The 72,089-nt window shown below is 31.4% G+C and overlaps 6 protein-coding genes, 1 long non-coding RNA gene and 1 pseudogene across 8 annotated transcripts; 6 read left to right on the top strand and 2 right to left on the bottom strand.

The window, feature by feature from the left end:
• Positions 1 to 6,745: 6,745 nt before the first annotated feature.
• LOC117928272 lies at positions 6,746 to 13,071 on the top strand. The gene is made up of 7 exons (XM_034848183.1): positions 6,746 to 6,778; positions 6,858 to 6,947; positions 7,020 to 7,142; positions 7,239 to 7,342; positions 7,433 to 7,514; positions 7,595 to 7,657; positions 13,009 to 13,071. The coding sequence occupies exons 1-7, from the start codon at positions 6,746 to 6,748 to the stop codon at positions 13,069 to 13,071; spliced, it is 558 nt and encodes a 185-aa protein (XP_034704074.1).
• Positions 13,072 to 13,242: 171 nt separating this feature from the next.
• Positions 13,243 to 14,019, bottom strand: LOC117928273 (protein MIZU-KUSSEI 1). The gene has a single exon (XM_034848184.1). The coding sequence runs from the start codon at positions 14,017 to 14,019 to the stop codon at positions 13,270 to 13,272; it is 750 nt and encodes a 249-aa protein (XP_034704075.1). The 3' UTR covers positions 13,243 to 13,269.
• Positions 14,020 to 24,296: 10,277 nt separating this feature from the next.
• LOC117928631 (protein LNK3-like) lies at positions 24,297 to 30,478 on the top strand. Of its 2 annotated transcripts, none has more exons than XM_034848571.1 (6): positions 24,297 to 24,477; positions 26,371 to 26,750; positions 27,392 to 27,668; positions 29,151 to 29,267; positions 29,347 to 29,492; positions 29,761 to 30,429. In XM_034848571.1, the coding sequence occupies exons 2-6, from the start codon at positions 26,371 to 26,373 to the stop codon at positions 30,080 to 30,082; spliced, it is 1,242 nt and encodes a 413-aa protein (XP_034704462.1). In that variant the 5' UTR covers positions 24,297 to 24,477; the 3' UTR covers positions 30,083 to 30,429. The 2 variants fall into 2 exon arrangements, with proteins under 2 accessions (XP_034704462.1, XP_034704463.1); XM_034848572.1 differs by lacking the exon at positions 24,297 to 24,477 and adding an exon at positions 24,484 to 24,645 and having other exon boundaries at positions 29,761 to 30,478.
• An 806-nt stretch (positions 30,479 to 31,284) lies between these two features.
• LOC117929309 (probable mediator of RNA polymerase II transcription subunit 26b) lies at positions 31,285 to 32,475 on the top strand. Its single transcript, XM_034849590.1, has 4 exons — positions 31,285 to 31,519; positions 31,639 to 31,666; positions 31,760 to 32,059; positions 32,154 to 32,475. The coding sequence occupies exons 1-4, from the start codon at positions 31,406 to 31,408 to the stop codon at positions 32,312 to 32,314; spliced, it is 603 nt and encodes a 200-aa protein (XP_034705481.1). The 5' UTR covers positions 31,285 to 31,405; the 3' UTR covers positions 32,315 to 32,475.
• A 2,314-nt stretch (positions 32,476 to 34,789) lies between these two features.
• LOC117928046 lies at positions 34,790 to 35,245 on the top strand. The gene is made up of 3 exons (XR_004653474.1): positions 34,790 to 34,985; positions 35,105 to 35,132; positions 35,232 to 35,245. It is a non-coding gene; the product is annotated as an uncharacterized LOC117928046 (long non-coding RNA).
• Positions 35,246 to 35,256: 11 nt separating this feature from the next.
• LOC117928048 lies at positions 35,257 to 35,936 on the top strand. The gene is made up of 2 exons (XM_034847814.1): positions 35,257 to 35,597; positions 35,687 to 35,936. Exons 1-2 carry the CDS (start codon positions 35,303 to 35,305, stop codon positions 35,845 to 35,847), a joined length of 456 nt encoding a protein of 151 aa, XP_034703705.1. The 5' UTR covers positions 35,257 to 35,302; the 3' UTR covers positions 35,848 to 35,936.
• Positions 35,937 to 38,438: 2,502 nt separating this feature from the next.
• On the top strand, positions 38,439 to 39,551 carry LOC117928047 (probable mediator of RNA polymerase II transcription subunit 26b). The gene is made up of 4 exons (XM_034847813.1): positions 38,439 to 38,649; positions 38,769 to 38,796; positions 38,891 to 39,190; positions 39,284 to 39,551. The coding sequence occupies exons 1-4, from the start codon at positions 38,536 to 38,538 to the stop codon at positions 39,442 to 39,444; spliced, it is 603 nt and encodes a 200-aa protein (XP_034703704.1). The 5' UTR covers positions 38,439 to 38,535; the 3' UTR covers positions 39,445 to 39,551.
• Positions 39,552 to 55,174: 15,623 nt separating this feature from the next.
• Positions 55,175 to 56,713, bottom strand: LOC117928274 (annotated as a pseudogene).
• Positions 56,714 to 72,089: the final 15,376 nt, after the last annotated feature.

Genomic DNA, 72,089 nt, shown 5'->3' on the forward strand with positions numbered 1-72,089 from the left:
AACTTCACTCTAATATTTACAAAAAAAAAAAGAAGGGACTTTATTAAAAATGGATTTTCTAGGCCTTTAAAGGATGACTTTTCTAGAACTTTTTTGAAATAATATTCCCATACTTTTTATTGAACTAATTTTTTGAAAATCTTAAAAATACATTTTCTGGTATAAAAAAAACTCTTCCTCCCCAAATGAAAGAGAAAAATAAAAAATAAAATAAAAATCAGAGAGAGAGTCCCCTCAGCTGCTTTAGGGTCTTATGCCCTTAAATACAGCTTCAACATTCCATTCTTCCATGAAATTTGGCCTTCCATGTGGTGTACCTCACAACTCCCTCCAATAACGACCTCAACCAATCAACTACACCCATGCAAAATAAACCCAGGTATAGCCCAAAGGTCAAAGTCCAAAACAAATAATAAAAACCCCATAATAGGCTTAAACTAAATAAAAAATATGCACAAGCCCAAGTCAAATGAAAATAGTAGCCCAATAAATCAAAGCCCACATCCAAAATCTTAACATCAACAAACCTAAAATCATAATTAACGCAATCTCATTTTATACACCATATCATGCTTTTAAAGTCTATATCCCAACATCTGTGTGGGGAATGGACAAGCGAATCATTAACATGGAAGCATGGAATTTCAACTACTATCAAAATTTTTGACAATGAGAATTGTAGTTTCAAAACCAAATCAACATGAAATATAACATGATTTCTAGATTGCATAAACTTTTTTTGACATTAATGCTTCTCAATATCGATTTGCATAGAATATATTTTGATAATAAGTATATGGTGTTGACTTGAGGAAAATCTAGTAGTCATTTCAATAATGGCTCTATATTGTCAATTTAGTACCAATTTTCATGTTAAAATTGGTATTAGCTTCAATAATTACTAGTTTCTCTAATCCTTGATGTTCGTCTATTGCAATTCCTCCCTTAGTACCTAGGGATCTCCAAACTTATCTTTATGTACCAAAATGAGGAGAAACTCTTGGAAAACATATGCTTATTGCTCCAAAAAATAAAGAAATGAGGAGAAAATGAATGCATTATGTGAGTATACATGTATTATGCTATTAAGGATAAAATTAGGGGTTCACACATAGACTATGTAGCATTTTCCAAATTTCATAGCTAAAAATTTTGAAAAACCAAATTTATCGCATTGAGTAGTAAAAGAGAATTTACATCCTTGAGTGTACCTAAAACCTCTAAGGACATTATTTAAATATCTTAATGAGCTAATACAAATTTGAAGATTAAAACTTGAGGTGACATTAATCTTCATCAATATTAGAGATCCTCAAGTAATATCTAAATATTAAATTAAATATTTTTCTTTTCTTCTTTTCAATTGTATTTCCTAGATAAGGGTCTTAGATGATTCAACAAATCTAATGAAATTTTTGTTTTCTACATTTGGAGTTGATTTAAATAGGAAAAAAAAAATCTATTTAGTAAAAGTTATCTTCAAAACCTAGATAACTTGTGCAAGGATGTATGTTTGGAATTTCAATTATAAAACTTTGAAATTTCTATAAAATTTTGAAATTCTTTAAAAAAAGGTTGAAGTTCTAGGGCTTGATCTTCAAGTTGAAGGATTTGGAGAATAACCTAATTAATTTGATCTTTCCCTTGAATCTAGGTAACCACTCAATTCAAGTGAGTAAGACGTAATAAGCTTAATTTATGTATTAGATGTCACTTGAACCATAGAACATTTACTTATTAATTAATTTTTATTTCTATTCATCTAGTCTACTAAATCTCTCATATTTTTAGAACACATTACAAGTGTTTCCATAATCTATAGTACCACTACCATTTTTGGTATTTTATTTGGCTTTTGCTCTAGGTCTCAAAAAACCTTCCCTATAGATCAACACTTGGCTTACTAGGTTTATTATTACAACTTGACATCATGTACTCAAGTTTAAGTTTTAAATATTGTGCACTTAAAATCATATTTCCCCCCAAAATTGCTTCAATTTTTTTTACTTTTTTATGTTTTAGAATTGGATTGTGTTCAATCCTTTACCATATTTATACTTTCAATGACAATTTTATCCTTTACCAAATACAAATTTCCTAATATATGCACTATAAAAATCACATTTTCACCCAAAATTGTTTTCATTCTCCCGCCTCCTAACCCTAGGTTCTATAGTTGCTTTGCCTGTGTATTAAACCTTCATCATGTTGCACCATTAACAATATTTTGTGTTATCTTCTCCAATGTGAAGTAGATCTCCATCTTTAATCTTGAATCATACCACTACATTGCAATGGTAACTTATCTAAATGGTATGGTACTCAACTAATCTATCATCGTGCTATACCATTGGTAGTCATCTCCGATTCGGTACTTTCCTTTCCTTTGGATTTTTATATTCCTATTTATCTTTTTATGTGAGATAAACTTACTATAATTGATGAAAATTATATGGAAGTTGTATAAGGGGTTCATATATAGATTGACATCAATTGAATTTTCTTATTTTGGAAAACATTAGAGGATTTATGAATTTGAAGTAGGGGGAGAGTAAATTAGGGTTCAGTGGGTATATCTTTAAATTGGCATTTTTGACACTTTTTTTTTTTGTCAAATTGGGAAATTGTGATTTTGTTGTTGAAGTATGGTTTCAAATAAAGTGTATCTCCTGAAGTATGAAATGATTGTGGTTGTAGACAGGGAAATGTTAGTCCAAGACATAGTTTTTATTCAATTTCATTTATACATTGTGGACTTAAGCTATGAGTGGGTTTGACTTAGTCAATTACTTCAAGTTGTGATCAAATGTGAAGCAAATAATAATAATAATAATAATAATAATAACAATAATAATAAATGGTACAAATGGAAATGACTTCTAAACCCAGTACCAAATAAAAACTTTTGGATGTGAGTTTATTTACTTTTCTTTGAAGCTAATATTATGTCACATTCTATTTGTTGTTGATGGCTTATTATAGGACAAAATGACTTTATGGTTACTATAATATTATATATTCGATGGGTGAAATACTAGTTAGAAACCTTGTTGTTGAAATAATATTTCCATATAGGCAAGAAATTCTTAGAGAAGAGGTTTTCAAATATTTGTAATACTTCATGTAATTCCTTTTCTTTTACCTATATATCTTTTTTCTACAAAACAAAAGGGATTGCTGATTTTTCTTTTACTCATATTATTTTTCATCCACACCAAATTTTCACTTTGCAAATTCATTGTTTTCAAAGTTGAAAATTTTAAGTTATCTAGGTTTTTTTTTTTTTTTTTTCTCTTTGGCTTTGACTTTTGCTTTTTTGAATATAGTTTGTTATCTGATTCCATAGTTGCAGGGTTGAAGAGGGTGATTGAGAGCAGGGTAACAAAGAGTGAACAATTGTCACAATGTCGTTGCAAAAGAAAATCCCTATTATTCATTACTTGGATCCATCATCTTGTGGCTTGCCTAATGGTTGGATAGTAGAGGAGAGACATCGTATTTCTCCCAAAACATCAAAGAGATCTGACAAAGTATACTCGTTCATGCTTAATTTCCTATTTATTAACTTTTATTATTCTTATATTGTTATAAAAGCTTGCTATTAGAAAATAATTTTGTTTTATAAGACTGTATAAAGATGACAATAAGGTGAGTTTTTTCAGATACCTGTCCCATCTCTAATGGGACGAGGTTGAGATAAATATAAATAGGTTTGGTATGAGTTTGAGAATTCTTTTAAAACTGGGGATAGGTTCGAGTATGACTTTATCTCGCCTCGTCTCTCTCGTTTATATAATATTAAATAAAAAATATTTTAATTGATTTTTTTTTGTTTTCAACTTTTTAAATATGTATAAAATATTATTTTTCATAAAAATAAATAATAAATATCTATGATATTTATTTAGTTATAAATTGTTATTATTTTTAATAAATTTAATACTTCAAAAATAAAAAAATTGGAAAAAATTTAAAAATTTTGAAAAAAATTAAAAAATTAAAAATGGCAAGGTAGGACGGATATGAGAATTTCCTATACTCATCCCACCCTATTTAACTTTTTATTTTTTAATAGTAGGGATGATAATTGATTCAAATAAACGGGAAGAATTCAAGATGGGTCACTTCTTATACCTAGCCATATTTAATTTTTTTTGTTAGCGGGGATGAGAATTAATTTAAATAAATAAGATGAGGTTGGGATAGGAGTAACCCATCCCAAACTCACCCCGTTGTCATTTCAATCCTTGTATTTAGTTTAAAAATGGCTAATATTTTTAAACAAAATAAGGTCTTAGAGTTCAAGCATTTCTTTTGACCGCGAAACCAAAAAAAAAGAAATAAAAAGATACATGTTTCTTGTTATCTTATTCAAGCATTTGGTGTTATTTTGTATTCCATATCTACATGATTTTGTATATATGTAAATTCTCTATTTATTTTTATTTCTTTGGTTTTTTCTTGACTTGGATGTGGTCTTATATATCTCTTTGTCCAACTATATTTTTTTGAAGTCTCACTTAAATGTTATATTTTGTTGGTTTTAAATAATTAGTATAATTCTTCTATCGCATAAACTTAAGTTTTAAATTAAGAAAACTATATGGAAGTTTTTGTCTATACACTAGGTATTAAATTTATGATTACTATTAACTAATATTTTTAATGTGTGATGGAGACTAATAAGGAGCATGTGTAACATCATTGATCAATGCTATGTAACTAAGTTTTTTTTTTTTCAATCCTACTTAAATGTCTATCTTATTATATATCTTTCTAGACATTGTAAGCTATGATGACTCTTAGATCAAATCATTATAAATATTCATTTGTATACATGAAATCATCCGTAAATACTTATGTAAGTGTAAATTCATTCACCTCATGTTAGTTTCTTGTATTCATTCTTATGTTAGTAGCAAACAATATTACCTTTTATTAATGTCAATATATGACTACTTTGTTTTTTACTACTCAAGGTTTGATAAATTAAGTTTAATTTAATTATGTAGTATTACTATGAGCCAGAGACGCAAAAAAAATTTCGATCATTGAAAGCTGCTTTAGAGTACTTAGAAAGAAAGAAGAAAGATGATGTGAAAAAACTACAGGTATTAATTTTTTTGACCTAGAAAAAAAAAATGTTTTATGTTCATCATTAATGATTAAACGTTCCTATTCTTCTCTTGTAGGAATTACCAAATTCTAAGTCAAAAACAAAAAAGATGAGAATAGAAAGTTCTAATTTTGCAAATGCACCTAAAAAGGTAAAATGACTTTTACTAATGTTGGTAATAGTATTTGGAGCCCATGTATTGACAACCAAAGTATTGAAATGATGAGAATACTCCATGGCTACGTTTGGTTGACAGGATGAGATATGATAAAATATGTATATTTTAGGACTATGAACATGATATTCTAAGGTGGCATATCCAATAAGATATATTATATTATGTTTATATTTAATTTGTGAAATGAATAAAAAATGATATGAAATATATATTATTTTCAATGTTTAAAATAAAATTATATCACATTCCAACATTTTCCATTTTAAAAAAAAATGAAATCTCTTTTATGTTTAACAGTATTCATGATTAAAATATTTAAACTTTACAAAAAAAAATGTTTATGTTATATTATTTAATATATAAAAGTAATTTATTTATCATAGATTAATAAAATTTTATAAATATTCTTTTTATTACTTCTTTTTTAACCATAAATTTAATTCATAATAAAAAAAAATTATTTTTTCAAAATAAGTATATAAAAAAAAAAATAAATAAATTGATAAAAAAATAAATTTATGATACATGAGATATGCATTTCTCATATCTTAGCATGCGATTAACATATCCTATGTAGAAGCCAAAAAAAAAAAAAATGATAATATATCCTATCACTTATCTTATCCCATGTTTGGTTGAACATAGGATATGATAAAATAAGTTATAGGATAACTTATCCTATCCCATCATCAACGAAATATGAAATATGATATAATATCTCATCTCTTATCCTATTTTATACTATATCCAACCAACCAAACATGACCTATAGGCAATAACATTCGTTTCTATTATAAAGAAAAATGTATTCAATCTAGTCTATTAAACTAACATGACCTACAGGCAATAACATTCGTTTCTATATATTGTAAAGAAAAATGTATTCAATCTAGTCTATTAAACTTGTAGGATGATGTTGAAGAACAAACTATGGAAATAACTTATCTTGATGGAACATTGGTCCAAAGTACAACAGAAGGTAGTGCTTCACAAGGCATTATTTCCCCACACTTGAGTGTGACGGGGAAAAAAAGAAAAGGGAAGACAGTTTTAGCCAGCCCTCTATGCATAATAGAGGATAAGTTGCTTGCTTATGTATTTTCGGAGTTAGATTCAAGGTTGGTAAATATTGTTGAAATCATTTTATTAATCTTAGATTTTTATAAGTGGTATCATTAGTTTTGTTTATTTTTCTAGTGAAACTCTAGTGGATTATGATCAAGATCATGGGATGCGATCAGATTTCAATACTCTATTGCCACATAATTGGGTAGTTGACACAGTAAGCATCTTATGTTTTATTTATTTATTTATTCTCTAAGTAGTAAGATAGTTACAAAATTGATTTTATGGCAACTTCTATTAATGTTTTTTTTTAATATCTTATATAGATCATAAATTTGGTTGCATATCAATTAAATACTAGAGAAAAAGAATACAAGGGTCAGAGAATGACTCGATCCTACTTGCCAACAATATTTGCGGTAAGATCTTGCCAAATTATTGAATAATTGTTCATTAGTATATGACATTGAACATTGGTTGTAATGCATTTTTGTGTAGCAACAAATGTTGGGAACTAATGCCAATGTTAACAAGGCATTAGAGATTTATACCTCTAGATACTTTTCCACTTTGGAAAATACCTCCAAGGTACTTAAAAATGTACTTCATTAGTTGGTATGATTTAGCAAGAATAGTTGCTAAGTTTTGTGTTTGATACAGATCTTCATCCCTTTGAATGATTTTGGTCATTGGTTTCTATGCGTCATCAATCTTCCACAAGAGGAAGTTTATATTCTAGACAGTCTTCCCACTAAAAGAAGAAAAAAGGAACGAGTTGACATGGTAAGGGTCGGATTAGATAACTTGCTAATACTTGAACATCACTTGATAGTTAACTTTATGCTTCACTAAATTTCAAATGTATAAACAATGTTATAGGTAACTTCAATTATAAATGCATTATGTCTTACCAATTTAGCAAAGTACAATGTGCAACGTTTCCCCATTTCTAGACCAAATTGGGTACCAACACAAGATAATGGGTAAGTTGAAGTTAACTAGCTTTTGTAGTAATGTATTTCCAACATAGATTAGTCATGTGGTTGACTTTCTTTTTATGAGCCTTGTAACAGTTGGGACTGTGGTTTATATGTTATAAGATTTATGCAAATGTTGGATACCACTCCACCAGTATCTAAGTCCAGTCTTGTAGTGGTAAGTTTCTTCTATTAGTATTGAAATTAATGTTTCAAACTTGCCATCATGTTAACCCATATGCATTGATGTCCTTTCAGGATAATTCAGACGAATTTAGAAGGAAGTTAGTCATAGATCTGGTTTTGGATGACAACAACAAAGTGAAGCAATATATCCTTAGTCAATTGAATAAAAAACCTTAAATTGCATCTTTAAAGCTAAATGACATTATTAATCATATAGGAGATAAGATGTTTATTAGTACAATTTGGTTTGAAGTATTCAAAACATAAGATGTTCATTTGAATGGTTACATTAAGATCTTATTTGGGAAATACATATATGAAGTCTTCATTTTTTCTAATATGAGAGTTTAAGCTAACTTTCAATATGAAATTAACCATGAGGTTTTATTCAACCCTTTACATGGGTGATAGTCTAAATAAGACAATGGGTTTAGATAATTAACTTTAACAATTTAGCTCAGCTATGCAGTACATTATAGCAATGGTCAAAGAAACCATGAAAATTATTAATTTATAATGAATTAATTGTGGATATTACTATTACCTCATGAGTTTGATTAAGGATTAATCCAATGGGCAAAGTAGTTTCACTAAATCATAAGTCAATGAAATAGCAAAGCACTAAGATTTACTATCACTTGACATTTCTCTAAATTAGCTACCTAAATAAAGTAGTTAGAGTTGTTTATTGACAAATCTATCTAATTTGGTGAGGATTGATTAACATAATAAATCAATGGCGAAGCTAGCCTAAACTTAGGAGGGGTGTTGCCTCAAAATAAAAATAAAATAAGAGCAAAAGGTGAATTTGATCCCTTGAACTAATATGCAACAAGGAAAACAATTTTTCTATTAGGCAAATACAACAACTTTGCCACTTGTTGTTACCCTAAATAAATATCTTATCTTTGCTCCCTTAGCCTACATTCCTAAGTCTACCATTATTATAAATGCATGATTAGTTTCATTTATTTTCATGGTTTGTGCAACTCATATGCTTTAAATAATTCCTGTTACCCAATTTTATTACTCTAACTTGTTTTAAGGAAAATTGACGAGTTTGTGTAAGTTTTACAAGTAAGGATGGAAGCCATGCAAGATTGGAAGAAAATTTCAAAGAAGCCAAAATTTGAAACCCTTAGCATCATTAAAGTTGCAAGCCACCTCTTACATAGCCCTCACTATACCCTCATACAAAGTGTGCACAACTCTAATTTCGCTAGCCAAGGTCTATCATAACCCTTTGCTTGTAAAGATGCAATTGCAAAACTTTGCAACTCCGACTTCAAAACCCTCATTACATGCCAATTAAGTCACAACCCACCTTTGTTTAGCCCCCTCCATACAACAAGGATTTTGCTACGGGTACCAAATTAAGTTCACTACTCTTCCTACATGTAAGCAACATCTACCCTTCAAAGCTAGCCCTTCATAACCCAACAAGTTTTCTTCCCTTTTAATGGAAGATTCCAAAACTAAAAGCCTTCAACATTATTCTACTATCACCTCCATTAGTTTGGGCAACTCATGCATGCTCAAAAATCTATTTCCTTATAGCAACTAAAAATGACCCTCTATCTGATCACCAATGGTCATACATCATGGTCTTGGTTGTAAACCAAGATGTGTAGGAAAAATTGCCTTTAATGACAAGGCTCTTTAGCTAGCTATCTTTCTCTCCATCATTTTCTTATCTAATTGTTTCTTAGCAACAAAAGGTTTATAAATAATGAAAGCAACCAACGAGAAAAACAAGTACTTAAGTAATAGGAATAAGAGATGGTTACGTCCTTCATGAAAGGATAGTAAAGTTTGTAATTCAAGAAGTTATAGTTCAATTCTTCTCTTTAATCAACTCCACAAGCAATTTTCTTTCACTTTTCTACTACAATAAGTGACTAAATTCTTAAGTCAAGGTGAAGGGAGCTTGAGATTACAACACAAAGGGAATCTTCATGCATCAAAAAGTAATTTCACTTAATCAACCGTGAAGCTAAGCCTAAGCATGCTAAGATAATGAACTAAGCACATTATTCCCATGCTATCACAACTTTTTGGCTACTTAGAAAGCCTTTAATTGTGAGTTGATGCTAAAGTGATAGTTGAGGTATGAAGTGTTAAGAACAAAATCATGGGTGCATGCATCTAAGGCCCTAGGGCTGCTAGATCTAAGTAAAAGTTGAAAAAAAATAGATTATATATATATATAAAACAACCCTTAGATCTAGGTGCTAAAAAACGTACTTTTTGATCTAAATGTTCCCACACCCAATTCCAGTTGATGTAGGGATCTCAAAAACCACATGTCCTTCAGTTGATGACTCTATCTTTGATCCTTGGTGTAAGTGTAGTATGGTTACATAACCTTACGAATGAAAAAGGTTGGCTAGGGCTTTCTTTGGAAGGGCAAAGAATCAATAGGTGGGATGAATGGCTAATGTTAAACCCTAAAAAGGTTTATATAGTTTTTCTAGTGGGCTTAAGTGACTTAGGCCCACCATGGGCTTGAGTTACTTATTCAAGCCCACTGGATCCTAATTTATTAATTAACACTAATGGGTCGAATTAACTAATCATTCCAATCTAGAAAATCTAAAATAAATAATCATATGTCTTTATGTTACCTTGTATTTTTATCAAAACGCCCTTATGCCCACATATGATTAATTAAACCTAACTTCCCGTAAATCTATATGCCAACAAAGACTGCGAGCTCAAGTGGGGACAATTGGGACTCATTCAAAAATACTAGCTCCTTTATAATTTAATTTTGAAGTTGATTCAATATTATACTAAAGAGAGTGAACTACACTCTAGGACCTTATAATATTACATCGAGACCCTAATACACTTACCATGGGAAATCAATCTTAATGATCTGGACAAGTCATCCCTCTAATTAAGAGGTAGTGCATCATATTGTCAGATGAATTACCTAAGTCTATGAATCAATTGTGAATAGCTCAATAACTTGTAAGGAACCCATATGCAATCACATACACTAGTGCACTCACCATGTGAAACACATCCCAATTACAAAGACAAATTATCCCTCCAATTAGGAGATAATGCACTACAATCTCAAATGGATTGCCTAAGTCCATGAACCAGTTGTGAGCAACTCACCAGCTCGCGAGGAACCCATGACTTGAATTTTTCATAAAACTCCTAATACACTCAAGTCATGTACAATGCAAATGACACTAGTATAAATGCTCAGATAAATATTAATGTAATCATTGATAGAAAAGACAAAATTGAAATCATAATATAAAACATTAATGAAATCTAATTTTGTTACAATCTGTCCTACTTTGGAGGGTTTAATCCTAACAATCTCCCACTAGCTCTTAAAATATGGTGGGTATATATCAAGCACCTATGATTTTTCTCCTCCTATGTCTCATGACATTAATCCTAAGAAAGATGAACTTCATACTTGAGGAGGAGCAAACCCTTCTTACGTTTTGCAACATGTACTTTACCAAAAGCTTAAGAATGTAGGTGGCTTGAGATGTTGCAATTTTCCTACTTTTATAGTCCTTAAGGACCTTAATCCTAAGAATATATTGTGTCTCTCCCAAATCTTTCATCTATAACTAGGCAAAAACTAGATCTTGACTAATGAAAATAGCTCTACATTGTTCCTAGTGAGTAGAATGTCATCTACATACATATTGAAACTATTGTTTCCAAAATACATGTTGATGGTTCAAACACACTCCATTAGTCTCAACATTCAATACAAATAATTTTTTCTTTAATTTTTGTGAATTAAATTATCAACCAATGACCATTTCATTTTCCTTTATCATTAATTTTTTCATTAACATCATCCAAAAATTCATAAAATCAGTAAGAAAATAAGACTTAAAACAATACTCATACATCAAATCACATGCCAACATCACAAATATAAGCAAATATATCTCACGATGACAATATCATCTATACTTTTTTTTTCCTTTAAAAAAATATTAAATAAAAATTTTAAGAATAAACCATCTTACCAAAAGCCAAAAATCCAACCATTAATTTTGAAATCGGATTCCATTGTGAAGTTACACTAAATAGAATATCCTTTACATTTCTTCCCTCAAAGGGTTTACTTTGCCCCCCAAATACCTACGGCTCATGTTCTCCCCTTTGTCTCCTTCCCTTTTCTTTTTCTTTTTAATCCGTGCTTCCTCTCCACTCCCTCTCTATCATCCACATTTCCATTTTTCTCTTTCTTTTTCCTTTCTTTCCTTACTTTAATGGTCTTTGACATGCAAGACCACTTGCTTTTTTCCCTTTTTCCTCCGACCACAATGGCTTCCAAGCCACTTTCATCTTCATCTTTTTGTTTTTTATTCAGACCTAATCATTCCCACTAATATATTTTTTTGAACTTTTATTTTTATTTCATTTTTCTTTATTTATTTATTTATTATTTATTATTATTTTTATTATTTGTTTGTGTTTCAAATAATCGCATTTTTAAATTTCCCAAATGAAATTTCTCATTTCTCAATAAAATTTAACTTCTAAGAATATGAAATTACATACCTATATTTTTACCAACATAACTAATTCTCTAAAATCAAAATTATTACTTCTAATGGTAGGTAAAAGTATCCAACTTCCTAAAAAAGCTCTCCACGGTAGTGCTAACATGACATTAATTCAAATAATTTATTTGACCAAAAAAGTTCTTTGAATTTTCCAATCCAACTTTGACACATGTTGTTAATTGCACCCTTTTTACTTTTCAACTTTCATGTTGCTGGAAAATTTTCAAACTCAAAATTTCTGTGTGACCTAAAATGCCCAGATATTACACAAAAAACAATAAATTTAGGAGGCATCATGATTTTCCGAAAATAGGCCTTAAGCCATGGCCTTAGTTGCAGTAAAGTTGAGCTAGTTCTATTGTTATATCTTTGCATATTTCTTATATAGGGTTTGTATGTTTGAATTGGTACATACCAAAAAACAGAACTAATAGAAACATGGCATCGGTGCATATAGAAAAGTGGGACAAATAAAAAAGTCATGTATACATTTTATGTCTCATGTTTTATATCTAAACACTTTGGTTATTGCCTTTTACATCTCATTCTTTTCTATCTTAGTTGTCTTTGTTTGTATCCTATTTCATTGATCTGAATTGTGGTCTTATATATTGGTACCCCCATGTAACGGTCTATACGATCACCACATACTTTCAAAGGTTGAATGAATACTGAATCCGTAACTAGTATTTTTGTACAGGATTTTGTGGTTAATTTGCAAGATTTATGCCCATATTTTTCATTTTCATGGATGCAAGAAAATAAAAAGGGATTTAACAAACACAGAAATTTAGGATGACTTTCTTCTCTATATTCACAGTTTCAGTGGAGGGGAATGTTACAATCGATATAGTACATGGTTGTTCCCTTTTAGGTCTCCTCAATGCCATGCGAATTTTCTGTTAGTCTCTAAACCCTTGCATAATTCTGCAGTCTGAGGTTTCCTTGGTACCAGTGGCCGAAGACAAGCTGCGAGAAACCCGAAGACAAGGATGAAAGCGGATTTTGATGCAGTAAGGACGAAAGAGAGGGCTCTTATATAATATTCAACTTGACCTCTGGCAGCCCTCTTCACCTTCCTTGAGAACTCGTGCCTTAGCTCCCTCATTTGCAACCATTCGCCTACCATCTACTGCTTGACTGTTACAATGTTGAATATACATCATGTTAGCTTACGTTCATTCTCGGAAAATGTCATATTCTCACAAAAAAGATGCTGAGCTCAGGCCCCGTGTTGCTATCCGGATTCATCATGTAGTAGGTCTCTGAGTCCTTCGACCCGATTACCCGTTGGAAGTGAGCCCTCATATAGGTAAGCTCCCCATCAGGCAGGTCTATGGCCTCACTAGGGAGGACACCTGCACCCATTGATACCGCATGGAGCATCTGCATTACATTCAAATCCTCTGCATTTGACTCCCTCTTCACAGCATATCCCATTTTTCGCCCATTGCAATACAAATTCCATACGGGCTCATCCATGAGCTTGATCTTCTCCTCTGGACGTTTCTCGCATTCAAGCGCAATTCTAACCAGTCCTAACCCTAACTCTTGGAGGAGCTTGCTGGTGGGAATTGCCAGCTCGAGGAGAAATATGGGAAAGCACCTAGGGCTTTCTTGTATGGCCAGAGAAACCCTCCCCTTGCGGTGCCCGAATAGGGTACCGGTCATGCGCGTCCCTCCATGAATGTGGACGTCGTTGAGCCTGGAGTTGTGGAGAAGCACCGGTATTTTACAAGCCGGAGAAATGATAGGAAATGACCTGAAAACAGAGCGGAAGTGGCGGAAGAGCTTTGTAGACTTCAAGGAAGCTTTCTTATGTGAGGGCTGCTGGAGGGCAACCTTGGGGTGCGAAGGAGTCTTCTCTGGGTCCAATGCAGCTGGTCCTTGGCTTGTTGGGGACCGCGGTGGCGGCGGACACGGCGGTACTCGTCGCGCGGCCATCTCCATCCACCCAAGACTGTGTGATGAGGGGTTATGGTGGATGATGGTTGGTGGAGGAGATGGAGGAGATGGAGGAGGATGGCGTTGTATGTATATGAAGGAGAGAAGTTGAGGGATGCACGTTTTGGCTGGTATTTTCTAGGGTGGCAGTGAGCGTGAATATTGTTATAGTACTACAAACTTGGAAGATTTACCTAAAGATAGAAAATTCCATGTATAATAGTTAAAATAGCAACAGCTCTTCTTAGCTAATGGCTCGATCATGACAAGTAAATACATGAGCCGTCCAATCAGTTGACTTTTTGATCCTGATACTTGACAAGAATCCATTTGTTTATGGGACTAATATCTTGAGGAAGTAGGTGGAGACACGGTACAATGAATCTACCAAGTGGTCACACATTTGACTTGGTGGATTTATTAATTTGCAGGAAGGAAAGCTAAATGATGAAATCACAGCTGTACTAGATTATTAATTAATTTTGCAGCTGGCCTTTTGCCTAGAATTAATTATTTGAGTCATTGTTCACTAGACCATGTTTCTTAATTGATTAATAACTCTTATCCTACATGGTCTAGGGAAAAAAATGTCCAAGGTTGCCAAGGGTTATGGAAGCTAGGTTGTCTAGGATTGGGACATGGTTAGAAAATGAGTTCAATAAATTTAATAACTATAAGGAAAAGAAAATAGAAAAAAAATAAAACACAAGTTTAAAAACTTTAGTATTTTTTTTTAATATTATGCTGTGGACCGTGCCACTTGGGGATTGTTGTGAAGTACTAAAAAACACTTAATATGACAAATATTAGAGGGACAAAATGGAAGGTCTACAAATGCTTCTACAATTATTTATTTATTCATTTATTTATTACCAAGGTTTAAAATTTTCATTATATTATTTTCGTTGTGTTTTTATAACAAATTGAGTAAGCATTTTTTTTCTATTTTTTTTTTCTAAGTAACACTTTGCATGACTTAAATAGAGTTTGCACCCCCAAGAAGGTTATAATAAAAGGGTTATTTACTCTTATATTTTGGAAAAGTATGCATACAATAAATTCAACTAGATTGAGCTGATCAGTTGACAAATAAAGCTCAAAATGGTTGCATTTTGTGGAATTAGATTGACTTAAATAAAAAAAATTAAAATTAAAAAAAAGCCCATATATTTTATACTTATACTATTTAAAACTAATCCAAAAAACATTATTTTAAAATTAAAAAGTAAAGTGAACATTGACAACATTAGGTTGCTTTTAGAAAGTCAAAGGAAGAAAAGTGATCAAATGGGAGAAGAAGAAACCTATATTAATATTTTATACTAATTCATAAAAATAAAAATAAAAAATAAAAATGATTTTTTTTTTAAAAAAGTCAGCCTTGACACAATGGGTTTTTATTTTTATTTACAGAAAAAATATTGCAGGAGACCCCGGAAAAAAAAAAAAAAAAAAAGTGCTCCAATACGAGGATACAATGAAGGTTTTTTAAAAAAATAAAAAAATAAAAAAAAATAAAAACAAAATAAAAAAACCTATACAGGGAAAGGCATTCAATTATTTAGGCATCTCTGTCAATGCTCTTCATTAATAGTATGTCATTGTGCTTTTTTTAGAGGGCTCTAAAGCATCATAAAGAAATTAGAAATATCTAAGTAACAGTAAGAACAAATATAAATTCTTAAGGGAAAAAAATAATAATAATTGATCTCTCATATCTGCATGTGTCTTTCAACAGTTGTGGAGCCAAGACCTTGTCCGAATATAATGAATCTTACTGAACTAGGAATTGAACAATGGAATTATGAAATGAATGTTTGGAAACATTATATACCCTTAAGAATATATCATCCTAAAATGGGTGTTTGGTAAATTAATTTAATAATTTAAAATGACTTAATAATTTAATTTAAGTTGTTAAGTAAATTAAATATATTTGGTTAAATAATTTAAAGTCAGAAACAACTTTTAATAATAAGTAAAAATAATTAACTTATTTTTAAGTCCATGTCTTTATTTTACTTTTTTACCCTTATTTATCCTAATTATCTTCATAATCTCTTTTACTACTTCATGACCTTCATTATGACTTGATATTGTAAAGATAACATGAGAATGAATGCTTGTATTATATTGCTATGTTAATAATGAATACAAGAGCAGCTTTATATAGCTGAATTACAGAGTTTGAAATAGCATAAAATCAACTAACTGCTTACATGATTAAAGAATGATAGTTACAACAATAAGAAAGATACAAATAAAACAAACTATATTTGGTTGTTGCTCTAATAGACATCCTTTACCCTAGTTATAAGTTATAAAAATAAATATGTCAATTTAATGATTTAGAATAAATTTTAAATCAATTTTATCAAACAACTTTATTTACTTAAAATAAGAATTAAGTAATAAGTTTTAAACTAATAACTTAAGTATAATTTAATTGAAGTCAACTTAAATCATTAAGTAATATGTATTAAGTTTTACCAAACACTTCGAAAGTCTCTGACCAAAGAGAGGTCATAAATCAACTGGGTGACCTTCCAAATTGGTTACTTACTATAATAAGGTTTAAGAAGTTATATTTTGTAGGAAATTTTCACACATGAATTTAATAATGTAGGAAATTTATCTATTCAAATTCCAAATATTTGGAAATTGTGATCATTCCTCCTAATTTGATTGTAACTTTTGATATAGTACAAAATATTGTGGGTGCTACTAGTTCTCTTGTTAATCTACAAATAGAGGCTTTTAGAATGTATTATAAAACTTTACATGTGAAAGACATCATTTTGTAACGAGGTTAAAGTTCAATTAACTATAATTAAGCATTCTTTGTGACTTAAGAGGAATTTGTACTCATGAAATTTCGTAATTGTAAAATAATCTCTAAATTTTTGTTATCAAATATGCATATTACATGAATAATCTACTTTAAAAGAAAAACTATCATACATAAAATATAGTACTGCATATAAAATTTCAAGGCTACTCCTACCTTTCCAACAAGGACATCGACAATGGCAATAACTCACAACTTGGAGATCGATGATAATGAAGATGTCAACTTATGGGTTCGTTGACATGCATGGCAATAATGGTGCTCCTTGAGAAAAATGATGGCTCAAAAGTTAGATCCAAAATTTGGTGTGTGATATATTTAGGATTTGATATTGATGTCCGAAAAATATATTTAGGATTTGATATTGATATATTTAGATTTAATTAAAAAAAAAAACAGCAACACCTTAATGTATTAATTTTAATGTGAATATAATACTCTATGGTTGTATCATTTTTTAAAAAAAATAACGTAACTCCTTTGATTCAATCTCTAATATTGTTTCGTATCAAGAAATTAATCTCATGTTGATTATTACCAAGAACGACAATTATGCGCTCATGAATCAAGATTTAGTCAAGGTTGCTACTTGAATCAAGATCTATATTTATAAAAAAAAAAAAAAAAACTTAAATCTAAAGACAAATTACTTTCATATTTCATATCATATCATTTTTTTCTTTGACTTATAACTTGTTTTTAAATATTTTTATTTGAATAGAAAAAGTTAAATACTTAGGTTTTTTTTTCTCTAAACCTAGCAACTTTAGATCCTAAAACCCAACCCACACTTAACTCCTTGCTCACTATGATAAACCAAGTCTTGTTGGTGCTACTACCGTCATACACTATTTTTGGTCTTGGCTCCTAATTACACAAACAATTTCTTCTTTATTTGGGGTTTCTCAAGGTAGATTTTTCAACATTCTCAACCTCTTTCTCTATCAATTTGTAAGTTCCCTTCATTGTAATCTATGAGATCAATCTCATATTCATTTCAGATTGTCTCAAAGACTCCCAAATACATGAATCAATCTAGTTATGTAACAATTCTCCCACTACCACGAAGTACTCGTGTACTAGAATGGTTAAAAATGGTTGGTACTAGATCTATAGTATTTTATGTTATTATGGGAGTGACATCTAGTGCTTTCCCATCAATATCACTCTTAAACTTATTATTTATTATATAGTCTTTTTCCATGAACCTAGTACTTGTATTAACAAATACCTTCTGGTCAACCTGACTATAAATGTCATAATCCTTTGTTCATTTTGGATAAATTACAAATTGATGAACTTTTCACATGTTTTCTTCATTACAAAAATGGAATTCATTTTTAACATATGAAGTTATAAAAAATCTTCAACTTTTCATTCCATTTCTTACCAAAATGATTCAATAACAATGATAAATAATTTTTTATTTTCATTGGAATCTCTTAAATTTTGATTAGTGTTATGGATAATATATTTAATTAATTTATTTATTTATTTATCAAGCTATAAAATATATATAAAAAGTTCTCTTCAGAATAATAATTGTTCAATAAAAAATATTTATAAAGCTTTATAGTTTTGAAAATGTATGTAACTCAAACTCACTTAAACTTTTCTTCTTTTTTTTTTCAATTACATTCATTTTTTAATTGGTTTGACATTATTTATTTATTTATTGATATAGTGATGATAACTACTTAGTGATGCAATCATATGTTATGGTACATAAGAACTACACATTTGTTGCAAAGTTTGATCCTACTTCGATTTGGAATCCTATCTTATTAGGATTTAGTGGGTAGAATTTTGCAATGTATATTGAAGAATAATAAAATGTCATAGTGGGTAGAATTTTACCCTTCGTTCATTCTTTGTAATATTTCAACACCTTCTTTCCAATTTTCTAATGAACCTTTCTTAGATTACTTTTAGCATTTGTGAACATGCTTATAGAAAAGCTTATGTCAAGCCTAATGTAAGTTTGGGCTTACATTAGAGACCCTACAACAAATGTATAAGAGATTTGTTTTCCATTTTTTTGTACTTTAAATAACATCTTAGACATTGCATAAGACTAAATTTATCCCCTTCTTGTATTAGAGCAATACTTGCGAAACAATTTTCCATTCCAAATTTTCCTAGAACCTAGTTATTATCTACTTTTTAAGAAAATTCTAACAATCCATGTGACCTATCCTAGAATCTTTCAATTCATATCATTCAAGTTGTCTTTCCTATATCTTTCATTTCAAAGTCCATTGAAATCAATGTCTTAGTTTTATGCAACATACCAAGATCACCACTAGCAAGCAAGATATCATCAACATACATAATTGGAAATAGAAATTTGTTCTCACTAACCTTTCGATATATTCACCAATCAATGGTTTTTTTTCTTAATTCAAAGGAAGTTACAATATCATTGAACTTAAGATGGGGTGTTTTGGTTAATATGTAAGGTTGCATAAAAATATGTAAATAGTCTCTTTGGACTGAGTTGATTGATTAATTGGAGTTCAATAGGACTAATTAATCAATTAGTACCCAAGTGCATGGGTTGGATTAAGTGATCTAAGTCCAAGATGGGCTCAAGTCATTTAGCCCATTGGAAGCCTATATAAACCCCCCTTAGGGGTTTAGTGCTTCACTCTTGATAGTTTAGTCATCTTATTTATGCCAAAGAGAAAAAAGCCCTAGCCACTGCCCTTTTGTGAGGTTTCCACCACCTTAAGTGCTCATATCTAGGGAAAGAAAGTGATTGGGAAAAAGGTCTTTCAATCTACAAGATCTATATTTGTTTTTTTTATTGATAAGAAACAATTTAGGAACAACTAGATCTCATATAAATCACTCTAAACCTCTAAATGTTAGTTTTTTATGCTTATATGTTTTTGCTTGTTAGAATAGAGAGCCCTAGGATTTTGTAGGTACCTTTTTAGTCCAAGACTAGGAATAGAGTACTCAAGGGGTTTTGAACAATAATCTTTTCCATTTAATCTATCATACTAGGTTCATGCAAACTTTTTAAATTAAAATGGGAAATGTTCTTACAAACCTTTTAATTAATATATTTCATTGAATAAGCTAATCCAAAATTTAAAATAATACTACACATGAGTTAAATTAATTAATTCATAATTTTTAAGGGTGTGTCAACCCTTGTCTTTTCAACACGTGTCATCTTCTATTAAATGTGTCAACTTAAGTCTCATTCCTTGTTTAGAAGATGTGCTCCTTCTTTTTCCTTCTAAAAGGTGAGTCATCCTTCGTACACCACTCTTAGGTTTGCCAATTTCTAGTTCACAACACCTTAGCTAGCTTTCCCAACATGTGGGTCCCACTCTTAGGTATGTCAATTTCTAGTTCATAACACCCTAGCTTTCGTAATATGTGTAACACAACACAATTATTTTCTCAACACTATATTTACATTGCAAATATTTAAGTAAATATTAATTTAAGTTTACAATATAGAAAATCTTCTATTTAAAATCAATAAAAATACTTTTAGAAACAAAGTTCAAGTAAATCAAAATATGATTTTTCAATTTTAGTTATAAAATGACAACTTTTACTAAAAATTTTATGCACAAAAGTTTGTTCAAATAAAATTATTAAAGATGCGAAAAAAATATTTTAAGTGCTATCAATATTAAAACAACAAAATCTATCATTTTTTATCTTAAATTTTAAAACTTTTAAAAATAACTTATTTCTCACACCTAGTAAAATTTTTGAACAACTAAGTTAGCATAAAGAGTATATGAAATCTCTTAACCTATTAAATCATGTTATTTACACTCTTAACAAATTTCTTATTGTTAACTATTCACTAGATCTAAAATTCCTAAATGTAAAAATAAATTATTAGTATATTATATTACAAATATTATATCATTTTCATTAATTCATACATTAAGTTCTAGAATTATGAGTTGACCCTCTCGTATTATAATTAAACCGTGGTTTTGGAATTTGGGGTGTGATACTACATGCTTGGCCTTCCTATGTTATTGATCTTTGTCTTTAAAACATAAATAAGGGATTTAGATCAGGTGGAAGTTTAAAGGCTAATGCTTGGCCTTGAATTTATAAAGAGTTGGAGAAGTTAATTGGAAGAAGTTATACTGCAAAATCACTTAAGAATAGATGGAATTACATGAGAAAGCAATACCTCACATGGAATAAATTGATAATTGTGATAAGACATGGTTACAACTTTGTGGTCAAAACTTTTTACTGGCTAGCTGAAAGATAAGAAAAGTACGTACAAACATTTTTCTTATTAATTTGAGTGAATCCTTAAAAAGGTTGTCTTATATATGTATGTATAACTAATTCTTTGTTTATCTTGTAAAATATATTTTTATTTTCTCATACAAAAATAATTATTTATCTCTAAAAAAATTATTTTTATGTCGAATGTGATGGAACTATTATCTATGCATATATTTTGGTTTATTAACAAGTACCCGATTAGGGTGTGGAGAGGCAAATGTTTTCATTATGCAATGGTTGTTTATGACTTTAACATTATATATATTTAGTTATAGTGTTGGTGGATGGAAAGAAACAACACATGGTTCAAGAGTCTTGACATAAACTATTCACAACCCACAACATAACTTTCCAATGTCATCACTAAGCAAATTTTCTATATTTATTTTCTTTAATATGATTTGTATGTATTCATGATAATACTCAACTCAATGCTTATTTTTTTTCAAATAAATACCATTTAGTAGATGTAGCATACACACATACATGAGATTTCATGGCATCATACCATGATATATGCTATTAGTTAAGTGATTTTTGCAGTAGTGATCGAGTAATTATAGGAAAATAGTAGATAATCAACCAATGTCTTGGAAGATTAAGAAATGTCATTGAACTTGTTTTTGGTGTTATGAAGACAAGTCTCCCAATATTGAAGAGAATGAAACCTTTCATTTAGTACTTAAATAAAAATTATCATGGCATGTTTTTCCATTCATAATTTTCCTCGACAAATCTCAATTGTTGATAGATTATTTATTGAATGTGACAATAAAGATGTTGAATTCGAAAGGGACAATGCAAATCAAAATCAAATCTTAACTACATATAGTTTTTTTATAATATTTGATCAAGTATTAATGCAACAACTTCAAGACCAAATTGCAAATAAACTATTTCAAGTATTTAATTAACTTATCATTTTCTATACTTTTATCATTGTAAGAAATTTGTTATTTTTATGTTTTTACCATTATAAAAAATTTGATATTTTTGAATATTAGTATAAAAATTGATATCGAATCGCAATATTTTTCCTTTAATTTGATTTAGATTTTATCAAGGAGCACTAAAGTAATTTGCAAATAGGAAATGAGAGAAATAATGTTTTTCCAATTGAATGCAGTTGTTCTCTTGTCAATAAATGCTTTAACATTCTTCAATTTATAGACTTCAAGTTGGGACCCAAGAAGTTACGAAAAGGCCTCAATTGGTTGACCATCAGTTTGACTGGTTCAATAACCATTGGGTATTAAATGTTTTATAGGTGACCATTGGAATTTTTTATCTCAATTGAAAGTGCGAAGGATCGTCAACCAATCCTCGACTAGCCCTCAACCATCCCTCAACCGATCGAGGTTATGCCTTAATCAACTACATCCTAGCTACTAGGAGAGAAAAAAAAAAATTGAGCCCTCTTGATTAACCTTGAACTAGTCAAGCCCAAGTGGTTAAGCTGATTCTTGATCCCCTTGACTAATTGCTCTAAAAAGTGCTTAAAAAAAACGTGATTTGAGATTTGGAACTTCCAATAATTGTGTACACCTCCTTACAACCTTTTAAAAATATTTAGAAAGAATTTAGTTCAAGGTTTTGAATTAAAAATAATGATTCATCTATTGTCTTTAATATATATATATATATATATATATATATATATATATATATATATATATATATATATATATATATCATTTTAAACTTAAGAAATGATGAAACTAAACTTTTAAATGTATGAAAAGTAACCCGGACCTAAATACACCAACAAATATCATCTTATAAGTTGTCTTAGATTACTTTAAGTCTTCATTCCAAGACTTCATGGTATTGATGTTCTTCCATAATTTCTTGAACGTTCTTTAGATTTTCACAAATAAACTTAAAAACCTTACTTTATTTGAATAATTAGTAAACTTAACCTTAGTTATAATGAAAAACATTATTTTTACGAAAAACTATGAATGATTGGCAAGACTTTCTTCTCATTTCAATTTAAATAAATCTTTTAAAAGATCTCTATTACGTGTTTCGTGTTACAATAAATGATCTTTTATTGTTTGGGTCCCATAAAGTCCAACCACAGAGAAATTCGAATGTCAAGGGTGGCAATTCATGCGCTCTCTAGTCGAAGTCATGCATCAAAATGAAGAAAGGCCCAAGCCATAAGGCGGGTCGGTCTTTCGTCATATTAGCAAATAATAATAAAATGTATTTTTTAAAAATTTAAAATAAATATAAATATTTATCCAAATTTATTTATAAGATGAAAAACACATAAATAGATTTTATTTAATTGTTAATTATAATATTTAGTACAACGAGAAATATTAATCTATTAATAAAATAAAAATATTAATATATTTGTATTTTATGATATAAATTTTATATTATATATCATATTTAATTTATTAATATCATTTTTCTAATAACATAGTATTAGTTGTGTCGACTTTTTTGCTATTAATTGTGTTTATTTATGGGGTGGTTGTGTCGACTACATAAGCCAATCAGTGGATAAGCATGGTCATTGATCCAATTCCCAGCAAACTGAAACCCTGTAACCAAACACTCACTTTATGAGGCGGGGCCCTCCCTCCTAGATTTTCTCAGCGGAAAGCCCAGCCTTTTACTATGCCACAAATCGTGTGGTTCTCATCTTCTTATGCGCTCTGTTTTGACTATACCTGACCTGCTCTTATCCTTAACCCTAATACTACCAACATCCAACTTTTTTTTTTCATTCTTGCCATTAACCCACTTGCATCTGCCACGTCTCTAACAAACCCAGTACAGTTACTACACGTGTCCATTAGGGGAGACACGTGGATTGCCGACAAAGGAAATTGGATTGCAGAGGGGGTGGAGCTAAGGGTATTTTGGGAATCGGGAGTTGATGATGTGGCCACACTTGGTCACGGCACCACATGGTGAAGACTGAGAACCAGATTTTCGCAGGTGGGTGGGGCCAAATTCTGCTACGTGGCTCAATGGCATTGCAGATTTTGATGGAGGACTCTCAGCCACTAAATCTCAGCGTCTCTTCTCAGCCACAAACTCACACACTAGTTTGCTTTGTTTGGCTACACTTGTCGTTTATATTCTAATATTGTGTAAATAAAATATTATATATAGTAATTTTCAATATTTAGAGCCTCAGAAAAACCACAGCCGCCTCTGTTTTCTCAGCTGGGAAAACTGAACCTCTGCAGCTTCTAAACCTACAAAACCCATCAAATTTTCTGACGATCCCAACAGTTTTCACCATCAAACTTGCTTCTTTTTCAAGGTTTCAGGAAGAGGGCCTCCTTCTGTTTCGGATTAATCCATAGGAGGTGAGTTTTCCATTTAAGGCTTTGTTTGGCTGCTGAGAAAATGTTGGAATTGAACCGAAAACAATCTTTTGGCCTCGAAGCTCTCTGTTTGACGAAGAATCAGTACTGGGGATTGCTTGAGTTTCGCTATCTTCTATTTTCCATCATTTTCTCATCAATCAAGTGGAGGTTAACTTTCTTTCGGTTAAATATTTGTTTGTATTTGTAAACAAAATAGAAAATTTGATTTCCTTACCACGATTTGAATTCTCATCAGATTTTTGGGGGTTACGCTTGATCTATATTACTGTTATGTAATTTATTGTTTGATCACTTACGCTTTCATATTCTGATTCTTTTACCGTTTGATCTGTCTGCTCTGTTTGGTTGCTCAGAAAAATAGAAGGAACCGAAATTTTGTAACAAATATTTAATGTTACTTCGGTTTCTGGGAGGTGAAAAATGTAATAATCAAAATTTTGAATGACCTCATTTCCTACATTTTTCTCATCAACAAAACAGAGCCATATGTTTTCCCTTCTGTAATCTTCTTGTGAATACAGTGTTATATCTATATTCCAATCTTGGAAATGGGTTTGATCCCTAATTATTACAGGACTTTTGAATTGAGATGTGGAGGATATATATTTTATGATTTGATCCATGATTATGAAATTGGTAATTGTAGTTTTGTTCTGATAAGAGTGATCAATCAGAGTCTGATACTGTATTTTACTTTTATTTTTCCAAAAATTCCCTACAATTCCCTATATAGAAGCTGATAGAATAGAAGAAAAAAGAAAACATCCTAAGTTTGGGGCCTGATGTGCTCTTATGCTTTTTCCTGTTTGGTAAGACTTAATACTTGTTACTTAATAACTTAAGTTGATTTGTTAAATTATACTTGAATTAAAACTTATTGCTTAATTCTTAAGGTTGGTTAATAAAATTAACTTAAAGCTTATTCGAAATATTTAACCTCATAATTAGGGCAAAAGAGGGCAAAAGATGTTGAGTAATTGTGGAATAGCAAAGGAGACTATGGAGCTCATTAGGGCAAATGAGAGTAAAGAGGCAAAATGAAGATGTAGACTTAAGAATAAGTTAATTGTTTTTACTTATTACTTAAAGTTGTTTTTGAATTGGAGTCATACCATTAAATTATTTTACCAAACATTAAATAGGTAGGATGGCATGCCTTGGACCTGTTTTCAAACTTTAAATAGGTAGGACAACACGATATCTCTATTGAGCCGCACCATGGAATCAGAGCCCCAAGTGGACATTTTTGGTAAGCATAACTGGTGATGTGGGATGAATTAGAAGTTGGGTTACTGTCCCCAATTGCGTGCCAACCTAGAACTCACAGAGTGTTGGAAATCCACTAAGGAGTGTTTAACAATTCACTTGCAAAAACAACTAGTCCCGAAAATGGATGGCATTGAAGCGTGTGACCTATACCTGACCCTCGAGGCAAGAGCCAGGCCTCGATGAGTAGGATGGTGAGGTGGTTGCTGCAAAACCTGGGGTGCAAGCTCGGGGGGGCCATGTGTGTTAAATTGGAGACAACTATATCTTTGCTAACTACCTTGGCCCGACTTCTTTTTGGTCTTCCTATTGTCCCTTGATTAAGTTGAATTTCTCTTTGTTACTGTTTCTGTTCACTGGTTTCCATCACAAAAAACTAAGGCAATTGCATTAGGTTCTGCTGAATGGATTTTCTATGGGTGGGCTTTGAACAATGAAAATTCTTGGATTTAAATTTTGATTTCTTCTTTTTCCTCCCTATATTTTCTAAGCAAAAGAATAAATGAAATTTTCTTTTCTTATAATTTAAATATATAAGTGAATTTTCATGGTTGTGATTTATCTTAAATGCTGAGGTCCTTTCTAACAGTTTGATTGATTTTTCAGATGGGTATCATGGACCAGTATTTTGGTAATGGCACTGAGGAATTTGTAGTTCCAAAGGATCTAGAACTACTAGATAATGTTGAATCTCCAGACATTTGGTTGCAATGGGGAATAAATCCATCTGAAAGTTTTGGTTCTTTGAACAAATACTTCATAATGGAGACTGAGACAGCTGGGGAAGAACTTAAATTCAATGGGAAAAACTTGTGCAATGAAGCTGATAAGGAAACTTCTGTCCATGATGGAGACATTTCTAGTGGTTCGAGTATAGGTGGAGGATTCACAGAGGCTTCACTTCACAGGAGTGCCTTTTCGCGTGACCGGCCTTATTTTCAGCTGGATGAGCTAGCTGGAATGGATCAGATGGATACCATTTTCTTGTACAAGCGTAACTTCTGGGATTATTGATTTAATGCCTGTAGGAAATCATATAGTCTTTGAAATTTTAGCTTAACGTATTGACTAAATGCATTTTTGGACATCCATGGAAATTTTACTTTTCCATTTTGTTTTTCTTTCATTTTTTATGACATATTCCTCATTGTGCATGAGGCCGTCATAGAAAATGCAATCCTCATGATAGAAACATAGGACTTTTTATTAAATCCAAAAACTAATCAGATACCGTCAGTTCCAGGGGTGGTTCTCTGTTTCTTTGATGGCTCTATCTGATGAATATATGCCTTAAAAGCTGTGTACACACAATGGAGCATTCAATTTCCATGGTATGTCCAAACACACCCTATAACGTTTGGATGCTGAGAAAGTGTAGGCAAAGAAGATAAATTGAAAATTCACATCAGCTTAGCTAAGTAGTTATATTAGGTTCCTCTCAGTAAAGGTTTTGGTTTGACAAGTTCCGGGTGGTGAAAAATTAAAAGTTCAAAGCCCGATTTATTTTCTTTCCTACATTTATCAGCAATGCCCAAAGCATAATTGACTAGCATTTCATCTTTTGGGTTCAAAGAGCAGTTCTCTTGTTTTTCATTATTCATTTTGTTTTATTTTTCTTTTTATGCAGGACTTCCCTACTTGAAGATCTGCCCAACACGGAAAATTTTAACAGGACGTTTTGCTTTTCTCCTGAATCCCAACACAGTGCTATGCCAGAAAACAATCAGATGGAAGACATGATTCTAGATTCACAGAGCATTTCCAGTAATTTACATAGAATGGGAAGTTCAAAGTATCTGAAAACTCATGCCTTCTCTCCATCAGTGGATTGGGATAGTGAAGAAGTTACCACGTTGTGTCACAATCCTTGCAACTCAGTGCAGAAAGATTGCCCACCAGTAAAGGTGAGATTTTCTATCTGTTTATCATTTGGGAAAGTGCATGTTTGGCATTGAGCAAGAGATTTTCAAATTGGAAGGAAATGCATGCTTGTAAACTCAGAATGGTCGAACAGAATGGTTACAGGTTTTGGGTAGGATAATCAGACTTGGGAGAGAACCAGTGTTCATACACAGTGTCATGTAAAGGTGTATTTGTATGTTCTTTATAGGCAACAATAGTTTCTAGTAATGCATTAAGATTATGTCTAGATTCTACAAAGAATTCTGCCTTCTCTCTGCCTTTTTTAATTCCTTTTATCCTCTTGTATCTCATTTGTTCTTTTACTTGTCCATTTTTTGAGCCAGTTGGATGAACTTTTTCACTGTGAATTGAAATTATTATTCAATGATGTGCCTAGGTTTGATATGGTTATTGTACAATGCAGTTTGATACTATTTTCTCCAAAACTGCAGACACTATTTGTAAGTTTTGATGGTTAAGGTGCTCTAGGGGTGAAACCTTGCTTTTATTCTCTTACATTGCATTTATGCCTTTAGCTTTTACACAAGTTTCTAGATCATATTTTGGTTTTAACTCCAAGAAATTTTGTTGTTGAGATGATTACTGAAAAAGCAAGTTCAGCTTTTCCAAATACGTTACAAGTGGCCATTACAGGATTTGAAGACCTTCAAATTTTATTTTTGAAACAAACATATGAAGCAGCTTTTGTTAATTATAGTGACCATGTAGAATGTAGATATGGTTCAGAAATCCTGGTATCTTTGTTGATTTATATTTATATTTATATTTTTATTTTGTGGGCTTGTGCTTCTTTGGAAACCATCCGACAATGATATTATTCAACATTTTTGTTTGATCATAGCTTTTCTTTATCTTTATCAATGTTTCAGGGCAAAGATGTAAAAACTAAAATGTCAATTATAATCCTACAAGTCAACAACCATTTCAAACTTGCATAATCATTCTAGGTTCTCCTTGCTTCTTGAATTTCAATTTTAGCTCTATTTTCCTGTTGGTGTTTTAATCTTACGCCAACCATTCCTATTCTAATTGCAAACATTTTTTTCTTTTCTCATTCGCAGTGACAAATTAGAAAGGGGCAGTTTGCTTGTTTGTTGCCTTCCATTCTGGGCAAACTCAGTTGTTCCCCTGTATTTTGAAGTCCTACTCGTCAGTTTGTTGGAGAATATCTTTAGAGTTAGGAAAGAACAATTTTCATCATTTGATGCCTGGTGTAGAGTGATGCAGATGGCTAGCTAGAACAAGTGGTCCCCTAGTTCTATTTTATGTACATTTATCTCCATCAAGAAACGGCTTCTCTAAAGAAAAATGAGCCATAAGTTTTAGACTATGTTTTCATATCTGAAGATGCATAGTTTTAAATAAACATGCATATTTCATATAGTTTATAGTGAGAAGTTTATATCTATTACCATTTTATGAACTTTTTTAAGATTAATTAATCATGAAAATATTTTTTCAAGGCACCTATGATCAAGTTTTTGGTTCCATCTGGGCCAAACAAAGTGGAAGAACATGTGCCTGAGGAAATCTCATTGGAAGAATCTGTCTTGCATGAGCTTGAAGTGGTGATGGAACAGGTATCAAAATCTTTGAACAATAGGATCACCATGATATCAACTGTACTGATCAAATTTTGTACATTTCAAATTGTATCAGTTGCCTGAAAAGACCAGGATTTGCTTTCGAGATGCCTTGTTCCGCCTTGCACAGAACTCAGAACGACTTAGTGTATCCCCGATCCAAAATGGGGACCTTGCCTTGGAAAAGCTCCATCCCTTGACAGTCGATGATGAAACATTAAGGTACACTTGTTTCTCTAGGATTCTGTCCTACCATGACTAGAAATTCACATATTGAGATTGTTCCCTAGTTTCCATATAGTGATAATGGTCAAAAGTTTAAACACTTGATTCTGACAATTTACCATTTTTCCACCTTCAAATCTTGTTAAGATAGGGCAATCGGTTGATATTCTAAGATCCTTTTCACTTGGTAGTGACATGATATATGTTTGTGAGAAGCTGTTTCAGGCTTGAGATGATGCTGATCATAATGTTTGCTTCTCATCAGGTCAGGAAAACCAGTGGCCACAGAATCAGAGACCAACAGCATCGACAGAGCAGTAGCCAACCTCTTGTTCAATAAGATGGACTTTGATCCACAAGATCTTCCCACTTCATCATTAGTAAATTTTGAACAAGAAGACATGATGACAATGGACTCCTGCAACTACAGCTTGAATCAGCAAGAGACCCATTACCCTTCTCATCCCACCACGCTCCTACAAGCTGATGCTGAGGATGATGAGGTTCCCATCTTTAGTCAAGAGAAGCTACAAACAAAAGCAGAACTGCATGAAGATTTCCCAAGAAATGGTGCAGTGGATCACTAGAGTTTGGGATGAGGCAAACATGAAGAAGAGATTTGCTAGTAGTGTGAGCCACCTACTAATGTAGATAGCAAGTACATATTATATGGGTGACTGAAATGCAGGTATGAAGAACAGCTGTGTCAGCTAAATTTTGGTCAGTTTTTGGATTTTGTTCAAGAACTTCTAACATAAGTGTTCTCAATTTCATTTAAATTCAGCACCAATGGATTATATGTAGGAGAAGTAACATATTTTTCAAGTCGATGCTTTTTTTTTCTCCTAATGTACGCCTTTAGTATTATTTAAATTATATTTGTGGTACTGTGTATCCCTTTCCTTGTTGAATAAACGTGCCAAATTACTATGTTTGGATGTAAGAGGCCTTTAGCCTGCTTGAGTAACATTTGATTTTGTTTGTTAACTAGGGTAAAGGGTTTTTTTTTATTTTTTTTTTATTTTAATTTTTCGTATTTGAACTAAGCATTTTTGTTATAATTCACCAAATATTCATGATGAGAATGGTTATGCTTAGGTTTGATCAATAAAATAGAATTCTTGCATGCATGCTTTTGATGACATTTTTGTAAAATTAATTTATTTGAAAAATAAAATAAAATAAAATATATAGTTTTAACAAAATTTATTTATATTTTCATAAATATAAAAATGAAAATATTTTTTTATTAACTTCTTTCAATTTAAAAATGTATATTTTTGAAAAATATTATTTATTTTTTATATCAAACAAGTTCTACATAAATATGAAAGTATAAGGAATTGAAGATACATAAAACCGGATGCTCTTATAACAAATCTTTGAAAATTATTTTGAAAACATGTTTTTTTTTTAAGTATTGTTTAAAAGCATTTTTTAATTGGTTTAGATGTTTTCACTTCTTCTTAAAAATAATTGGCTAAGGATAATTAAAAATAAAACATTATAAAAAAAATATATAAAATATTTCAAATTCTCGAATAGAATTTTTTTCTACAAAAATATAATAACGTCGTATTTAAAATCTATTATCTAAAAGCGTCTTTAAGCATCATAGTGCTATTCATAAAAAAAGTTCTTTGAGAACGCCTTCTAAGTGGAAAAATATATATTTTTTAAAAAATTATTAATAACATAAATGAGAAATAATAACTTCCATAATAATAAATAAATAAATAAATAATTTGAGTCAAATGTAAACACATTTTATATATATATACACGTACGCATATACATGTATGCAATTAGAAACCTGATCAAATCAAGAAATCAAGAACGCGCAGGTGTGCAGGCTCTACGTTCTTCAGGTGTGAGTGTTGGTTCTCAAGCTGCTGCTTTCTTTCATCGAAATGGAAAACCTGGATTCCGCATGGGATGAAGAAGAAGAGGGCTGCCTCCCTATCCCTCCACTTGATGATGGGGCTTTCTCTCCTTATCATCCCACCACATTGGCTCTCTGTCAGGTATCAGTTATTTAAAAAAAATAAAAATTATTTCCTTGATTTTTCAAAAATTTGATTTTCTTGATCATTACCGGACTGATCTATTCCTCTGTGTTGTTTCAAAAACCGACACGATGAAGTTCTTCGATGAAATTGATGAGAATGGAAGTAAGAATATTTGTTTTTCGAATTTTTATTGGCTCCGTTTTTGAGACAAACTGATTTTCAATTTTCTAAACAATCTGTTTGTTACTGGTGTAGATGTTCGAGACAACTCGGGAACTTCTCGTGGTGGGAGGGAAAAGCAACAAACACAATGTAGAGGCAAAGAAATGAAGAGATTAATTGAAGTTCTGAAGCCAGAAGAACCCTCAAGCGAGCCTGAGGGACATTCAAAACCATGCTCCGACCAGAAGACAAGCCAAGATTCGACCCCAGCCGAGGTAGATGAGAAAGGAAGCTTCAATCAGAAAGCCGGTGATGAGAAAAACGCTGCGGTGGAATCCAAATTTGAATATACAAAGAGGAAACTCCAAGAATCGTATAAAAATATCGAGAACGGTATTTGTTTTCTTTTCTTTTCTTTTCTTTTTTTCTAAAGAAAAACTTGAAATTTATAATCTAATCATGGGTCCTGAAATTTTTTGTCGAACAGCAAAGAAGCAGAGAAGGATTCAGGTGATCGACTTTCAACCTCAACCAATGACTAAGCAAATAGCTTCCCATAAACTTTGGCATCCCAGGTCCAAGAAGTGTAATTCTCGTCTTCCCACATCCAAGAAATATAATTCACATCTTGTGATCGACCAACATTAGCAAAAACCAGATGGTTTGTTATTTGTTTTTAAAAAAATTATTTCTATTTCCTGTATTGTATGCAATGCTTTAGTTGTACAAGGCGATTATGTCTATTTCCTGTAATCTAGAAACTCATTATACTACTATTTGTCAATATAAATACAAATTGAATTTCCATAGGTTGTGATGTTAATTAATTTGACTTGCTATGAAATGTTGTTAATTTGTGCATCTTGGAATCATTTATATTCCGTTTTAGCATTATGGGGTAGACATTGGTAGGAAGAAACCGCTAAGAAGGAGACTATAGAGGTACTATGGATGTAAAGACCAGCTCCACGTAGATATTGTCCCTTGAGCCCAAAGTTATTAATGGTATCAAGGTTATCCCCAACCTTGATATGATAGTGTTTGACCTTACAATTTTGTGAAACATGAGCATTTTATGTCTAGCTTTAAAGGAAAAAGTTCATGATGTTATATATGTATAAACTCCTTTAAATCACATAGTTATATTTTAAAGCAATGAGAGATTCATTGAGAGCAGCTCATCATGCTTACTTGATAACTTTGCCCATGGTTTTAGCGAGCAAAAAGCTTTTTTTTTTTTTTGTAATTGTAGCTTATTGGCTATATATATGGATGAAGAATTATCATACCAACTTTTAATTTTTGAAAAAAATATCAACTTGTTTTATTTATTTATTTATTTGCAGAAAAAATGTATATTATTTTTAAAAATATTTCTTATTTATCATGGATTTGTTGAGTTACCAATAATAATTAATTCAAGCTTAAACCATAAATAATAAAACACTTCAAGATTAGGGAAAAAGTGAGCTTCACACAATCACGTAAAAATAATTACAAAATAGGAACACACTCATCGATCAAATATAGTATCTAGGATGATCGGTAGTACCTATATCATTAAAAGGTAGTACCTAAGTGGTTAAAGATAGTACATTTGACCGAAAAGTATATGAAATACTAATTATTTTTAGATAACTGGTTGAAATTAATATTTTATAAACTTGAGTTCCTATTTTGTGGGGTTTTTTTCATATAAGTATGAAAATACACTTCTCCCTGCTATTAGTACTTCATGTAACTTTTGCTCATGAAGATAAATGTATGTATAAATGTAAGCTCATCACTTTATATCATATTAGTAATTAAAGTCTAAACTTTTAGACGATAAATAAATAAATACGATTTAATTTATGAAATGAAATATAAAGTCAAGATAGTTTTCAAATAACCTTTTATATCTATCGACCTATATTTTGTCTATCTTATTAGATTTTATAATTAAAATAAAAGCATAGTAGAGACTTTCAATTCAAATTAATATTAATTAATGGTTTTATATATATTAACATGGACATGGTTCAACGTTATAAAAGGAAAACATAAATAAATTTTAAAAGGTCACAAAAACCATAATATTGATATAAAAAATCTTCAAGATATGATCTTCCTCTAAATTATTTGTGTTTTTCTAAACTTCTTTTAACTTCTATAAACTTTTTCATTACGTAAATAAATTCCAAATCAAACTTTGATGTATAAAAGTTATTAATTTTAAAAATAATTAGTGTTAAAAAGTCATGTAACTCATTAACATTAGAAAATCATAAACCAAAATTTATTTTAAATGACTTGGTTTTTTTTTTTTTTTTTTTAATTTTCGTATTTGAACTAAGCATTTTTGTTATAATTTTCCAAATATTCATGATGAGAATGGTTATGCTTAGGTTTGATCAATAAAATAGAATTCTTGCATGCATGCTTTTGAGTTTTGATGACATTTTTGTAAAATTAATTTATTTGAAAAATAAAATAAAATATATAGTTTTAACAAAATTTATTTATATTTTCATAAATATAAAAATGAAAATATTTTTTTATTAACTTCTTTCAATTTAAAAATGTATATTTTTGAAAAACATTATTTATTTTTTATATCAAACAAGTTCTATATAAATATGAAAGTATAAGGAATTGAAGATACATAAAATCGGATGCTCTTATAACAAATCTTTGAAAATTATTTTGAAAACATGTTTTTTTTTTAAAAGTATTGTTTAAATGCATTTTTTTAATTGGTTTAGATGTTTTCACTTCTTAAAAATAATTGGCTAAGGATAATTAAAAATAAAACATTATAAAAAAAATATATAAAATATTTCAAATTCTCAAATATAATTTTTTTCTACAAAAATATAATAACGTCGTATTTAAAATCTATTATCTAAAAGCGTCTTTAAGCATCATAGTGTTATTCGTAAAAATGGTTCTTTGAGAATGCCTTCTAAGTGGAAAAATATATATTTAAAAAAAAATTATTAATAACATAAATGAGGAATAATAACTTCCATAATAATAAATAAATAAATAAATAAATAATTTGAGTAAAATGTAAACACATTTTTTATATATATACACGTACGCATATACGTGTGTGCAATTAGAAACCTGATCAAATCAAGAAATCAAGAACGCGCAGGTGTGCAGGCTCTACGTTCTTCAGGTGTGAGTGTTGGTTCTCAAGCTGCTGCTTTCTTTCATCGAAATGGAAAACCTGGATTCCGCATGGGATGAAGAAGAAGAGGGCTGCCTCCCTATCCCTCCACTTGATGATGGGGCTTTCTCTCCTTATCATCCCACCACATTGGCTCTCTGTCAGGTATCAGTTATTTAAAAAAAATAAAAATTATTTCCTTGATTTTTCAAAAATTTGATTTTCTTGATCATTACCGGACTGATCTATTCCTCTGCGTTGTTTCACAAACCGACACGATGAAGTTCTTCGATGAAATTGATGAGAATGGAAGTAAGAATATTTGTTTTTCGAATTTTTATTGGCTCCATTTTTTAGACAAACTGATTATTCAATTTTCTAAACAATCTGTTTGTTATAAATCTGGTGTAGATGTTCGAGACAACTCAGGAACTTCTCGTGGTGGGAGGGAAAAGCAGCAAACACAATGTAGAGGCAAAGAAATGAAGAGATTAATTGAAGTTCTGAAGCCAGAAGAATCCTCAAGCGAGCCTGAGGGACATTCAAAACCATGCTCCTACCACATAGCTGATGATCACAAGACAAGCCGAGATTCAACCCCAGCGGAGGGAGATGAGAAAGGAAGCTTCGATCAGAAAGCCGGTGATGAGAAAAACGAAATTAATCATGAAATAGAAGGTGACAATTCCATATTAAACAAGTATATGGCTGCGGTGGAATCCAAATTTGAATATACAAAGAGGAAACTCCAAGAATCCTATAAAAATATCGAGAACGGTATTTCTTTTCTTTTCTTTTCTTTTTTTCTAAAGAAAAACTTGAAATTTATAATCTAATCATGGGTCCTGAAATTTCTTGTCGAACAGCAAAGAAGCAGAGAAGGATTCAGGTGATCGACTTTCAACCTCAACCAATGCCTAAGCAAATAGCTTCCCATAAACTTCGGCATCCCAGGTCCAAGAAGTGTAATTCTCGTCTTCCCACATCCAAGAAATATAATTCACATCTTCTGATCGACCAACATTAGCAAAAACCAGATGGTTTGTTATTTGTTTTTAAAAAAATTCTTTCTCGATTAGTCATGGACTGTTCATCAATGGATTATGGATTATTACAGTACTGTATACAATGCTATGGTTGTACAAGGCAATTATGTCTATTTCCTGTAGAAACTCATTATACTACTATTTGTTAATATAAATACAAATTGAATTTCCATAGGTTGTGACGTTAATTAATTTGACTTGCTATGAAATCTTGTTAATTTGTGTATATATCTTGGAACCATTTATATTCCATTTTAGCATTATGGGGTAGACATTGGTAGGAAGAAGACCGCTAAGAAGGAGACTATAGAGGTACTATGGATGTAAAGATTGGCTCCACGTAGATATTGTCCCCTTGAGCCCAAAGTTATTAATGGTATCAAGGTTATCCCCAACCTTGATATGAAAGTGTTTGACCTTACAATTTTGTGAAACATAAGGATGTAGTGTCTAGCTTTAAAGGAAAAAGTTCATGATGTTATATATGTACAAACTCCTTTAAACCATATAGTTATATTTTAAAGCAATGAGGGATTCATTGAGAGCAACTCATCATGCTTACTTGATAACTTTGCCCATGGTTTTAGCGAGCAAAAAGCTTGTACTTTCATGACTATATTGATGGCCTCAACAAGCAAAAAGCTTTTGTTTTTTTTGTAATTGTAGTTTATTGGCTATATATATGGATGAAGAATTTTAAGAATTATCATACCAACTATTAATTTTTGAAAAAAAATATCAACTTGTTTTATTTATTTATTTATTTGCAGAAAAAATGTATATTATTTTTAAAAATATTTCTTATTTATCATGGATTTGTTGAGTTACCAATAATAATTAATTCAAGTTTAAACCATAAATAATAAAACACTTTAAGATTAGGGAAAAAGTGAGCTTCACACAATCACGTAAAAATAATTACAAAATAGGAACACACTCATCGATCAAATATAGTATCTAGGATGATCGGTAGTACCTATATCATTAAAAGGTAGTACCTAAATGGTTAAAGATAGTACATTTGACCGAAAAGTATATGAAATACTAATTATTTTTAGATAACTGGTTGAAATTAATATTTTATAAACTTGGGTTCCTATTTTGTGGGGTTTTTTTTTCATATAAGTATGAAAATACACTTCTCCCTGCTATTAGTACTTCATGTAACTTTTGCTCATGAAGATAAATGTATGTATAAATGTAAGCTCATCACTTTATATCATATTAGTAATTAAAGTCTAAACTTTTAGACGATAAATTAATAAATATGATTTAATTTATTATTTCATTGGGTAATAGTGAAATATAAAGTCAAGATAGTTTTCAAATAACCTTTTATATCTATCGACCTATATTTTATCTATCTTATTAGATTTTATAATTAAAATAAAATCATAGTAGAGACTTTCAATTCAAATTAATATTAATTAATAGTTTTATATATATTAACATGGACATGGTTCAACGTTATAAAAGGAAAACATAAAGAAATTTTAGAAGGTCACAAAAACCATAATATTGATATAAAAAATCTTCAAGATATGATCTTCCTCTAAATTATTTGTGCTTTTCTAAACTTCTTTTAACTTCTATAAACTTTTTCATTACGTAAATAAATTCCAAATGAAACTTTGATGTATAAAAGTTATTAATTTTAAAAATAATTAGTGTTAAAAAGTCATGTAACTCATTAACATTAGAAAATCATAAACCAAAATTTATTTTAAATGACTTGGTTTTTTTTTTTTTTTTTTTTTTTTTATTTTTTTATTTTAAATTTTCGTATTTGAACTAAGCATTTTTGTTATAATTCTCCAAATATTCATGATGAGAATGGTTATGCTTAGGTTTGATCAATAAAATAGAATTCTTGCATGCATGCTTTTGAGTTTTGATGACATTTTTGTAAAATTAATTTATTTGAAAAATAAAATAAAATATATAGTTTTAACAAAATTTATTTATATTTTCATAAATATAAAAATGAAAATATTTTTTTATTAACTTCTTTCAATTTAAAAATGTATATTTTGAAAAATATTATTTATTTTTATATCAAACAAGTTCTACATAAATATGCAAGTATAAGGAATTGAAGATACATAAAATCGGATGCTCTTATAACAAATCTTTGAAAATTATTTTGAAAACATGTTTTTTTTTAAAGTATTGTTTAAAAGCATTTTTTTAATTGGTTTAGATGTTTTCACTTCTTCTTAAAAATAATTGGCTAAGGAAAATTAAAAATAAAACATTATAAAAAAATATATATAAAATATCTCAAATTCTCAAATAGAATTTTTTTCTACAAAAATATAATAACGTCGTATTTAAAATTTATTATCTAAAAGCGTCTTTAAGCATCATAGTGCTATTCGTAAAAATGGTTCTTTGAGAACGCCTTCTAAGTGGAAAAATATATATTTAAAAAAAAATTATTAATAACATAAATGAGAAATAATAACTTCCATAATAATAAATAAATAAATAAATAAATAAGTAATTTGAGTCAAATGTAAACACGTTTTATATATATATACACGTACGCATATACATGTGTGCAATTAGAAACCTGATCAAATCAAGAAATCAAGAACGCGCAGGTGTGCAGGCTCTACGTTCTTCAGGTGTGAGTGTTGGTTCTCAAGCTGCTGCTTTCTTTCATCGAAATGGAAAACCTGGATTCCGCATGGGATGAAGAAGAAGAGGGCTGCCTCCCTATCCCTCCACTTGATGATGGGGCTTTCTCTCCTTATCATCCCACCACATTGGCTCTCTGTCAGGTATCAGTTATTTTAAAAAAATAAAAATTATTTCCTTGATTTTTCAAAAATTTGATTTTCTTGATCATTACCGGACTGATCTATTCCTCTGTGTTGTTTCACAAACCGACACGATGAAGTTCTTCGATGAAATTGATGAGAATGGAAGTAAGAATATTTGTTTTTCGAATTTTTATTGGCTCCATTTTTTAGACAAACTGATTATTCAATTTTCTAAACAATCTGTTTGTTACTGGTGTAGATGTTCGAGACAACTCGGGAACTTCTCGTGGTGGGAGGGAAAAGCAGCAAACACAATGTAGAGGCAAAGAAATGAAGAGATTAATTGAAGTTCTGAAGCCAGAAGAACCCTCAAGCGAGACTGAGGGACATTCAAAACCATGCTCCGACCAGAAGACAAGCCAAGATTCGACCCCAGCCGAGGTAGATGAGAAAGGAAGCTTCAATCAGAAAGCCGGTGATGAGAAAAACGCTGCGGTGGAATCCAAATTTGAATATACAAAGAGGAAACTCCAAGAATCGTATAAAAATATCGAGAACGGTATTTGTTTTCTTTTCTTTTCTTTTTTTTTTTCTAAAGAAAAACTTGAAATTTATAATCTAATCATGGGTCCTGAAATTTTTTGTCGAACAGCAAAGAAGCAGAGAAGGATTCAGGTGATCGACTTTCAACCTCAACCAATGACTAAGCAAATAGCTTCCCATAAACTTCGGCATCCCAGGTCCAAGAAGTGTAATTCTCGTCTTCCCACATCCAAGAAATATAATTCACATCTTCTGATCGGCCAACATTAGCAAAAACCAGATGGTTTGTTATTCGTTTTTAAAAAAATTATTTCTATTTCCTGTATTGTATACAATGCTTTAGTTGTACAAGGCGATTATGTCTATTTCCTGTAATCTAGAAAATCATCATACTACTATTTATTAATATAAATACAAATTGAATTTCCAGAGGTTGTGACGTTAATTAATTTGACTTGCTATGAAATCTTGTTAATTTGTGCATCTTGGAACCATTTATATTCCATTTTAGCATTATGGGGTAGACATTGGTAGGAAGAAACCACTAAGAAGGAGACTATAGAGGTACTGTGGATGTAAAGACCGGCTCCATGTACATATTGTCGCCTTGAGCCCAAAGTTATTAATGGTATCAAGGTTATCCCCAACCTTGATATGATAGTGTTTGACTTTACAATTTTGTGAAACATGAGGATGTTGTGTCTAGCTTTAAAGGAAAAAGTTCATGATGTTATATATGTATAAACTCCTTTAAACCATAAAGTTATATTTTAAAGCAATGAGAGATTCATTCAGAGCAGGTCATCATACTTACTTGATAACTTTGCCCATGGTTTTAGCGAGCAAAAAGCTTGTTCTTTCATGACTATATTGATGGCCTCAACAAGCAAAAAGCTTTGTTTTTTTTTTTTTGTAATTGTAGTTTATTGGCTATATATATGGATGAAGAATTTTAAGAATTATCATACCAACTATTAATTTTTGAAAAAAATATCAACTTGTTTTATTTATTTATTTATTTGCATAAAAAATGTATATTATTTTTTAAAATATTTCTTATTTATCATGGACTTGTTGAGTTACCAATAATAATTAATTCAAGTTTAAACCATAAATAATAAAACACTTTAAGATTAGGGAAAAAGTGAGCTTCACACAATCACGTAAAAATAATTACAAAATAGGAACACACTCATCGATCAAATATAGTATCTAGGATGATCGGTAGTACCTAAATCATTAAAAGGTAGTACCTAAATGGTTAAAGATAGTCCATTTGACCGAAAAGTATATGAAATATTAATTATTTTTAGATAACTACTTGAAATTTATATTTTATAAACTTGTGTTCCTATTTTGTGGGGTTTTTTTTCATATGAGTATGAAAATACACTTCTCCCTACAATTAGTACTTCATGTAACTTTTACTCATGAAGATAAATGTATGTATAAATGTAAGCTCATCACTTTATATCATATTAGTAATTAAAGTCTAAACTTTTAGAGGATAAATTAATAAATACGATTTAATTTATTATTTCATTGAGTAATAGTGAAATATAAAGTCAAGATAGTTTTCAAATAACCTTTTATATCTATCGACCTATATTTGATCTATCTTATTAGATTTTATAATTAAAATAAAAGCATAGTAGAGACTTTCAATTCAAATTAATATTAATTAATGGTTTTATATATATTAACATGGACATGGTTCAACGTTATAAAAGGAAAACATAAAGAAATTTTGAAAGGTCACAAAAACCATAATATTGATATAAAAAATCTTCAAGATATGATCTTCCTCTAAATTATTTGTGCTTTTCTAAACTTCTTTTAACTTCTATAAACTTTTTCATTACGTAAATAAATTCCAAATGAAACTTTGATGTATAAAAGTTATTAATTTTTAAAAATAATTTAAAATAATTAGTGTTAAAAAGTCATGTAACTCATTAACATTAGAAAATCATAAACCCAAATTTATTTTAAATGACTTGGTTAATTTTTTCTTTACATATATTACATTTTTACATATCTTTTCATTGTCGAAAATAAACTCCATATTAAGCCGACTTAATGCGTTGGATTCATTACTAAGTCTAATATTTTTTTAAAAATAACTTAAAACTCAAATAGTAAACCATTAAATACCACAAATTTATGAACAAAAATTGATATAGAACAACTCTATTGTTTCTCTTCAACATAGAATCATTATTTTATGATTTTTTTCATTAGGAAAATAAATTTCAAGTTAAGCACGACTTAATGTGTTGGATTTATTAATGGCTCTAATAATTTTTAAAAATAACATAAAATTCAAATAATGATCCAATTAATACAATAAATTTATTCTCAAAAATTGATCTACAATAACTCTATTGTTTCTTTTCTACACATAATTATTATTTTATGATTTTTTTACTAAAAAAATAAATTAAAAATTAAACAAAACTTAATATGTTAACCGTGTTTGGTAGTTTTAAAAAATAATGATCCAATTAATACTAAATATTTATAGACAAAAATTAGTCTAACACAACTCTATTGTTTCTCTTCTTCATAGAATCACTATTTTCCGATTTTGTTCATTATGAAAATAAATTCCAAATTAAACAAGATTTAAAACATTATATCTATTAATGAATCTAATAATTTTTAAAAATAATTTGAAACTTAGATAACAAACTCATAATACCATAAATTTATGGATAAATATTGACTTATTATTTCTTTTCTACACATAATTACATTTTAAAAATTTTCTAACTGGGAAAATGAACTTCAAACCAAGCAAGACTTTGTACTAAATTTATTAATAGTTTTAAAAAAATTATTTGGAACTCAAAAATAGATCTAATCATTATAAAAAAATAAAAAATAAAAAATAATGTATTATGAATCATTACTTTTTATCCCATATAAGGAATTCTATTTTTAAAATTTTCTCACGAGGCTAATAGATTATAAATTAAGACGACAAAATTAATAATTTAATTTCTTTAAATGATTTTAAAAAATTTTTAAGAATAATTTGGAAATAAAAAATCCGGTCAAGGGAGTTCCAAATTAAATTAAAATATTATAAAATATCATTTTCATAATTGAGTACTAAATGTCATTTAACTTCTCTAAAAAAATTTATTAAACAAACAAACTCCAAATAAAACTTTGATAAATATTTATTAATTGTTAAAAATAATTTAAAACTCAAAAACTAATTTAATTAGTGTTAAAAAGTCATGGAACTAAATAACATTAGAAAGTCATAAACTAAAATTTATATTAATTGACTTAGTTTGTTCTTTACATGTATCACATTTTTACAAATTTCTTCACCGGACAAATAAATTCTAAGTTAAGCAAACCTAATGCATTAGATTCATTAATGGATCTAGTAGTTTATTTTAACAAAGTAAAATAGAAAACAATTTTTAGAGAACAAGTACAAGTTGTTTTCATCAATTTTTAAAAATAAAAGAAAAATATAGAATTTTTTTTTAAAAAAAACCACAAAAAAACAAATAAAATTGAATATAGTATCATTCTTTTTCTCTCTCCATGATATAATACCGACATTGAAAATCTTCAAAATATGATTTTCCTTTGAATTGCATGTGTTTTTCTAAATTTCTTTTAACTTCTCTAAATTTTTTTTATTAAGCAAATAAATAAATTCCAAATCAATTTTTAAAAATAATTTTCAATTCAAAAACTGATTTAATTAGTGTTAAAAAGTCATGGAACTCAATAACATTAGAAAGTTATAAACCAAAATTTATTTTAAATGACTATGTTAGTTTCTTCTTTACATATATCACATTTTTACAAAAATTTATTAATTTTAAACTCAAAAATAGATCTAATCACTATAAAAAATAATAGATAAAAAATGATGTATTATGAGTCATTACTTTTTCTCCTATACGCAACTCTATTTTTCTTTAATGAATTTTTTGAGAATAATTTGGAATTCAAAAAACCGGTCAAGGGAGTTGTAGATTGAATTAAAACATTATAGAATATTATTTTCATAATTGATTACTAATGTATGCATGTAATTAAAACTTGGCTTATTTACATATTAAAAAAGTTAAACTTTATTCATCATTTATTTTAAATAAAATATTATTAATAATTATTATTCATTTTTAAAAATTATGAAGATGTTATTATCCTAACGTTTTAACATACTAAAATAGTATATTTTTTTATAAAAAAAATATAATTTATAATTTTATTATAGTATTATTATTCATGTTTTATTAAAAAAATATTTGTTTTAAATTTATTTTTAATTATAAAATTATTTTCATTTTTAATAAGACCTAAATTAAATTTAATTAATGTTACATAAATTTAATTTATAATGTTTTCCCAAAATCAAAATATAAAAATTATTTTTAAAAATAACTTATCCAAATAATGTTTTGTATTTTATTTTTTATTTTTAAAAATTGTTTTTAAAAATAACTTCCCAAACACCCTCATTTTAATAAAATAATAAACCTTATACTCTAAACCCTAAACCCCTAAACCCTAAACCCCAAAACTCTAATCCTTAAAACCCTAAACTCTAAACCCTTAACCCTAAACCCCTAAACCCTAAATCCTAAAATCCTAAACCCTAAACGCTAAACCCCTAAACCATAAACCCTAAACCCTAAACCCTAAACCCTAAATCCTAAATTGTTTAGAATGGAAGTAAGGATATTTGTTTTTTGAATTTTTATTGGCCTTATTTTTTAAACAATTAAACTAATTATTTGATTTTCTAAACAATCCGTTTTTTATAATTCCGGTGTTGATGTTCAAAACAACTTGGGAATTTCTTATCATGGGGGAGAAAAGCAGCAGACACAATGTAGAGGCAAAGAGATAAGGAGACTGATTGAAGTTTGAAGCCAGAAGAACCCTCAAGGGAGCCTCAAGGACATTCATAACCATGCTCCGATCACATAGTTGATGATCAGAAGACATGTCGAGATTCAACCTCAGCCAAGGGAGATGAAAAAAGAAGCTTCAATTAGAAAGTGGGTGCTAAGAAAAATGAAATTAATCATGAAAGAAAATGTGGCAATTCCATAGTAAACAAGTCCATGGTTGCAATGGAATCCCAATTTGAATCTAAAAAAAGGAAACTTCGAGAATCATATCAAAATATTGAGAACAATATTTATTTTCCTTTTTTTTTTTCTAAAGAGAAATATTAAAACTTATAATTAATATGATGGGTCCCTGAAATTTGTTGTCGAACTACAAAAAAGCATATAAGGATTTAGGTGATCAACTTTCAACCTCAACTAATGCCTAAGCAAGTAGCTTCCCATAATGTCTGACATCCCACATCCAAGAAGTGTAATTGATGTCTTCTGATCAACCATGATTAGCAAAACTAGGTAGTTTGTTATTTGTTTTTCTTTAAATTCTTCCTACATTAATCATGGACCATTCATTAATGGATTATGGATTATGGATTATTACTATATTGTGTACAATGTTGTAGTTGTACAAGGTGATGTCATGTCTATTTTGAATAAAATAACCTAAATTAAAACCTAGACATATTAGGGATAATCAAAGTAATTGAAGATCAAGTAAAGGGGTATTTTTAAAGATTACAATATAAGAATTGAGTAAAATAACCTAAATTAATTAAAACCCCACACGAGTAATTAAAAATCAAGAAAGAATACAGAAATGTGGAAAACCCCACACGAGTAAAACCTCTAATCTACAATCTACTATATGGGATCAAAGTACATAGATTTACTTGGCTACCCTATAGACTTACTCTTTAACACCTATACCTTGATCTACATCTACAACACGGTACTTCCAATGTTCTAGTGGATTCTTCTTGACTTCTAAGGGGATGCAAATCAAAGTGTCCCACCCTAAAATGGGTTAAGAAAGTGTTTATATAAGTCTATAGGCCTAAGGATTAGTATCTAGAATTTTCTAAAAATTAATTAAGAAAAGCATTTTCTTGAAAAATAAAATCTCAAAGTTGCCAAAAATTAATTAAGACATTTTAACTATATTTTAAAACTTCTGATCCAACTGTACTTTATCAAAGAAACTAACTTGCCTTAACAAACCTTTTTAGATTTACTTTTGACAATCCAATTGAATGAATAGAAACCCCGAATCTTCAATGAAGAGTAAGTCATTATTTAAAAAGGCTCATTTTCCAAAATAAAAAGGAACAAAATTATCAACAAGCAAAGTACAAGACTCATTATCCCAACAGTTAATATAAATACAAATTGAATTTCCATAGCATGTGCAAACATTAATTAATTTAACTTGTTATGAAATCTTGTTAATTTGTATATCTTGGAATCATTTATATTCCATTTTAGCCTCATGGGTAGACATTAGTAGTAAGAAGAAGACTGGTACTAAGGAGACTATAGGGATACATGGTTTAACAACCAATCCATGTAGATATTGTCCCCATGGGTCCAAAATAGATAATATCTAGACAATTGGGAGCAAGTCATTATTAATGGTATCAAAGTTGATCCCAAACCTGATATGGGAGTTTGCTTGGCTCCGTAATCATGTGGAATATAATGAGGACGTCATGTTTTCATGAGGGTGTTTGTGATATACCACATAAGATAGTGGAAAAAGTTCATGATGTTATATCTACATGATTGAAAGTAGGTTGTCATGCTTACTCAATAACTTTGCCCATGGTTATTGATGATTTAATAGTTATATATATATATATATATATGTATATATTTGTAAAGTTCAGTTGCATTTTCATGACTCTACATTGATGGCCTCAAAGAGCAAAATGCTCATTTTGTGATTATAGTTATTGGCTTATAAAACTTATTTAATGTAACAAAATAATCATAATAATAATTGTGGATACAAGTCTTTTTTTTATTGCATAAAAATTTGTCCCTCTTGGTTTTTTTTTTTTGTTTTTTTGTTTTTTTTTTTTTATGTGATAACTAATTAGTTTCCTTTATTGGTTGGAATGTAGAGGTGGTTCACTGGAAAGATGGTAAGACGACTAGCTTCCAAGAGAAAGAACCTTGTGCTGGGAAGCCTGGATTTCTCCATTCCCTTACCCTAGATCATATAGGTGCATGTAAAACTACCCTAGGCCTCTAGATCCTATGCAATAGAAGCAAAAAAAAAAAAAACATATTTTTACAATTTTAGGATCAAGAAGAAATCCATTAGAGAACTTTACTTTTGATTTGGATGTTCCCAAATCAATTCCACTCAATGAATATGAAGAACAATGAATTTAGATGTCTTGTACACCTAAGATCTTCCGCCCGATAACTCAAAACATGATCTTGACACTCCAAAGTGTGGACTTTAAAAATGATGATATCTTGGCTCTCACTATTTCTCTCTTTCTCTGGAGGTAGAAGACAAAGTTTCTCTAAAAGTTATAGAAACCCTAGCCCTTATGGGGGTATTTATAGGGTTCTCCTACTAGGTTTAAGTGACTTGAGCCCACCAAGGTTTAGGTAACTTAATCTAGCCCAAAATGGGTCTTAATTGATTAATTAACCATATAGGGCCATCTAATTAATCAATTAGCCCAATCCAAAGAATTTGTTCACTATCCCTTGTGCGGCCTTACATAATTACCAAAATACCCTTATGCACAAGAATGAACCAAAAGTCAATTCAACCCTCATAAAACTATGTTATCATGGTATATGAGCTCAGAACGAGAACCATTGTGACCCATAGGAGAATTGGCTCCCTCAAAATTCAATTCTGAAGTTGATACAACATTCCACTAAAAAGAGTCAACTACACTCCAACATCCCATGTAAATAACAACGAGATAAAGCTTAGGGTATGTAACCGACTATTTGTTGTATGCAGACTTCTCATGAACTAGTATCTATAATCTAACAAGGTAGTGCTATCACCTATCAAGATTATCTCTCTAATCCTTAAGTTACAAATCCCACTTATTATGTGATCAATTGACATACTCTAGCTCTAAGGAGTATATGTCAAATTTCCACTAAAGAAAATGCTATGGCCATAGTCTTCTATATCACATATCATTTGGATCAACCAAGGGGACACACTGTCTCAATCCATGAGATATCATGGTGCTTCTTTTGAGAATAACTATTGTCATATCCTATCAAGGTTGAGAGTCCATGCAATATAGTAGCTTGGTGAATCATAACAATTGATAGCCTTGTGTCATGATTCACCGTAGGTCCTATCCAATGCACATCATATGCATTAGTACACTCACCATGGGAAAACCATCTCAACAGCCAAGACAAGTTATCCCTCCAATTAGGAGGCACTATACTACAATCTCATATGGATAACCCAAATCCATGAACCAATTACAGACAACTTATCACTCTACAAAGAACCCATGACTTGGATCTTTTGTGCAACTCCTTATGCACCCAAGTCATGTACAATGTAAATAATATAGGGCTTGTATGCTTAAATAACCAAATAATACAAATGAGATATTTAAGGGAAACTAAGAAACATAAATAAATAAATTTATAAATGAATCTCAATCTAATATATCATGTCATGCTTTCCAAGTCTCAATCCCAACACCTTGCACTAAGCCTTGCATCTCAACCAAGTTTTGTCCTCTTAGGGATAGTAATATCCTTAATAGCATTAATTTAAATTATCATGGGGTTATATTAATTTTAAACAATGTTTTAAAAATTGGACGGACTAGTTGGATCACTATCAAATCGAATGAACCCGATGGTCGAACTGCTAGTTAACTACTGTTTTGACCAAAACAACATAAGGCTTGTCTTCATTTAACCCAATTTGTTTCACAACCAAGCCTACCAAACCCAACCATACTACATATGGAATTCATAACTTTTTGATGTGGGATTAGCTATAATATGCATGGGTGGGGACTTGAGTCATGGACCCATAAGTGACAATACCAAACTCATGACCACCATGTCATACAACTCATTTGTAAGATTTTATGTTAAGGTTTTATATATTAATAATCTTTTTAAAATAATAGTTATTAATGACAAGTATGGAAATATTATAAATTGATTAATATAATGATTTTAAAATTTTAAAATAATAAAATACATGGATACAAACATAAAATTAAATATTGTAATTTTTTTCAGCTTAAATATATCTTCATATTTAAATATTATACATATTATATTTAATATGTTAATATATTTATATTTATCTTTATTATTTAATTTAATATATGTTAAAGATAAATATTAATATATTACCATATTAAATTTTATTAAATATAATATGTATAATATTTATAAAAAGAAATATTTGATATGTATAATACATCAAATATATAAAATAAAATATTATTTAAATTTTAAATTTTTTAAAATTATTTTTTAACTTCAATAAAATATAAATTATATATTTATGACACTACCACTTCAACCATCAATCCGACCATTGAACCATGAACTGGTAACTTTTCCAGTTCAATGACTAGCCTGATTTTTAAAACATTGTTTTTGAATTTTAAGGCATTTTTATGATTCATGGCATATTCTCTCATGATAATGCCACAATGGCTTCCTAATGTAGCTCCTTGCTGCATAATCTAACCATTCTAGGAGTCACTCTATCTCCATCCATGACTCCTTCAAATGGCATCCATGTTTTTTTAGTGGTGTTTTACACTCTTTGCCATCTAGAGAACAACAAACATATTTTCTATTGATTATATCCTTTATTATAGATCTAAAAACCTATATGTTTGTATATGTTATTTCAAATTCATTTTACTTATTTTAAATTTATTATATAAAGATTACATAATTTTAAAATATACAGAATTTTAACTAATTCAAATTATATTTTGGTTTCTCTTGTACATTTATACATGTTATTTTCAAAGAGTACAAAAAAAAAGGGTTGAAATAGTAAGATTTTTATCTCACGTCCATTGATATTTTATTGTTGTGGGTGAATCCATAAGGCATATTATTGCATGTAGAGACTATAGGACTATTGTGGGGAAACATTCATAATAGTACAATGTGATTATGAAAATTCCTATAAATATAGTTTGGGTTGAAAAAATATTAAGATGAAGCCATCTAGAACTGTTTTTTATGTGGTTTTAACTTTTAAGCATATAGGATTTTGCATAAGCGTCCGTGCAATCTTAATACATAATATGTTTCCATTTATGGAGATTACACATTTGAGCTAGAAGAATTAATCTTAATAAAAGGTTAAATAAATAATTTGAATTGTTGGATAACCTAAAATTCCTTAGGAAAGAAATTTGACTAATTGCTTATGAGAACAAAAGTAAGTCAACCTAAATAGTGAAAATTGAATATTTACGTAGATGAATTATTTTACCTAATTTTGGTATAAGTTTAAATAATAAAAATAATGTATACTTAGAAAATAAAATTTATCAAAACCTTCATTTGAACGACTCCTTTAAATTTCTCAAGTGATTTATCGTAAATTTTTGTATCTAGTTCTTTGGGAGTATCCAATTCAAGTAATGGGATTTTGAAAAACTATTTTTTTTTTAATTATAAATAATCAAGTATTTTTTTTTTAAATTATGAAAAAAGTTTAAATAAGTTTGAAGTACTAAAATTGGAAATTATTTTTTATTCGATTATATTTTTGCCTTAGATGCGTATTCTGGCAATCTGACCCTATTGAATAAAAGAAAAGATGTTGACCTTTGTTACCATTAGTGGGGTAATGATAATTTAATGTTGCACCAAAATATCTTTGGTAGTACTCTGCATGAAATTATTTCTTTCATCAAAGAATTCAATATCATATATATTAAGTCTAACATCATCTTCAATATAATTTTTGTCACGATCTTCTCACCACACCACTAGTTGGAAAAACTCATTACACCCAAACATGGTATGAAAAAAAAATACAAGAAAAAGGAGATCAAATTTGCTAATAAACTTCAAGAATACACACTTCAAAATTCTTTTGAAAACCCAAAACATCATTAATTTAATTATCTCTCATGACTCTCTTCTCATTTTTCCTTCTCTCTTTAAATGCTATATAAAATCACATATTTATAGAGTCCTATATTTCTTAATCCTAGTCAAACTTAAAAAAAAAGTAATTTACCAAAATACAAACTCTATAAAGAATAACTTGTCAAAAGTCTCTGTTTTTCTATATCTCTTCAATAGCAGAGTACAAGAGTATATAAAGATACAAGGAAAGCTATTCTAAGGCATACATGATCTAAGGCTATAGTTATGCTTGACCCTTTAATTGAGGGATTTTATAATGAGATACTTTCTATAATAACTTGTATGATAGCTCATGCCAACACTCCTCCTCAAGTTGGTGCATAGATATCTCTAATGCCCAACTTGTCAAGTGAGATGTAGAAATTTCTGCTGGATACAGCTTTCGTGAGAACATCCACCAGCTGGTCCTCTGTCTTGACAAATGGAAACCGAATAATTTTCTCTTCAAATTTTTTTTTAATGAAGTGCCTATCGACCTCCACGTGCTTAGTTCAATCATGTTGGATAGGTGTGGACCCCGCATTTCGGCTCATGCGTTTCCCACTCGATGGCGAGCTCGATTTTGATTTGAAAATTTGATTTTTTTATTGATTATTTGAAAATGACTTGGAGTCGCCACTTATTTTTGTTTTATTTTTAAAAGGGTAAACAAAATAAGAAAGAAAAACCCTAAGTGTGACTCCTTATTTGGAAAAGGTGGTCTACGAAAAAAAAAAAACCGGATCGGGTTCGGGGGTCAGGTTACTTATCGGGAAGGTACGGTAAAGACCGTAGCACCCCTCTAAGTCCCTAAAGACGGGTCTCTACTAATAAAATGAAGCTGACGTGGCAATTGATGTGTAAATCAGAGAATACCTAGAATGATTATGCACGTATGAAAATCAGAACACTCAATGAAGAATGATCAAAGTGAGAACAGGGCGTACCTTAGCATCAAACGATCAATATGCTATCACAAAAAATTGGGCCAGTGTACAATAAAGAGCATAAACATAGCTCACATGTCACTAAATCGAGCACAAAAGTCATCACATGTCACAATTCATTCAAATTGATTTTTATTTTAAAGAAAATTCTTTGATGTAGGGCCCCCACCAAAGCCCGTTTTATTTTGAGTGAATTAATTTCATAAATTCTATAATTAAGAATTACGAAAATAAATTCGCTTATTTCAAAACATTTTTAAAATCATGAAAGTTATGAAGGTTGCATGCCAGAAAGAAAAATGGCAGCAAAATTTTATTAATAATGGGATTATAAAAAAAACCTAAGGATGAAAATTAAAAATAAATAAATAAGTAAATAAATAAGAATGGAGTTTGGAAAACTAAAAAGAAAACTAGAATCGGGAAATTATATTGGAAGATGAGAGTTCTAAGACCTAAAAATAAATCTAAGGATGAAAATTCGAAAAACAAAATTGTTTGAGGGATTTGTAAATTGGAAAATTATTTAAGGAAATAAGAATTTTAAAAAATAGAAATCATTTGAGAGCTAGGGGTGTGAGAAACCACTTATGAAAACAGAATAATGATGGAGAAATGGGAATGTGCCACGTGGCCACAAAGTGGCCATGCAAAAGCATTTTCTTCTAAGTCTGGGGATTAATGCAGTTTCGTCCCTGTTGCTTTGCTAAAGATGTATCCAAAGAACACTACCAGAAAAACCCATGTAGTATGTGTACCATTTCCAGCGCAAGGGCATGTGATTCCCATGATGCAACTAGCCAAGCTTCTACACTCGAAAGGGCTTCTGCATCACATTTGTCAACACCGAGTTCAGTCATAGGCATTTGGTTCGGAGCAAAGGAGAGGAATGGGCTAAGGGCTTTGATGATTTCTGGTTCGAGACAATATCAGATGGATGGCCACCTTCCGATCCAGAGGCCAACCTGAGGTTCAGTCCCGGACTGCCTCAGCTTATGCCTTCATGGCATATCTGCAGCACACTCATAGGAAGATGGCTCAATGCGCTGCCAAATGATGAATCTTGATTGTCGTCCATCTCTAGTACACCGGCTCCAGTATGCTAGCGAGGACTCCGGCGCCGCTGCTGGCAGTGGCCAGTGTTGTTCTGCTGTAGGACGAGCTCGTCAGGCATCCAGAGCTTCATGGTCTTCATCGAGAGAGCCAGTGAGGAGGAGCACGGGTCGGGGTTCGATGGCAGGAACCCAGGCGGTAGCCCACACCGGTTCATCATGAGCGTCTTCGATGGATTTCAAGCTGGCGAGTTTCATGGCTTGATGGTGAGAGAGCCATGAAGCTGGGACCCTCGCGGATCATGAGTCCATGGTTGTGGTCGCTTGGCGTTCCGGTGATGACAGAGGCGTTTCGCCGCCGGCGGCAAGCCGCCAGCGTCGTTCGAGGGCAGCTTGTGTTTCCTGCTGCTGCATCTCTATTTCCCCACCGGAGCCACCACCATGCTTCCTATGTTCCAATAGCATATCCAGAAATGGAAAAGTGCAACACGCATCATAATTCAGCGGACGGGACATCCAAGGCACTGTTGATGGGGATAAAAGGACCTCTTGACAGCCACTGGTTTGCAGTTTTTTTTAAAAAACATATTTATGCACTGTACTTGAAGCACCAAGACGTCACATGTTCTCGGTTGGTGCATGATATCACCAATATCAAACTAGGTGGATTTTCTTTAGGCGAGGGAATTATACCTCTGAACGTGGTCTGAGTTCAAGGGTATCCTGCATAGCTTTCATCTTGGCCTCCTTCTCTGCCCTCTTAGAACCCCATTCTTCCCTCAGTTTTGCTTTTCTTTTCTGCATAAATCGATCACAGAATTTTTCCTCTAGAATCATCTGAAAAACCAAGATCAGAGAGATTCTGCCTGAGAGTATCTCCATAATTTTCATTATCTACCGTTTTCAGTACTGGACTAACATTGAATTTTACCAAATTACTGGAACTCCCCACAGGTGTCATCGTGTTCTTGACTTCTTTTAGACTGCCTTACCCTCTGAACTTGTTCTATAGGTACAGTTGAGAACGAAGTGAAGCTCTCTTGATTATTTGAACCCCTTTCATCAGGAAAAAGCAGGCTTAGTGTACTGATCCGCCATTAACACTATGAAAACAAGCTGAACAGAGAAATTGTGGGCAGGATTTCTATCAAAGGATCCTTACATACTCTAACAAGACCATGCATAAAGCTGCATGCCCAGCAGGCCGTACCATGATTGCTGAATCCTTTTTTTTTTTTAACAAACTCATAGCCTGGTGGATGACTACGTCAAATAGGTCAGATGCTGCTACAGTTCATATACCAACGACCATCATCCTCTTCATCTGAGCTATCTCAGAAACACTGAAAATATACTAGATGTCTTCTCCCTTGAAGTTTTCTTTTCTTCTTTCCTTTCCAACAGCCAAAAAGAAACCTCTCTCTTCAGCTTGTTTGCTTCTTCAACCAAAGCAAACCTCTGCAAAATAACTCTCAAAACCCCCATACGTTCCGTTCAACCATAACAGATCTTTGAAGAAATACACAACCAGATCTGGACTTACCTTCCCACAGCCATGGCATTAAACGAGGCCCAGAAGCAGAGTATTGGCCACAACAAAAGAAGGATCCATTGAAAAGAACACAAAAGAAAACGAGTAAAGGTGGTCTTCAGAGGTTTCACTTCATGAGTCATCTGTGAACCCTCTGATCAGGTGAGAAAAACCATTTCACATGCAACTATGGACATTTTCGTAATAGAGGCAGAGCATATTAAGTTTAACAATGGCAAACATGAGTTCAGGATTAACTAAACATAGAACAGGTGGCCTTCATTATCCACCCTAAGCAAGCCAGCCAACATTCAAATATCAATAGAAAATGAATAGGAGTAATAGGAATCCAAAACAAACAATATGTCTTTTGCATCCATACCTGAGAGTGTCTTTCTATAATAAGCTCTTGTTCAGCTTCAAATGCCCTCAATCCTTCTCACGAAACCAATGAAACTCCTGGATCATTCGATCTTCCTCTACCCTCTTTAATTTTTCTCCGGTTTTCCTCAGCTTCGTTGTCTCTCTCAGATCTCTCTCAACAATGGATACCCTCCTTTGCAATGGAAAAACACCCACAAAACCCCTCAGAAAAATCTCTCACAGTCGTCAATGGAGGCCTATCCTCTCTCCCACCAACTTTTTGTTCTCTCCGGAAAAACTCCCACTCTCTGGTTCTTCTCCTCTTAGCAGCCTGCTCACTCAAAATCAGCACCCACCTCTAAAAAAATATCCTCCTCTCTCAAAAAAATATCTTCTCACGGCAAAAGGTCTCCCTGCACCCAAAAAAGCACCACCTCAGAAATCTGGAAAAAAACTTCCCTTCCTAGCTCCCTCTCCCAAAAAAAATCTTTTCCAACGGCAGCCCAAAAACACCCTATCCTCTCCGAAAGAAACCTCTCTCCCACCTCCAAGAGAAACTCCACCCAGACCTCTACAGCTGGAAAAAGGTATCCTCTCCTTCTCTCCTACGCTCCTCCTGCCAGAATCGTCCCTTTCTCTCCCAAAATCACCAAACCAAAGGCCCCCCTTCCTAAAGGATCCCGTCACCTTCTTCTTCTAGGCCTCTCCCCGATTTGCCCCTCTAACAACCTGCAGAAACAAACCATCAAAAGCCCCACTCACTGCAGCCTCTCTCTCCTCCGCTCCTGCTAACGACCTGCAGGACCACCTTCTAGAACATTCCTCCAAGTGTCCAGCTTTCATTGGCTAACAAAGCCACTAGCCTGATACCTCACCAACCAGTCCGGGAGTGACACGTGACCATCCCAGATGGTGACACTTGTCATAATCAGGCTGTAGAGATGTCTCCCCAAAATGGGGGTCTACAATAGGATTGTGAGAGATGTCAATGGCTGCCTTATTATCGCAGAACAAGTTCATTTCTGAGCTGGGAGCAAAGCCTATCTCAGTCAGTAGTCTTCTTAGCCAAAGTAGGTCGCATACACCCTTAGCCATACCTCAAAATTCTGCTTCGGCACTAGATAGAGCAACAACCTTTTGTTTCTTACTCCTCCACGTGACGAGATTTCCTCCTACAAAGGGGAAGTAGCCTGAAGTAGACTTCCTGTCTGAGATATTTCCTGCCCAATCTACATCGGTGTATCCATCAACATTCGAATGATTATTTTTCCTGAACATTAGTCCTTTCTCGAGAGAGAACTTTAAATACCGAAGAATTCTAGTTACTGCATTCATATGTGCTTCACTAGGGCAGTGCATGAACTGACTTACTACGCTTACGGCGTAGGCAATGTCAAGTCGAGTATGAGACAAGTAAATAAGTTTGTCGACTATTCTTTGATACCTCTCTTTGTCAATAGGTACTTGATCGACATATATCCCAAGCTGATGATTTTGGACAATAGGAGTGTCTACTAGTTTACACTTTAGCATCCCTACCTCAGATAATAAGTCTAAAACCTATTTTCTTTAAGGATAAAAATATGCCTTGTTTTGATCCGGATACCTCAATTCCTAGGAAGTATTTGAGTTCCCCTAAGTTCTTCATCTCAAACTCAGCCAACAATTGCTTTTGAAGCTTTGAGATTTCTTCTTTGTCATCACTTGTGATGATTATGTCGTCTATGTAGATAATTAGTGTTGTCACTTTTCCCGATTGGTGTTTAGGAAAAGTGTATGGTCTGAATTACTCTACTGAAAGCCATATTTTTTCATGGCTGCACTGAATTGGCTGAACCATGCACGGGGTGATTGCTTTAAACCATACAACGCCTTCTTTAGTTTGCATACTACTTTATCTTTAGGAGTTGTCGAGTACCCAGGTGGAATGTTCATGAAAACTTCTTCTTCTAAATTACCATGGAGGAATGCGTTCTTCACATCAAATTGATGTAGCGACCAATATAAATTTGGTACAAGAGATAATAAAACTCTAACAATGTTTAGTTTTGCTACCGGTGAGAACGTTTCTTGATAATCTATTCCATATGTCTGTGTGTACCCCTTTGCCACGAGCCTTGCCTTGTACCTGTCAATGGGTCCATCAGTATTATATTTAATGGAGAAGACCCATTTGCACCCTACTATTTTTTTCCCTTCGGGTAATGAGACCAGCTTCCAAGTATCATTTTTTTCTAAGGCCTTCAGTTCTTCTTTTATTGCTTGACTCTATTGTGAATCAAGTAGTGCATCTTCTACATTTTTAAGAATGTAATATGAGAATATTTTGTGTGCAAAGGCCTTGAGTGGTTCGACTAGCCTGTGAGTGGACACATAGTTGGCTATAGGATATTTGGATCTTCTATCTTCTACTTCCGGAGAGTATCGACTTGGTGGTTTTCCATGGTTCTGTCTTACAAGCAACACATATTGCATAGTACTATTCACGTTATCAGTAAACAAAGATATGGCAAGGAGACTTACCTCATCGATATTCTCAAGAGATGGGCCTTCGGGTACTAAAGAGGGGGAACCGTCACTGGTTGTTGCATCTGGATTCATATCATTGACAGGTGCTGGTGTTTCATTACGTTCCATATTACATGGTTCTTCAACAATTGGTTCTTCTACTAAAGGGTGTTCCTCAGTCAACCTTACTTTGGTATTTTAGTCACTGGTGTTCTGTGACCCCTTCCGATTCTAGCTATGTTGTTGCTAGCCAATTCACCTTTTCATTTGGAAACTCCCCATGAAGAGATGATTTGGTGGTAGGTGATGGATAGAAGGTCTCTATTTTGAGAAAGGTGACATCCATGGTGATGTATGTACGCTTAGTGATGGGGTCGAAACATTTATACCCTTTCTGATGCAGAGCATAGCCCAAAAAAAGACATCGTACTGCACATGGATCTAACTTGGTTCGCTGGTTTTTATGGAGATGAATGAAGGCAACGCAGCCAAAGATCCGGGATGGAAGCATTAACATAGTGGGTAGAGAGGTATGGTTAGATAGAGCCTGCAAGGGAGTCCGAAATTGTAGGACTTTGAAAGGCATTCTATTAAGCAAATATACGGCTATGGTAACTACATCATCCCAGTGCCGAGATGGCACATGTGCTCCAATCAGTAATGCTCGTGCCATCTCTAAGATATGTCGATTTTTCCTCTCGGCAATGTCGTTTTGTTGAGGAGTTTGGGAACAGGAAGTTTCATGAATGAGACCATGGTGCTTAAAGTAAGTCTGGAATCTTGTATTGACATATTCACCGCCATTATCGGTATGGAGGGTCTTAATCTTGGCTGAAAATTGCGTTTGAATCATTACATGAAATGATTGAAACACACCAAACACTTCATTTTTCCATTTAAGTAGATACAACCAAGTCATTCGAGTACAATCATCAACAAATATAACAAACCATTTATTTCCAGATGGAGTAATAGCATGAGAGGGTCCCCATACATCCGAATGGATTAAAGAAAAAGGCATGTCTCTTTTTGTTGGCTTACGGGGTAAGGAACTCTATGACTCTTGGCTACAATACATGTTTCACATTTGAAAGATGATGGTTGTAATGTAGAAAATAGGGCTGGAAAGAGATGTTGTAAATACCTAAAAGAAGGGTGTCCCAAGCGGTTATGAAAAAGTCAAATTTGTCGTTCTTTATCATTGGTGTGCCGACCGTGATTTGCTTTCCTTGAATTAAAGTCATCCATGTAGTTGAGTCCTCCTTTTTTAGTACCACGCCCAATGATCTCCTTGGTGAGAATATCCTGAAGAAGTCAGAAAGTAGGATACATTAATACAACACAATTGAGATCGGTTGTAACTTGACTAACAAAGAGTAATTTATTTGATAAGGATGGAACAAGCAAAGTATGGTTTAAGGAAAGAGGGTAGGATAGGGCCACTGTCCCCGCTCCTGCGACTGGATATTGTACTCCATTAGCATTTGCAATATAAGTTCTCCTGGGCTGAGTGATATGTGAGAAATCATGGGGATCAAAAGTCATGCGATCGGTAGCTCCAGAATCTATAATCCACATGTTTTCATCGTAACCATGACATGCGGCCAAAACTTATCCACAATTACCTTGATCGCTGAGGGTAGTGAAAGGATTTGTTGATTCTGGTTAAGCAGTAAGAGATAATTGATGTTCTGCACTTGCAACGGCTGCCCTTCTCGTGTCTTCATTTGTGCTAGTCCTCTCACATTTTTTCCATGCTTGAAAGTCATTCCACCACTCAGGATACCCATGTAACTTAAAACAAGTTTCACGAGTATGCTTTACGTTGCTGCAATGGGTGCATTTCATGCCATTAGATTGAGGTTTTGATTTTGGTTTGCCAGGTTTGAGTCCTTTAGATGCCATAACCGCACCTGAAGCAATATTACTACCTGATGTCATGATTGCTTGCCTAATATCTTCACGTCGAACATGAGCATACACCAACTCAACTGTAGGGAAGGGTTGTAATTGAAGAACATCATTTCGAATCTTGTCTAGTCGATCATCTAAGCCATCGAGGAAGACATGGACTCTATCTTCCTATAAAATGAAGTTATATTTCTTAATATCTCCTGCACATTTCATTGGGTTAGGACGATGAAAATCAATTTTGCGCCATAGACCTTGAAGATCATTATAATATTTTTCAATGGAACCACCCACTTGGTTCATGCGAGTTACACAACGTTGAAGGTCGTATACTTGGGATGTATCAGTCCCATCAAAAAATGTTGTAGCAATTGAGTGCCATACTTGTTTAGCAGTTATGAATCGAATAAAATTACCAATCAACGAGGGGTCCATTGAGTTGATTAACCATCCTTTGACAATGGCATTTTCAGTTCTCCATTTCCGGAACAATGGATCGGTTTCGAGAGGTTGTGGAGAGTCACCAGTAATATATCCCAATTTGTCTTTTCCTGAGATATGCATCTCAATGACTTAGGACCATAAGGCATAGTTGGAGCCATTCAACTTAATGCCAATAGGAGCATTCGGAAAATTATATGCGGTTTGAGAGGAGGTTTGGACTTTGTTCAAGATCTCTGTCATTTTAGTTGTCCAATCGTCGAGACTAGAGTCTGCCATGGTTGCTGAATGGTAAAAAATTTTGATCAGTGGGTGGACGGAGCAAAGATCCTAGGATCTTGCTCTGATACCATTTCAAAAGTCTCTATTTTTCTATATCTCTTCAATAGCAGAGTACAAAAGTATATAAAGATACAAGAAAAGCTATTCTAAGGCATACATGATCTAAGGCTATAGTTATGGTTGACCCTTTAATTAAGGGATTTTACAATGAGATACTTTCTATAATAACTTGTATGAGAGCTCATGCTAACATAACTTTCATAACAATAAGTAAATAAATAAAGAATTTGAGTCAAATGCCAACACATTACCTGTTATACGTAATTTAAAACAGTATCTTATCAAATCAAGAACATTGTTGAAAAAAGTTTTGCGGCTCTACTTTATTCAGGTGTGAGTGTTGGTTCTCAAGTTGTTGCTTTCTTTAATCGAAATGGAAAACCTGGATTCCGAGGGGGGGGGGGGGGGGGTGCCACCTCTCTATCCCTCTACCCTGTATTTGATGATGGGGCTTTCTCTTTAAGGTATGGGATTTTTTAAAATTTTTATTTTCTTGATCATTACCAAACAAGTGTGGCGCTATTATAATGATTGATCAATTCCTCTGCATTGTTTCACAAACCGACATGATCAAGTTCTTCAATGAAATTGATGAGAATGGAAATAAGGATATTTTTTTTTCGAATTCTTATTGGCTCCATTTTTTAAACAAACTGATTATTCGATTTTCTGAACAATTTGTGTGTTATAAATCTGGTGTAGATGTTCGAGACAACTTACCATGAGAAGGAAAAGCAGCAAACACAATGTAGAGGCAAAGAGATGAAGAGATTGATTGAAGTTCTGAAGCTAGAAGAACCCTCAAGCGAGCCTGAGAAACATTCAAAACCATGCTCTAACCCCATAGCTGATGACCAGAAAAAGAATAATTAGGCATGTCGAGATTCAACCCCGGGCGAGAAAGATGAAAAATGAAACATCAATCAAATAGCCAGTGAAGAGAAAAACGAAATTAATCATGAAAGAAATGTTGGCAATTCCATATTAAACAATTCCATGGCTACGCTGGAATCCAAATTTGAATCTAAAAGAAGAAACTCCAAGAATCATATCAAAATATTGAGAAATGTAATTGTTTTCCATTTTATTCTAAAGAAAAGACTCAAAACTTATAATTAATGTGATGGGTCCTTAAAATCTGTTGTCGAACAGTAACGAAGTAGAGAAGGATTTAGGTGATCAACTTTCAACCAATGTCTAAGCAGCTTCCCATATCCAAGAAGTGTAATTCACGTTTTCTGATCGGCCAACATTAACAAAAATCATACAGTTCGGATTATGGATTATTATGGTTTAGACAACCTTCCATTAGACAAGGTTATGATACTACATTTAATAATCAATTTTACGAAAGATTTGAAAGCTCGTAGGATTTGGACCCACAATATATATCATACTGCTTTAAGAGTGATGTTGTGCATGTTCTTATACACAAAAACTCATTATACTACTACTTGTTGAATAAAAGTGCTAAATTACTTTGGATATAAGAGCCTTATGTCACAACCTACTCAAATAACCCTCCCTTGAGCTTATATATGTTAGTGGGAAGCTTTTGGAACCTTTGAGTCATCTACAATAGTGGAGGAATGTGGAAGGTTTTGGAGAGACCTTGAGATGTCCACACATCTCTATGCTAAAGTGGAAGACAACGAAAGAGTATGGAGCTATCTATAAAGTTCCAAAGGTCTCTTGTAAATACTTGTACATATTTTTTGTATAGTCTTTTAGAGAATTCTAGGGTAGTGAGGAACCTTTATGGGTTACAAAGAGTTTCACTAGTGCCTAAAAACGAAGTGAAATGGAGACCAACTTTTAGAGAATAAATTGAAATTGTTTTCATCAATTTTAAAAAATAAAAGGAACACAAAAAAATTAAAAAAAACATAAAAAAACAAATAAAATTGAATAAGATATCATTCTTTTTCTCTTTACATGATCTAATAACATGATTTTTTTTTTCTCTCCATAATCTAATATCAATACCGGAAATTTTAAATATGATCCTCCTAATTACATGTGTTTTTCTAAATGTCATTTAACTTCTCTAAAATTTTTCATTAAACAAATAAACTCCAAATCAAAAGTTGATACATAAAATTTTATTTGATTTTCAAAATAATTTAAAACTCAAAAATTAATTTTTAATTAATATTAAAAAGTCATAGAACTCAAAATATTAGAAATTCATAAACTAAAATTTATAGTAATTGACTTAGTTTCTTCTTTTCATATATCACATTTTTACAAATTTCTTTACTAGATAACTTAAATTCATTAATGGATGCAATAAATTTTTAATAAATAACTTAAAAATTTATATTTTGAGTTTTTTCTACTATGCAAATAAACTCCAAATTAAACAAGATTTAATGTGTTGGATTTATTAATGAGTCTAATAATTTTTAAAAATAAGCTAAAAACTCAAATAATGATCCAATTAATACAAAAAGACTATAGACAAAAATTGGTTTAGAATGATTTTATTGTTTATCTTCTATATAGAATCATTATTTTTCATTTTTTTTTTATCATTAGGCAAATAAACTCTTAAATTAAATAAGACTTAATACGTTGAATTCATTAATGAATCTAGTAATTTTAAAAATAATTTAAAATTCAAATAATAAATCCATTAATACCATAAATTTATAGATAAAAGTTAGTTCATAGTGACTCTATAATTTTTTTTTTCTATACATAATTATATTTTGTACAATTTTTTTGCACTAGAAAAATGAACTTCAAATAAAAAAATAATTTAAAACTCAAAAAATAGATATAATCACTATAAAAAATAATAGATTAAAAATAATGTATTATAAGTCATTACTTTTTCTCCTATACACTCAACTCTTTTTCTTTCTTTTTTTTTCTTTTTTTTTTTTAAAAAATTTTATCACTAGTTTAATATATTATAAATTAAGACATAATTAATAATTTAACTTCTTTAATGAATTTTTAATTTTTTAAAAAATTTGGAATTCATAAAAATTAATCCAAGGACTTGTAGATTAAATTAGAACATTCTAAAATATTATATTCTTAATTGAGTACTAAATATATGCATGTAATAAGAAAACTCTACTCATTTATATGTTAAAAAAAGTTAAATTTTATTTATTATTTATTTTAAATAAAATATTATTTTTAAATTATTATTCATTTGTAACAAAAATTTTTAAGAAGTTAATATCCTTATGTTTTTATCGTATACTAAAATAGTATTTATTTTATTTATAAAAAGTAAAAATTATAATTTTATTATAATAGTATTATTATTTTACCAAAAACTATTTAAGTTTTAATTTATTTTTAATTACAAATTATTTCATCTTTAATAAGACTTAGATCAAATTTAATTAATATTATATAAATTGAATTTATAATGTTTTTATAGAATCAAAACTCAAAAATTATTTTTGAAAACAACTTATTTAAATATTTTTTATTTTTTATTTTTATAAAAATACTAAAAACACCTTTATTATTTTTGGTGTTTGGTGTGATCTTGAGCCTAAAGAATTTTGACATTAGTTTTCATTTATGAAGATTACATATTTGAGATATTGAAGAATTAGTTTTAATAGAAGGTTATAAATAATTTGAACATAAGGCTAAAATTTCCTTAAGAAAGAAATTTAAAGTAATTGTTTAGAAAAAGAAAGTTAAGTCAATGTAAGGAATGGAAATTGGATATTTCCCTACATGAATTATTTTACCTAATTTTAGTATATTTGTGGACCCACATTTTTCATATGAGTCCCCATTCGACGGCGAAATTCACTTTGAAATGTGAAAAACTGTATTTTATAAAAAAATTGGAGTCACCACTTATTTTTATTATTTTTTCAAGGGAAAATAAATAAAAAACTAAAATCCTAAGAAAAATGACTCCTTGAATTTTGGAAAAGCATGTCTTTGAAAAACCCTAATTTAGGTCCGAGAATCAGTTATCTATCGGGAAGGTACCTTAAAAAGGTAGCACATCTCTAAGCCCTAAAAAGGTATCTACTAGCTAAGTTGAGCGAAGTATGACAATTAATCAATTAATTGAGGTTACATAGGTAGGTTAAGGTGATTTTAAAACTCTATTATCACTAGAATACCAAACAAGAATTCAAAACACAATCATAAAGAAATGGTAGTATGCGTACCTAAACCGTAACTTAAGCGATATCATAAGACATCAAAGTTAGTTCAAACAATAAAATATATAACATAGAACATGCATTCTATTCTATTCAAGAGACCAGACACTAGTCAAAGCAATTCAAAACACAATCATGCATGAGGGTATTTTACACATAAAACATATCTATTTACAAAACTAAAAGGATAAAAAGGGGGAGAGGCGTACCTGGATAGTATGCATAATTTATAAGGTGCTTCCAAAAATGCTAGAGTGGGTTAAAACAAGTATAATGACAAATAATAATGATAGTGAATCCTAATACACATTGTACATACATAAGTTAAATGAAATAGCAAGAACTTAGCAAGATTGAGTGATAGGGAAAAAATAAACTCGAATATGTACATCTCATGCAATCAAGAAAACAAGCCTTCATACATTGTCCAAAAGTAATTTGAGATCCTAAATAACATTAACTATTGTATATGACATACATGTAGTTCACACAAATAAATAAAATTCAATCAAAACAATTATTTTATTGGAGCTATTCTGATTTCTAAAACAAATAAATGGGATTCAATCAAGACATTTATTTTATTCAAACTACCTAATCCTCTAAAACAAATAAAAGGCATCAAACCAAACGTTAATGCACTCAAGATTTAAGCTATCCAAATTGCCAAAACAAATAAATAATAATAAAACAAATACTAATGAACTCAAGATATAAACTAATCACATTTCTAAAATGAATAGACAATATTCAATTTAAACACATGTTAAGGAACTCAGGATATAAATAAAATTCAATCAGAACAATTATTTTATTCAAACTAACTAATTTCCTAAATCAAATAAATAGGATTCAATCAAGACAATATGTTTATTCATACTAATAAATTTTCTTAAATAAATAAATAGGATTTAATCAAAACAATTATTTCGTTCAAACTAATTAATTTTCTAAATCAAATAAACAGAGTTTAATCGAAACAAATATCAATGAATTCAAGATATAAACTAACCAAACAAAATTGAAACAAGGTTTTTAACACATAGGATCAATTATGTTGACAAACTAAAAAAATTATAAAACTCTTAAACCTAAAGATGAACTAAAACTAAGCAAACAAATATTTATAAACACTAAAACCCGAAGAGAATAAACTAGAACTAAACTAAAATGTTATTTTCACAATTTATTTTAAATATTAAAGAAATGATTTTTTATAATATTTTGAGAAATTATTATTACAAATCCTATCCACAAAAATGTTGTTTTTATAAAATGTTTTGAAGTTATCTTAGATTTTATTTTATTTACAAGTCGGATCATTGGAAATTTATTTTTATAAAGTCTAACTATTATATATATCTCCAATCTATCTCAAATGACCTAAATGCCTAAAACCCAAAATCCCCACAATAATGAGCAACCAATCTCAATCATATCTCCAATCTATCTTCAACTAAAAAACATCAACCCCAAACAACTAATAGTGCCTATCTCAAAAATTAAAGCCAAAGTTGAAAATTTGCCTCAAATCCAAATTTAACATAAACATAATGAATGGCGTGATTTAATATGTAATATCAAAATAACGTAGTACTAAACCCAAGTACATGAAATAAATCTCAAAACCCATATGAAACTGAAATGGGTGTGTTATGAAAAACAAGAATAGACAAGAAGAAAATAAGACACGGATTTATGTGAAAAACATGGGAGAAACCGAAGAAAAATGATTCACCGTGTAAAAAATTGGTACAAAAAGAAAGAGTATCAAGTCGACTACTACATAACCCAAAATCCTATTGGCTCAATCCCTCCGCTACCACCATAGACTCCCAAAACATCCATAATTTTCTTCACCATATGTCGCACTGGTGAATTTTTTTATGGGACTAAAAAAAGAATTTGGGTCACCAAACTCTAAAACTTTAACAGGGTGAGAAAGTTTACCTTCATGTTCTGATTTTGAAACTCCACAAGCAAGAGATCAATATCGGTGAGGAATGGGTTTGGTGATGGATTGGCGGATTCGTATGACCAAGAACGAGGATGGTAAGCGGAAGTGTCGATTGTGGAGATGGATGCAATCAAGGGATTGTGACAGCATGGAGAGGGAAATCGTAGCCACGGTGTCGTAGGGGAGAAGGATTGTTGATGAGGGTGGCGCATGAATGAAGACTCTGGGTGGAGCCACGCGCGGTGAGGATGAGGCTATGAAAGGTGCAGTGCATGGAGATGGATGGGGACTGTCATGGCGGTGTGGACCGGTGGTTCAGTTTGGCATGTGGCAATCGAAGGTGGCTAGATGGAAAAGAGGCTGTGACGGGGTCATGGAGATCCTAGGATGATGATGCTGACGATCAGATGACCATGGGGCGCTGTTAATGGTGATGTGCCTATGGAGAAAAGTTGTTGACCCAATCCTGATGTCCCCATCCCAAAACACCCCTCCTTAAAAACCCGGACTGTTCCAATTTTTATTTTTTATTTTTTTTAAAAAAGGGATCTGCCTCATTCTTATCTTCGAACGCTGCTTCAAATCCCATCCAGATCATCGTGTTTCTTCACCTCCCCAGAATGCTGGATATCACTAAAAAAATCACGCTCCATTCCCCCTACTCTGCTCTAAGATGGTCCCCTTTTCTGCAATCGTAGAAGTTCCGTTCCAAGGGAGACTCCCGAAGGCATCTCAATCTCCTCCCTTTCCGTGGTTGGTTCCTTCCCAATGTAACCCTCTCTGAGTCCACTCTGGATGGTGACTGTTCCTCCCAAAAAATCCTTATGGTAGCCGTGTTGACTTCCTCCCCAAAAACTCATCCCTTTCCCAGAAAAAATTATTGTCCTCTCCTGAAAAAATTCCCCCATAATCCTTTTCTTTCCAAAAAAACCAAAAACAATACAAATGCAGCCATATATCCCTCCCCTCTGGTGCGTGTCAATCCTCTCAAAAAAAAATTTGCCGTGTAGGTATCCCAAAATCCCATATGCATGAAGTCTTTCTCAATCCTTCCTTAATGTGAATCCTTCTATATCAACCTCATTTTTAATTCAACCAAACACATATATTATCATGATCTCCACAGCTCAAAATCCTCTCAATGTATGCATGGTGCCCCTCGAATCCTCAAGTCTCCACTATCCCATGTACAGCCCGGTCCTCTTAATTGGAACGTCACCAAATTCTCATGCAAAAATAAAAAGATATAAAAGTTAAAAACTTGGAAAAAAAAAATCAATACAAATCAAGCAAATATTTGAAAGGAAAATAGAAGATATCAATACATAGATATATGAGAAAAACTAAAATTTTAATTCATGCAAATAAAAAATAAATAAATAAGTAAAATCAACAATCTCATGCAATTTTATGAAAATAATTAAGTAGATGAATAAATAAAAAATACTAGGCACATGCAAGTGTTAAAAATGCAAATCATGCAAACTATGTAAGCCATGTATGAATGTGAGCCATGCAACCTAAAGGTGACCTAAATGGACCCAGGTGCATCTAAAACGTGTCTAAGTGAACCTAAGTGATCTAGGATGCATCTAAGTGACCTAAAAGGTGTACCTAAACATGCCTAGGTATGCTATTCTAAAGGTGTACCTAAATTGGTCCAAGTGATCCTAAACAAGCCAGGGTGTCCTAAATGGGCTTGAGTGTACCCTAATGTGAACCTAGGTGAACCTAGGTGGGCCCAGGTGAACCTAAGTGGGCCTAGTGAACCTAAATGGGCCTAGGGGTGTCCAAAAGGTGTTTAAGTGATCTAAAGTGATCAGAATAGTGCCAAAGTGACCTAAGGTGAAGTACAATGTGCCTAGGTGACCTATGGTGAGCCTAAATGTGCCCTAGGTGAATCTAGGTCAAGTGTAATGTGCCTAGGTGACCTAGGGTGAGCCTAAGAGACCTAAGGTGTGACTCAATGATCCTAAATGACCTAAGGTGATCAATAAGGTCCCTAACTGACCTAGGGTGAGTGTGTGTAATTTGGAAGGTGCCTAGGTGACCTTGGGTGAGTCTAAGTGACCTAAGATGATCATAAAAGTGCCTAAGTGACTTAGGGTAATTAGAAAAGTGCATAAGTCATATAGGGTGATCAGAAATGTGCTTAAGTGACCTTGGGTGATCTAGAATGTGTCTAAGTGGCCTAAAAAGTGTACTTGAATATGCCTAAGTATGTTGTCCTAAAGGTGCACCTAAATGAGCTATCCTAAAAAAAAAAATACTAAAAAGGAAAACCCTAGATCTAACTTAGGGCCACCAATGGTCACAATGAAGGGCCAAAAAAAATCCCTCTCCAAGGTTACTCAAAAAGGTAATTTGTATGAGTAGGAATGGGTCACCAGAGAACTATTGTGGAGTATTGAAAGAACACCTCATAGGGCATGTGCTAAGAGGACAAATAGAGGGTCTACAATATTATTAAATAATAAATATATATATATATATATATATATATAATTTGAGTATAATATTTATTAGAACTTTAGTCTAAAGATTCCTTTAAATCTCAAGATGATTCATGGGAAATTTCTACATATGTTCTTTTAGGATTATATGAAATTTCTAGATATGTTCCTTTAGGATTACAGAATTCAAGTGAGAGGATTATGAAAAAATATGTTTTTTTTTCATCATCAATGATCAATATATATATATATATATATATATATATATATATATATATATATATATATATATATATATATATATATATATATATATATATATATATATATAATATAAAAATATTGATTTTCCTAAAACTAAATAAATAAAGAATTTGAGTCAAAACCCAACACATTAGATATACATATGCAATTAAAAACGTATTATCAAAATAGAAACTCTATAAATAGTAACTTTCTTGTAAACCTTATCTTATCAAATCAAGAAATCAAGAACAAGCTGAGTGCAGACTCTACTTTGTTCAGGTGTGAGTGTAGGTTCTCAAGATGCCGCTTTCTTTAATCGAAATGGAAAACCTGGATTCCGCATGGGATGAAGAAGAAGAGGGCTGCCTTCCCATCCCTCCACTTTATGATGGGGCTTTCTCTCCTTATCATCCCACCACATTGGCTCTCTTTCAGGTGTCCCATTTTTTAAAATTTTTATTATTTGATTTTTTGAAAATTTTACTTTCTTGATCATTACCAAACAAGTATGGCGTTGTCATACTGACTGATCTATTCCTTTGCGTTGTTTCACAATGCGACGTGATCAAGTTCTTCGATGAAATTGATGAGAATGGAAGTAAGGATATTTGGTTTTCAAATTTTTATTGGCTCCCACAAACTGATTATTCAATTTTCTAAAAAATCTGTTTGTTATAAATCCGGTGTAGATGTTCGAGAGAACACAGGAACTTCATGTGGTGGGAGAGAAAAGCAGCAAACACAAGGTAGAGGTAAAGAGATGAAGATACAGATTGAAGTTCTGAAGCCAAAAGTGTTGGAAAATTTTTTTATATGGGCTAACATTAATTGAATAATTTGTATTTGCAAAAACAGGTTAATGGATAGTCTATATAATGAGCCCAATTAACTAGTGATCACATTTTGGATTGGGTTTTGCATGTTTTGAGTAGAAGCTCAGTTAAATGGCAAGTGTAGGCTATGGGTCTCATTGAAGGCCATTATGGGAGGGCGCAATGAGAATCCAATTTGAGTTATGCTAAGTCCCCTCTCTAATTTAGATAAAAAGGGTTTTTTTGTTTTCCCATAGAGCCACCATAACTGTTATCAAGATCATAGAGAGGAAGACTTGGTTGCAACAATCAATCACGGTTTTTTATCATGGCTCAAATAGGTATGTTCTTTATAATGATTTCCTATTGTTCATTTAATCATGTATGATTAATCTATGTGATTATGTAAATATTTTACAAATGGTATCAGAGTCGATCCCCAACCCTGGTGTGGGGGTTTGTTTGGCTCCGTAAAGGGTGTTTGTCTATTTGACCCCGCAATCCCGTGGGACACAACGAGGACGTTGTGTCTACATGAAGGGGTGTTTGTGATGTCCCACATCGGATAAGGGAGAAAATTCTTGGCGCTATATATGTAGAGGCTCCTCTTAACCAAGTAGATGCGTTTTAAAGTCGTGAGGACCCCTTTGGGTCCAAAGCAGACAATATCTACACGGTTGGGAACAGGTCGTTACAAATGATATCAGAGCTTGATTTACATGATTTAGGATCTACAATTGGAAATCGAAAAATAAAATTTTTAGTTTCTTATTTTATTTTCTTTTCGGAGCCAAATCTGTGATCCATTAATGTGTATGTTTTTTTTTTTTTTAGTTTCTTTTGATTGTGAAAGTTTAGGCCTTTTGTTTCTCTTGTCACAAGCTTCAAAATGATATATCATATGTGCAATTTCCTTGTTTAAATTAGGAGTAATTAAGTTTTTAAATTTTCATAATATTCTTGTTTAAAGATTCAAGAAAAATTTTATTTTTTCAAATTATTGTGTTTTACTCAAATTAAACTCTTAGATTTTGTTGTTTACATATATTATAGTTGATATGTAGCATCAATTTCAGTTTTTTGGCTCAATTTGGTGAAAATTGAAAATTCGAAAATATGGGTATGAACCTTAGAAAATTCGTTTTATATATATATTTTTTAAATTAAGCAAGATTGAGAAGCTTTTTTGTTTAATTAATTGTTGTAGAGAGATTTCTTATATTGTTAAGCTAAAAATACATGTAAAATGAGGCCGAAATAGGTGTTAAAATAGAGTTTTTCAATCTTGGCTATTGAGGTATGAAAAACCGAATTTCGTTAATCAATTATGGAGATCTTTAAGTTGTTTCTTTTATGATTAAATGTCCTAGAATTGTTAGAAACAACCTAAAGTTTAAAACCCGTCAAGATCCCGATCAAAAAAACCTTTTTTTTCAATTATTTGTAATCCGGGTTGCAACCGGGTCATTTGACCCATATTGCAGAATTTTGACCCAATGCTGGAGGTTGAAGATGACCTCCAGCACATGCCACACGTGCCACATATGTCACACGTTCCCCACTCGCAGGTCAAGTGTGTGAGGCGCGTGTAACCTCATCTGGTGTTCGTTTTGAGCCCCGTTTTTTCCTATGCGCTCGTTTTTTTGTAATCTATTTTTCTGGATATATTATTTTATTTTTTTGGGATAAAAAATATTTATTAAATAATTATTACTTATTTATGTGATTTAATTAGCTTAAATTTATTTTTTGGTATAATTTTCTATTGAGAATTTACTAGAAATTATGCTAATATATATGGAATAGGAGTGTAGTACTCACTCTCTCTAGATTGAAACCTTTTCAAGCATACTGTCCCACTTGGTTTAAATCACATAAACTAGTTAAATAATTAGTTTAAAGTGTAATTAAAAAAAATGTTATTCAAATTCTTGCAACTATAATTGATCATATGCATATATATCGCTAATATGCTCTATTGTTGTTGGGCAATATTTTTTTAAATTTACCCAATTTTGGAATGTTGCATGTGAATTGTTGAGGTTATTTCACCAAAGTGATTTAACCATCAAAATTTGTAAGTTTATGAATTCCTATTTTGTTGATGGGGAAAATTTTAGATTAATTTGTACAATCGCCTGCCCAAAGGGGGTTATTGTGCAAATTAATTTAACAACATGAGGATATTGAATGAGATAAATAATTTGATAAATTTATTTGCCCAAAGGAAATAAATTTTAATGAATTATTTGTTGATCTTCATGTTTAGAGAATAGTTGTTTATTTTGGATTCTGCCCAAAGGAGAGTTTATGATAGTACAATCAAAGTTTTCAAAGGCGTATCTCAGGCGCACCTTGAAGCCCGCCTTAGGGCGAGGCGGGGCAAAAATGCCCTGACGCATAAATAATAAAACGCAACGTGAGAAAGGCGTACGCCTTTTCGAGTGAGGCGTGTCTGAGGCGCGCTTTGATCGCCCATTTTACGCTCCGAGAAGAAGGCGCACGCGTTGTAGAAGCTGAGTGCCATGAAGAAATTAAAAAAAAAAAAACCCTAACTGATCTTTAAAGCAAAACCCGAGTCCCGATTGAAGGCAAACAGAAATTGGGAGAAAAACTCCAAAAGGAAGCCCTACCTGAAGCAGCGACGGAGTGCTCAACCTCAGGCGGTGACCAATCGTAGAGCATCTTCTCCGGCGACGACCAATCACAGAGCATCTTCTCCGGCGGCAATCTCTCTCGTTCATCTCCAGGTATGTTGCGATCTCCCTTTCTTTCTCTCTGATGCTTCCCCCTCTCAGTTTCATCTCTTCATCTTTTTCTCCATCTGCCATGGTTTTCTCCATCTTCCATGGTAGTCGACAAATTGACACAGAGGTTGGCTCTCTCTTGGCAGTCAGTGTCTCTCACTTCATCAATTTTTTTTTATTTAATCAAATGCCTCTTCATCCAATATATATATATATATATATATATATATATATATATATTTAAATCATTTGACCCCTCATCCAATAATTTTGACCAGTTCTCAGTCTTAGACTCTCAGCTAGTCGTTTCTCCTTCATCCATTTCTATTTTGTAAATATTCCAGTAAATCCTTTGCTTAAAATTATTTTTATATTTCTGGTTTAATTTTATTTTTCACCCAAACCATTTTTATTTTCTAAATATTCCAATAAATTGGCTGCTTAA

This window comes from Vitis riparia, chromosome 13, assembly GCF_004353265.1.
Source record: "Vitis riparia cultivar Riparia Gloire de Montpellier isolate 1030 chromosome 13, EGFV_Vit.rip_1.0, whole genome shotgun sequence".
NCBI lineage: Eukaryota > Viridiplantae > Streptophyta > Magnoliopsida > Vitales > Vitaceae > Vitis > Vitis riparia.

Excerpts from the sequence above, each read along its gene's own strand:
- LOC117928272 (XM_034848183.1), top strand. The coding sequence starts at position 6,746 with ATGACTCGATCCTACTTGCCAACAATATTTGCG. Across the intron at positions 7,143-7,238 it reads AAAAGGAACGAGTTGACATG|GTAACTTCAATTATAAATGC; the intron begins GTAAGGGTCGGA and ends ACAATGTTATAG. Across the intron at positions 7,658-13,008 it reads TTTTGGATGACAACAACAAA|TCTGAGGTTTCCTTGGTACC; the intron begins GTGAAGCAATAT and ends ATAATTCTGCAG.
- LOC117929309 (XM_034849590.1), top strand. The coding sequence starts at position 31,406 with ATGGAAAACCTGGATTCCGCATGGGATGAAGAAGAAGAGGGCTGCCTC. Across the intron at positions 31,667-31,759 it reads TGAAATTGATGAGAATGGAA|ATGTTCGAGACAACTCGGGA; the intron begins GTAAGAATATTT and ends TTACTGGTGTAG. Across the intron at positions 32,060-32,153 it reads GTATAAAAATATCGAGAACG|CAAAGAAGCAGAGAAGGATT; the intron begins GTATTTGTTTTC and ends TTTGTCGAACAG.
- LOC117928048 (XM_034847814.1), top strand. The coding sequence starts at position 35,303 with ATGAAGAGATTAATTGAAGTTCTGAAGCCAGAAGAATCCTCAAGCGAG. Across the intron at positions 35,598-35,686 it reads CTATAAAAATATCGAGAACG|CAAAGAAGCAGAGAAGGATT; the intron begins GTATTTCTTTTC and ends CTTGTCGAACAG.
- LOC117928273 (XM_034848184.1), bottom strand. The coding sequence starts at position 14,019 with ATGGCCGCGCGACGAGTACCGCCGTGTCCGCCGCCACCGCGGTCCCCA.
- LOC117928631 (XM_034848571.1), top strand. The coding sequence starts at position 26,371 with ATGGGTATCATGGACCAGTATTTTGGTAATGGCACTGAGGAATTTGTA. Across the intron at positions 27,669-29,150 it reads AAGATTGCCCACCAGTAAAG|GCACCTATGATCAAGTTTTT; the intron begins GTGAGATTTTCT and ends TATTTTTTCAAG. Across the intron at positions 29,268-29,346 it reads TTGAAGTGGTGATGGAACAG|TTGCCTGAAAAGACCAGGAT; the intron begins GTATCAAAATCT and ends AAATTGTATCAG.
- LOC117928047 (XM_034847813.1), top strand. The coding sequence starts at position 38,536 with ATGGAAAACCTGGATTCCGCATGGGATGAAGAAGAAGAGGGCTGCCTC. Across the intron at positions 38,797-38,890 it reads TGAAATTGATGAGAATGGAA|ATGTTCGAGACAACTCGGGA; the intron begins GTAAGAATATTT and ends TTACTGGTGTAG. Across the intron at positions 39,191-39,283 it reads GTATAAAAATATCGAGAACG|CAAAGAAGCAGAGAAGGATT; the intron begins GTATTTGTTTTC and ends TTTGTCGAACAG.